At 44.7% G+C, this 72,089-nt stretch overlaps 1 protein-coding gene and 1 gene segment (V, D, J or C); both read left to right on the top strand.

The window, feature by feature from the left end:
- Positions 1-29,121: 29,121 nt before the first annotated feature.
- On the top strand, positions 29,122-41,457 carry LOC117016046 (Ig mu chain C region-like). The segment is given in 7 exon segments: positions 29,122-29,237; positions 30,290-30,601; positions 31,493-31,813; positions 34,962-35,270; positions 38,891-39,217; positions 40,331-40,440; positions 41,051-41,457. Coding segments are annotated over 6 exon segments (1,440 nt in total).
- Positions 41,458-44,347: 2,890 nt separating this feature from the next.
- On the top strand, positions 44,348-64,138 carry LOC117015977 (signal-regulatory protein beta-1-like). Its single transcript, XM_033094948.1, has 5 exons — positions 44,348-44,492; positions 55,377-55,742; positions 59,176-59,496; positions 60,070-60,399; positions 64,032-64,138. Exons 1-5 carry the CDS (start codon positions 44,390-44,392, stop codon positions 64,136-64,138), a joined length of 1,227 nt encoding a protein of 408 aa, XP_032950839.1. The 5' UTR covers positions 44,348-44,389.
- Positions 64,139-72,089: the final 7,951 nt, after the last annotated feature.

The raw sequence follows: 72,089 nt of genomic DNA, 5'->3' as shown, positions 1-72,089 counted from the left end.
CCCCTTCTGGACTTCAGTTTTGTTAAGTGTCAGATTGGAGGCCACAGAGATGGCTTGCCTCTCTCAATTGCTGGGTCCCTGCCAGACATTACTAATTGATTACCCTCCCCCAGAGAGCTTGGGTAAGCCTTGAGAATCCTTTTAACACAATGCTCTGGGTGTTTGCTACCAATTGGATTTGGATGCAAAATGAGACCTGCCTTTCATCCTAGACAAGAGCATCTCCGAGGGGCCAACGTGAAGTGGGTACTCAATAAATATTTGTTTGATGTATGGACGATTTTTTTTTTTTTGGTCCTTACTAAACATTAGGCATTGTTCTAAGTTCTTTCTAAGCAGTGAACAAAAGAGAGTTCCTGACCTTAATTCAATGTGTGAGGAAGGCAGGCAACAAGCAAGTAAGCAGAGAAATAATATCAGATGTCAGGTGTGATCAGTGCTATGAAGAAAAACGAGCCCGAGTAAAACAATAGAGAGTGACAGAGTGGAGATGGGGTGGGGGGCACATTGTAGAAAAGGTCACCAGAGAAGGTCTTCTGAGAAGGTGATAGTGAAGCAGAGACCTCAACCAAGTGAGAGAATCTCTTAAGATTCCATCACTCTAAGACTCTGAGTCTAACCTGGTTTGACACTAAGATTCTATTTTCTGTTGCATAAGATTCTAGAATCCCATGAATCTAAGAACTTATAACTAAAATTACAGATTGGTACTTCTCTCACATTCCATGACAGTGAATCTAGAATTGTATGACTCTGAAATTCTAGGATTCACTGAAGCATCCTTTTGCTTGAATAGACCAGGATTCATTGCCTACCCTCTCTCTCTGCCACCCCTAGGAAACGGAGCTGAAAATAGAAACCATCAAAACAACAAGCCATTCCAGCTCTAAGTGCCATAGTAAACAAATGGTCCAATGTTACTCCGATTGGTTTAATTGCAGCAGTTCCAGACAAGCCCATTCATGACGATCTTCGGTTGATGGAGAGGGGGAGTACGCCCCCAGGGGAAGGAGTGGCTTGTGGCTAGCCGTGGGGGGAGGTCCTTACCACCAACGCAGATGAGGCTGAGGTGCTGGGGAGCCTGTTGGATTTCAGCAGCCTAAACCCTGTTTGGCTAGATTAGGCCCCTTTTGCCTTTGGCGATTAACATGGTGAATATTTTAATTAGGAGGGTAAAGAAAGGCGTCTCCAAGGAGGTGGCGTTAGAGCTGGACCTGAAGATGAGGAGGATGGCAGGTTCACAGACAGCCAGGGGAAGTGAGTCCCAGGCAGGGGGAACAGCAAATTCAAAAGTCCTGAGGTGAGAGACAGCTCGGCTTGTTCCCAAAGCAGTTGGAAAACAGGAAAATGAGGAGATGAGATCGGAAGGGTGGGAAGGGGCTGGATCCTATAGGAGTTTGTGGAAGCTACTGGAAGGTTTTAAATAGAGGAGTTGCATAATATAATTCCATATTTAAGAGATTCCTGAATGCTCTGAATAGATTGGACTACTGATGGCAAGAGCAAAAGGTAGAAGACCAGTAAAAGACTGTGGTATCTGTCCCAGTGAGAAATGATGGTGGCTTGGATTTAAAGGTGGTGGTAGTAGATCCATCTGTTCATCTGTCCCTTCTTCTCATCCATCCATCCATCCATCCGTTTATTGACCAAACACTTAGTAAGTATCTATGAGAGTTTGGCACAATCCTGGGATTACAAGGACAAATGAACATGGTTCTCCACCATGAGGAGCTCAGGAAATGGCCGGGTTCACGACCCTGCAATGCAATGGTGAATGCTCCAGTCAAGGAATGCACAAAGTACCGTGTGAGCTCAGGGGAGGAAATTCACTGAGCCTGGGACTTTGGGAAAGGCCCCATGGAAGAGATGACGTTGTTTGTGCTGGGCCTTTTGAAGGACACGGAGGAGCTGGACGGGCAGGAGGAGAGTGTTCCCCGCAAGGACACAGCTGGAGTAAAGGCCACGTGTGAGCACGGCATGTCCTGAAAATGTGAGGATGTCCAGGTTGGTGGGATCCCGAGGTGTGTGCAGGGACACTGTGGGAGGGGAGTTCGTGTCCACTTGGGGAGAGGTGGAGTGTATGCTTGTGGCTGGGCCTGCCCCTTCCCACTCAGCTCCGCCTGCCCGTCAGAGCTGAGTAATTCAATCAAGCACCAGCGCTTAAACAAGATGCAGCTGTTTAGCAGATGTTGCCTTCCACCCCAGATGGAGGTGCATCTTGGCGGCGGGCACAACATTTTCAGGGCATCTAATTTGTGAGGCTGCGGAGAGGAAAGGAATTCAAGATGCTGCCATTATTATTTAATGACCACCATTCGTTACACAGCCGCCTTCCCCCCAGTGCCACTACCACATGTCACACATTCCTGTTGGCTTCGGCCTGGAGACAGAGAGGCAGGTGGGCTAAGGAGTTTGACTTGCTAGCTCCCATTCAGAAAACAAGAGGGAAAGGGTGAATGACACAGTCGCCAACCCGCAGAGCCCTCAAAAACTTTGACGATGATGGAAAATGACATATCCCCCATTTGTCGTGAAAGGGGCACAGATAATAGCTGCTACCTACAGAGTCAGGCCCTGTGCCAGGGGCTTCATAGACCTCGTCTCTGGTTTTCTAATCCTCCTAATACCTCTGCACAATCCTACCTCAGGAACTTTGCCTCGCTTTCTCCTCGGGCTGGGAATGTTTTTCCTCCAGATGTCTGCATGGCTAATTCCCCCTGTCCATCAGGCCTTGGATTAAGTGCTGCCTCCTCAAAGAGCTCCTTCCTGACTGCCCTACACAAAATAGCACCCTTCTCCATCATTCTTTACCCCTTTTATCTTTCTTCATCACCCGATATGTGTATATTTGTTCACCATCTCTTTCTTTCCTCTAGAGTTTAAGCTCTCAAGGGCAAGGATGTTTTTGTCTGTTTTATTCATTGTGGCCTCCCCAGTACTGGAAAGAATGCTTGACTCAAGACAAAACTCTGTAAACATTTGTTCAATGGGTGGATGAATGATCAATGGATCTCGTTGAACGTACGAGAAGAGTGTCAGAGAGATAAAAATCACTTTCCCAAGAGTTCACGGCCCGTGAGGGGTGATTTGGGGTTTGCATTCAGGTCTGTCTGACTCTAAAGCTCTGTGCTCTGTCTCCTTCATTAAGGATTTCTTTTCCTTCCCCATAGCACTTATCACCACTTACTTATGATTTATGTGTTGGTGTGTTTGGTTTCTGTATCCCCCACCGTAACGGCAGCTCCACTGAGAGTAGAGTTCATCTGTTTTGTTCATAGCTTCTACTCAACACAAAACAGTGGCCGGCATTTCATAAATATATTCTGAGTGAAGGGTAGGAAGGGACAGAGATGGGAGGCTGGGGCTTTCTACACCCTGGCTGGGAGGGTGGGGAGCTCCAAGATGTTTCAACTTTCCTGACTCCTCCTACATACATACTTCTTTAATCTTGAAAGCAACTCTGCACAGCAGGTTTCCTCCATGCCAATTGGGTTAGAGAGATGGAGAGATGGGATTTGAACTCAGGCTTCCAGAGCTCATTGGCCATGTGAAAGGGACCCGCATTTAACACTTGCTGTCTTAGTCCACCCCAAGACACCAGCTCCTGGCCAGAAGCTCCACTCATGAGGTTCAAGGTCCTGTTTCCTGCCCAAGGTCAGCAGTGTCAGGGTCAGTGTGAAACTCACCCTGAATTCACAACTCCCCAGTTTGTCCATTTCCGTGAAGATTTTGGTGTTATTTTAACCTAAATCCCCCGTGGACTTCAATGGAAACTTTGAATCCATGAGTAACATCAGACAGCGTTTTTTTGGAGGTAGCGCAGGCGCGGAATGAACATCCATTAGCATATTCATTATCATCCGGGCCCTTTGAATGTGTTTTGTAGCTGTTCCTTTAAAGTGACTCAGTGACAATGGAGCTTTTCTGTTCATGAATTCCTGGGCCTGAAGTGGGGCTGTGGTCTGCTCCTGTGTGCTTTTCTGTGCTTTCCAAAAGGTGACAGTGAACCCATGTTGCATAAGGTAGTGGAAAGAACTCATCCAGCAGATACCCTGGTGGTGCATGAAGCACACTGTCTGCGTTGGGAAGACATAACTCCTCAAGTCACTTAGGCCGTTGTGATGGGACCTACAGGTGGGCTCAGGTAGCAAAACTGAGCTAAACTGCCTTCCAAGGAAGTGGGACCGTGTTAATAGGAAGGCCCTGAGTGCAGCAAAGAATCAGGAGTAGGTCTGGATTGACAAGATGGTTGCTCAACTCTGGAAAATGCCAGAATCACCTGGGGAGCATTTACCAACACTCAGTGCCCAGCAACTCTACGGTGAACCATTTGGTTCCAAATCTTGAGGAGTGGGGGGACAACTGAGAATCAAAGGTTGTTAAGAGTCCCCACAGGAGCCCAGTAGGCCAGCAGGCAGCTGGTCAGTGGAGCTACACTCTTCTCTGATCAAACTAGAACCAGAGGAAAAAAGAAGTTGTGGGCTGGGTGATGGTGGGGAGGGAGGAGCAATAGGAAGTCCTTGGGGGATGTGTGGGGGAGAAGGAACTTCAAAGAAAACACTTCTTTTTCTGTTTGTTTTGTAAAGAAATTTTTTTTTTACTTTTTTTTTTTAAAGCTTTTTTTTTTTTTTTTTTTAAGATTTTATTGGGGAAGGGGAACAGGACTTTATTGGGGAACAGTGTGTACTTCCAGGCCTTTTTTCCAAGTCAAGTTGTTGTCCTTTCAATCTTAGTTGTGGAGGGCACAGCTCAGCTCCAGGTACAGTTGCTGTTGCTAGTTGCGGGGGGCACAGCCCACCATCCCTTGCGGGAGTTGAACTGGAGTTGAACCAGCAACCTTGTGGTTGAGAGGATGCGCTCCAACCAACTGAGCCATCCGGGAGCTCAGTGGCAGCTCAGCTCAAGGTGCTGTGTTCAATCTTAGTTGCAGGGGCCGGAGCCCACCATCCCTTGAGGGACTCGAGGAATTGAACTGGCAACCTTGTGGTTGAGAGCCCACTGGCCCATGTGGGAATCGAACCGGCAGCCTTCGGAGTTAGGAGCATGGAGCTCTAACCGCCTGAGCCACTGGGCCGGCCCTTTTTACTTTTTTTAATAATTAAATTTATTGGGGTGACAAATGGTTAGTAAAATTGCATAGGTTTCAAGTGTACCATTTTATAATACATCATCCATGTATCATATTGTGTGTTCACCACCCAGAGTCAGTTCTCCTTCCATCACCATATATTTGACCCTCTTTACCCTCTTCTACCAGTCCCCCTCCCCCCTTACCCTCTGGTAACCACTAAATTGTTGTCTATGTCTATGAATTTTTGTTTCTTTAGTTGCTCATCTTGTTCCTTTGTTGCTTTCAGTTTTCTATACCACTTATGAGTGAAGAAATTTTCAAAATACAGAAAAGTAGAGAGACTAGTACAATGACCCTATTACCTGTTACCAGGCTCATCAGTTACCAACACTGAGTTCTTCCTCTGGTTTGGGCGTGGGGGTGGGGGTTGTTAAGGTGTGGGCTGCAGGGTGGTGATGTGCCCCAGTGTTCCTGGGAACCTCTTGTAAAGCCCACACTGCTGACCAGTGTCCCTGTGACATTGGATCCCTGGCGGGAACACAGACAGCCAGGGCCAAGCTCTCAGTGTAGGACAAGCTTTGACAGGACAGCCAACAGCTGGGACACAAGGACTTTTGTATTAAGGAAAAAAAGTTATATTTAACAAGAAATCTCCACCTATTTGGCCTAATGCCTCCTTGGCTAGTCTCCTTCATTCTCATGTGCTGGGACAGGGCCTTGGGGCTAACCCCTAAAAGGATCAAGGAAGCAAAAGAGACTGGCCTGGGAACACCCAGAGGGTGGCAGCTGGGCTGGCATGTCTCCGGCAAATCCTTTTTTTGCGTTTCTTTTTTCATCTGACAAAGTTTCCCTGAGCACCTACTACATGCTAAATGCTGCGTTCAAGGTCATGGGAACACAGTGTAAATACAGTTGAGGAAGATGCTTCCCCATCACCGCTTACACTCCAGTGCAGAAGATAGACAATAAACAGGAAGTAAAATATATAGCATATCAGATCGCCTCAAGTGCTACAGAGAAAAATAAAGCAGGGAAGGAGAGTGGGGTGGGTGGCAATTGTTAATAAGGTGCCCAGGAAAGACCTCTCTGCCAAAGTGACCCAAACCAGGTGAGGGAGGGAGATGTACGGGAGGGAGAAGCACTCCAGGCAGAGGGGACAGCAAATTCAAAGGCCCAGAGGTGGGGGTGCTCCTTCCAGGAACAGTGAGCACCTTGCATGGCTGGAGCAGAGGAAGAGTCAGGGACAGTGTTGGCAGGTGAGGTCAGGAAGGCGGGTCTTAGGGGAAGCTGGTGAGACCAGAATGTAAGACTTTGAAGCCCTTTGTAAAGACCTTTGCTTTTCTTGAGTGAGGAGAGAAACTGGTGGGTTTTGAGGAGAGGATTGAAGGATCTGGCTTATGTTTTAATGGGACCTCTCTGGCCGCTGAGTGCCGAACAATTGTAGGAGTGCCGATACAAGCAGGAGAAGGCTGTACAGTCGTCCCAGGTGGCAGAAGATGGCAGCTCAGACCAGGGCAGTCTTGGTGGGCATGGTCAGAAGTGGTCAGTGTATGGATACATTCAGAAGGTAGAGCCAAGTGGATTTATTGGCTGAAAGAACACTGAAGCATGAGACGAGGAGAGCGGTCTGGGTTGACACCAAGATATTTGATCTCAGCAGTTAGCATTGAACGGTTGACATTTCCTGGACTGGGAGTCCTGCAGGAGGGGTGGGCTTGGGAGTGATGGTTGGGAGTTTATTTCAGATAAGTTAGATTTGGGATGCCTGGGCAACACAAAATGCAAATGTCAAGTCATCCCTTGGACACACAGGTCTGGAGGGCAGGGGAGAGGCCTGGCTTGGCGTCACCCAGATGGTGGTGAGATCACGAGGCGTGTGATTGCAGATGGAGAAGTGACCTGGGGTTCTGGTATAACACGCACTGGGCTGGGCTGTTTTTCCTGGCCGGTTTGGCCAGTGTCAGGCCTGGGGGTTCCATGGAGGGACATTCTAGTGCTTCTCCCCCTTCCCATTTGCCACTCCCAATTCTTAGCATTTCCCCCAAGGATAAAGGCGAAAGCTTAGCTAGCCTCATTTTGGTTGAAAAGAGCAGAAACTCTCAGGTTAACTTGAGCCATGGGGAGTGTAGTAAAGCTACAGGCAGGGATTGAAAGGCAGGAATTTTGACTACGCCCCTCTAAGTGGCTAAATGCAGTTTAGCCACTAGGAAACCATTCAGGACCCCTGCTCCAGGGACCGCCTAAGTTCAAGGCCAGCTCAGCTAAAGGACGCGCCGGTCTTCACCTCCTCCTCTTCCTCTCTGTTCCCCTTCCCTCTCTCCGAGGTTTTGGCTTATTCATTGCCCCTGTGCCTTCACATTGTCTTTGCATTATCTGATCTTGTTAGGTCTTTCAGCTTTGATGCATTTTATGTTCCAACGCTCTGTGATCTAAATTCAAACTGGCAGCCCTGATTAGCGTTGACTGGTGTAGTAAGTACATTGCCCTCATCCCTGCTGGGTGGAGCTTTTGCACCAGGCTATCTCATTGGCTGCTGGCCAGCCTATATCTTGGCAGCCTTTGGGTCAGGTGACTTCTTCTGGTCCAATGAGCTGTTATGGCTGTTGTGGAGGTGCTATCTGGTACAGAATGTAAGGTCCATAATAGCAATGGCAGCAGTAATAATGACAGCATGGCTAATTGATTAAGGGGAACTGCAGATCAGAAAGGCTGGATTTGGGTTCAAACCCAGTCTCCACCACTTACTGTGATCTTGGACAGCTTATTCACCCTGACTATACCTCCATCTCTGCATCTCTAAGTGGAGAATAATAGTGTTAACTACGTCTCAGGGTTGTGGTGAGTGTATAAGCTAATCAATGAAACACTTATAGCGCAAATATTTAATTAGGACTCAGAAAATGTTAATCCCTATTATCCTTACTAGCAGTTAGTTCATCTGCACTAAGTTAGGTGTTTTGAAGGCATATTCTCATTCGGTTCTTCACAAAATGCCAACGAGATGGGTTGTTTGTTTAGTCCCATCATATAGCTGTGAAAATGGAACTACAGAGGTTACCTGGCTTGTCCAAAAAACCTCAGCTAATAAAAGATAGAGCCAGGATGTAGACACCGGTTTGTCTGGTTCCAGAACCATTGTTCCAAATCTCTGTGCCCCTGACAGGGCACCTATGTGTAAATGCCCACCCTGGGCTTTTTCCTCTGTGAGGCTGTGGACAGGAGCCCCCCAGAAGGTGCAGCACTCTCCCTGACTCTACCCCCAGCTCTCCCGAGCCTCCAAGGGCATAATGCCTAGTTCTCTCAACGCAATCTGCTAACGCAGGGACTGTGTGCCTCACCAGCTCTGGTTTGCAAAGGCCATTCCTCCCTTGTCCTACGTAGTCAATAGTTGGATAAGTTAGAAAAGCAGGGCTATTCCTCCCATTTGACAGATGCAGAAACTGAGACTCAACAAATGATGGAACCAGGATTCAAATGCAGGTCTGTCTGTCCCTTTCTTCTCCACATTCATTGCAGAGCAAAACTGAACCCAAATAGATCTGGAAGCTGCTGTGGGTCCTTGGACAGGGTGAAGTAAAGGCAAGAAGAACAGAGAACCTCAGAGCTGGAAGGTGCTCATTTAACTGGGCCCAGAGATGCCAGGAGGTCTCTGGCCCTGTATCCTGACCACTGCTTGGTAGTGCAGCCATTTCTGCAAAGTCTCCTACTTGTGGCCTGAGATTCATTCAGGGTTTAAAGAGAATAGAATGACATGATTTCTGGTCCCAGTTTCATTTCATGAAATATATCTGTCTGACCCTGGGGCTTGTTGCAGGCCTCCCGACCAAAGGATCACAGAGAGGGAGGATGGAGCAGCTGCAGGTTCTTGGTTCACGTTTCCTTCTTCTAACACTCACACACCATTCAGGGCTTTGCCCAGGCTCTATAGTGGCTACCAGTAAACAGCCCTTGGGCTTCATGTGTACCTCAGCACATCCCTGGAATGTGACAGACAAGGATTTGCATCTCTACATTGCACCTACTCACTGTGTGGCCTGGGACGAGTCACTTAACCTCTCTGGGCTTCCGTTTCCTCATGCATGACCCTCTCTCATGGGATTACTGTGAGGATTGAGTAAGATATATTCACATAGTACTTGGTGCAGAGCCTGCTGTGTGGCAAATGCAACTATTGTTATTTCAGGCATTAAAATCCCACGGCCCCCGCACAAAATCTTCACACACTTGCTGTTGGCATGGGAATGACTAAAAGATTTACCTTTTAAGAACATAAAAAAATAATTAGGGAGGAAAGATTATTGTGGTAACAATGTGGAGGCTACAGTAGGAGGAACAAGACAGAGAATGAAACACGTCCATTAGGAACATGTTTGACTGTTGGTAGCAAAAAAAATCCAACAGTGGAACTAGTTGTTCCTTAATAGTATGTATCCATGCTCCTCTTCTTCCTTAGTCAATAGAATCCCTAATTTCAGCTGGGCACATGGCATCTGGAATGAAGATGATAGTTTCTAGCTTCCACTCCACATCCTAAATATGGCCATGTGAGTTCTTGGGAATGAGAAATGTTTTGTGTGGCTTCTAGAAAAGATCTTAAAAGGGAAGGTGTACATCTTATTGCTCTCTTCATCCTTGCTGGCTGGAATTTGAGATGTGACGACTGGATATCAAGCAGCCATCCTGGCATCTTGGACCATGGGGTGAATTAAAGATGGCTGCTACCCAGCAATTCCACTTCTAGGTATTTATCCAAAGAAATCCAAACCACTAATTCAAAAAGACATATGCATCCCTTTGTTCATTGCAGCATTATTGACAATAGTCAAGATATAGAAGCAACCTAAGTGTCCATCGATTGACGAATGGATAAAGAAGATGTGATACATATATACAATGAAATATTACTCAGCTTAAAAAAGAATGAAATCTTGTCATCTGCAACAACATGGATGAATCTAGAGGGTCTTATGCTAAGTGACATAGGTCAGACAGAGAACGACTGTACCATTGGATTTCCCTTATAAGTGGAATCTAAAAAACAAAATAAACAAAACAGAAATTTATAGATACAGAGGACATTTTGATAGTTGCCAGATTGGGGGTGAGGGGTGGAAGGGATGGGTAAAAAAGCATTAAACAAATAGGGTTTACTTTTCTCATGTAACAAGAAATCTGAGGATAGACAGACCAGGGCTGGTATAATGGTGGGGCTGTCCCCAGCAAACATCTTTTACCTCATGTCAGTTCTAGTTATTTATTGCTACATCACAAACTACCCCCAAACAACAATTATGTTGTACAATTTTGTACTGCACTGCAGTACAAAAAGGGAAGGGATTGAGATGTACAAAATGTCAGTCATAAAAACAGTCATGGGTAGGGAATGTAGTCAATAATAGTGTAATAACTATGTATAGTGCCAGATGGGTACTAGACTCATTGGGGCGATCACTTTATAAGTTATATAAATATCTATATAAATCATTATGTCGTACACTAAAAACTAATACAGTATTGTATGTCAACTGTAATGGAAAAATAAAAAATTATTTTAAAAAAGATGTCTGCCAATTCTTTGACTCTCCTTCCTTCGAGAGGAAGAGTCTGTTTGGAAGCTCATTTCCCCTCCGTTTGAATCTGGGCTGGACTGTGACTTCTTGGACCAACAGAGTATAGTAAAAATGATGGTCTGCCAATTCTGGGCTTAGCCCTTCAGAGGACTGGCAGCTTCTACCATGGCCTCTTGGATCCATGAGCTGCCATGGAAAAGGTCAAACTACTCTGCTGAAGAGACCACCGGGAGGGGCCCTGAGACTATATGGAGCTGGAGAGGGATCCAGTTAGGCTCAGCATAGCGTCCCCATCAAAGCACCAGGCATCGCAGCATAGACATCTTGGTCCTCTAGATGAGCCCAACCATCATCTGGATACAACCGAGTAACTAGTCAATGCCTACAGATCAAAAGGGTCCCTAGCTAAGTCCTGCCCAAACTTATGATTCACAAAACTGTACAAAACAATAAAATGGTTGTTGTTTTGGGGTAGTTTGTGATGTAGCAATAAATACTAGAACTGACCATGAGGTAGAAGCTGTTTGCTGATGATGGTCCAACAATTATACCAACTCTGGGCTGGCCATCCTCAGATTTCTTGTTACACGAGAAAAGTAAACCCTATTTGTTTAAGCCTGGATGATACCTTGGGCGACTGCTCACAGCCTCAGTTTCCACACAGTTGTTAAATGGAGCATTAGCTCCTGCCCTATTACCTCCCAGAGTGCCTGAGAGAACAGAATAAGAATCAAGAAGAGAAGGCCTTTTTTATGGAATATAAACAGTACTGTATCCAAAGAGACCGAATGACATGCTCAAGCTGTTATAATATATTTAATGTGTTCATAATGGATGTGAACTTGTCATGAGCCAATTGCAAAGTATTTTGGACTCAGACACATTAGGGCTCAAGGCTCATCTCTACTACTTTCTAACGTGACAAATTGGGCCAGTAACTAAATCTCTCCAAGCCTTAGTTTCCTCATCAATAAAACACAGACGATGCTATTTCCCTTGTAGAGTCTGTATGAGAATTAAATTAAATGAGATTAATCCATTTATTTGATAAATATTAAATATCTCCTATATGCTAGCCCAGACCCACTCCTGATATTGGTGGGTTGTGCGGCCCATTCACTTCCAAAATCTAAATATTTAAAAGCTATAAATCAAGCTAATACATTGTTTTTAAAATATCCTATCCTTCTTGATGAGCTTAACTTCATCATGACCTGGAAGGCCAGGTTCAATTTGGAAACCTCAGACTCTTCAGACAGCTACACTGAAATGTAGAGAGAGTAATGATGGTGGGAGAGCTGGCCTCTGTCCTTGCTCCCTTCCCTTCTTTTTCCCAGCTCCACCCATACTGTGCAGACCCCTTACGCATGTGTAGACACCCCAGGCTCCCTTCACCCCCTTGCTCCACACTGCCTTTTGGCTACATCCTGGGCCTGGTGTTCTGCCTCCAGGGAACAGGCCTTGGACACAGGCTTGGGACCTATGGGCTGGGAACTCAGGGATCATGGGAACCCAAAGTTTATCTAGATGGAGGGGGAAGGCTTGGATAGGTATGTCCCCTTGGCTCTGTGAGGTCATATACAGCTGGCAAGGGGCCAGAGGAAGGCCCTTTAAAGCATGGGACTAGGGCAAGGTCCCCCTTGCCTAGATCTAAGGGTGGGCCTGGTCAGGCCTGTGCTGGGTTGGGAGGGGAAGGGATATAACAGTGAATGAAGCGGACACTATTCCTGACCATTGGATGGAGGGGACCCACTCCTTCAGTCTAGGCTCAGTCTCCTCCAGGTCCGTAAACTGAGGGCTTTGCGGATCGGACATCTCCAAGTCTGTATTGGAGACCAGGCGCTGGGACTTGGTGAATATCCTCGGTAAATTTCCATAAAATCAGCTGAGGGGACATTTAAGATCTGAGTGCCCAACTTCCTCCCCCAACCCAAGCCTGAACAGGAAGGGAAGAGCCTCCACCATCTACCTAATCCATCCCGCTCATCCACACAACACCTTCAGCAACCACAGCAATAGGACTTCCCTGGAAGAAAATCCCAGCTCCTTGCCAAGACCTGCAAGTCTGCTCCACTGGCCTCTGGCCAGCTGCAATGTCCTCGGCTATCACTCTTGCCGTTGCTCACTGAGCTCTAGCCCCCTTGACCCTCCCTGTGTTTGTGAAATGTACAGAGTCCATGCCTCCCACCTCCCGCCTCCCTTGCTGTTCCCTTTGCCTGGAGTACCCAGCTCTTTGCATGGCTGGAATCTCTCTTCATTCAAGCCCCAACTTAGATGGTCTCATGACATAGAGACGTTCACCGACACCCTTTTGGTGATAGCTCTCCTCTAGGCCAGTGCTCTCAATATAATGTGACCATTTTATGTCCTTCCTAGCACAGCCAGAAGTGGTAGAGCAGAGTGATTAAGAGACCACACTTGGATCCCAACTGTGTGAGCCCAGATCTGCTCTTTACTACATACTGGCTACCTGAGTAAATTGTTCAACCCGTTTTCCCATGAATACAGATGCTCCTCGACTTACAATGGGGTTAAGTCTAGATAAACCCATCGTAAGTCGACAGTATAGTAAGTCGAAAATGCATTTAATACACCTAACCTACTGAACATAGCTTAGTTTCGTCTACCTCTGACATGCTCAGAAGCCTGACATTAGTCTACAGTTGGGCAATTATCTTGAGTTCCAGCACATTGCCTTCTTCTCACCGGAAGTAGGCGACACAGATGGGCATTTTGTAGACATGATGGGATGTGAAAACACTAAACACAATATTCCAAAAGTACTGGCAACACAGTGCACTGTAGAGTATTGGTTGTTTACCCTCATGATCCGGTGGCTGACTGGTAGCTGCCCAGAGTGTCTTAGGGCATATTGCTGGTCTGGGAAAAGATCAAAGTTCAAAATTCGAAGTACAGTTTCTACTGAATGCATATCATTTTCGCACCATGGTAAAGTCAAAAATGGTAAGTTAAACCATTGTTAAGTCAGGGACCGTCTGTATATTATTCAACTTCTCATTTCCCATGAATAAGATGATTCAACAACCTCTATTTTTCCATCTGTGAAAGGGGATGATAATGACTCTATGCCATAGATGTGTTACCAGCAACACACATATTTATAGCATTTAAAACAGAGCCTGGCACAAGCAGTCCATTTGTGTTTGCCAATATATTAACACTTGTTATTTGAAATTATCTTGTCTATTTCTTTACGCGTTTGTTGCCTCCTTTCTCTCTCTGAAAGGCAAAGTCCCCAACAGCAGACTCCTTGTTTTCCCTGCTCCTTGCTGCCTCCCACGGTGCCTGGAGAAATGAATTCCAGCAAGGAGCTGGCACTGGGCTGAGCGTTTATATACACCTCCCTGTGCTGATGGGGAAACCGAGGCAGGGGTGGAGTGGCCGGGAGCGAGGGCCTGCAGGGACCATTCCGCTGCCTCCGGCCGGCGGGCCCAGGGCCGCGCTCTGAGCGCCAGTTTCCGCGGCGCTGCCGCTTTTTCTTCCCTGGGCGTTTGTCTTTAAAGGCCCCGCAGCAGCGAAGGCGGCAAAGCGGCCCGCAGCCCGCGGCAGCTGCGGCATCAGTCTCTCAGTCCCCAGTGAGCGAACAAAGGCATTTGCATGAAAGCTGGAACTCCGTTTGCAGAAAGGACCTGTTAGGGAGTGTATCGCGAGTCCCAGCGCCGAACAGCTGTGCGCCCCTCCCGGGGACGCAGCCACCCCCGGCCCCCTCACACCACCCCCTCCCAGGCGAGCTGAAACAGTAGTCTGGGCGCGTGCTTCTGCCGACTCATCCACACTATTTACGGAGGCGTGGGAGCGGGGCCTCAGGATACAGGCCCCGCCACGCGGGGGCCGTAGAAGGAGCCAGGCAGTGACGGATCTGGGTCTCGGGTCCCAGCCCTCTCCTCCTCACCCGAGGCCCTCGAGCTCCTCACACGTCCGAAGGGGGCGCACGCATGTCACCAAGCTTATCTCCACTGTAAAGCAGCTTCCCTGAGGGGTGCGCTCCCTGCACGCAGAAGGGGCTCAGTGAATGTGGGTTCCGTTACCCTTTTCAGAGATTTTTGCTCAGTCACCTCTCTTTTGGAATCCCGTCAGCAGCCCCTGGAGGCAGGATAAACTAAGTGGGAAGAGCGGGGTTCAGGAGCCAGGGAAACCTGAATTCAAATCCTGGGCCACCACTTGCCAGCGGTGTAGCTAGGAGCAAGTTACTCCGCTTCCTGAGGCCTCCGTTTCTTCATCTGTAAAATGGGGGTGAAACAGTCCCTGTTTAGCTTCGTCAATGTCACAAATCAAGTGCTTAATTCATTCTTACAATCACCACTTCCAGTTTACAGATGTGGAACAGGCTGACGATAGGAAGAGCCTTTTCCAAGGTCGCACAGACGGTCAGTGGTAAACTACCCAGGTCTTCTGAGTATAAGGATTATTAGTCTTCAGCCGCTTGTAGGGCGAGTTCCCCAAATGGTTTTATAGAGCCTGGTAAAGGGGCAAGGAGCTTCCAGTCATCTCTCTCTTCCCTCATGCTCCCCCCTGACATCCCCCTCACTCCTCACCCCCAGAAGATGCACAGGTTTTCCCTGGGGACAGGAAGGGTAATGGCTGGCTGCTCCAGTGCCTAGGATGGGGTTCTGGGATGAGTTATTCTCCCAAGTCACAAACAGTTATTATTTTTTCAATTTAAATTTTTATTATTTTTAATTCGCAAAGCCGGAACCCTTTCTGTAGGAGCCAGCATGCTATTCAGGGCAGACCATAACCTCTCTGCAGTTTCTTGCAGGGAAGAAAGCCTCACGCTGCCCTCCAGTGGCAGGAGAGCTTGCGCTGCTCGTGTGAAGCTGAAACAAGGGATCCAGAGACCGGAACTTCACTTAGCATGTGGTGGCGGCTGTCTGGAAGAGGGAGGGAGAAACTGCAGCCTGATCCCCTCACTGTTATTCGTGGTCCAGGTGGATGTGGCAAATCATGGGAATAAAGAATAATAGACTGAATTGGAAAGGCACAGTTTTTTCATTTTGCTTTTATTTATTTTTAAATAGGTAATATATGACTCAAAGGATTAAAAAGACAGTAGAGTGAAGTCTCTCTTTCACTCTTGTTCCTCAGCCACCCAGTTCCCCTTCCCAGAGGCAGCCATTGTCATATGTTTCTTGTATATTCTCCAGCAGAAAATCTATGTGAATAAAAATATTTCATAAGATCAATAGCGTCCTTCATATACTCTTGTGCATCTTGCTGCTTCACTTAAAAATGTATCATGGAATTTGGTCCATATAGCTTCACATAGAGCTGCCTCATTCTTTTGAACAGCTGCATAATATTCCATTGTGCAGACCTCATAATTATTTGATCGGTCTTCTATTGATGAGGCTTTAGGTGGCTCTTAATCTTTTGTAATCATAATGTTACAGCAAATAACCTTGTACAGACACTGTTACGCTCAGGTACCAGTGAATCACTCAGCTGTTATATAACAAGCAGAAAGCTTTAAACAAAAAGCTTTTGTTATTGCTCATATGAATCACAGGTGACCCTGCTGATCTGGGCCAGGCCGGGCTCATTTGCTTTGGCTCCTCGTGTCTAGATCAAAGGGTGGCTCAGCTGGAGGTTGGCTTACCTAGGAAGAATGGCTCAATCACATGTCTGGGAGTTGGCTGGCTACCAGCTGGGGTAAGAAGGGTGCCTGGGCCATGTCTCTCATCGTCTGGCAACATGCAAGGTGTCTTGAGACTCCATGAGTGGCATCATATTCCATCACGTTCTGTTGGTCCAAGTGAGTCATGAGCTAGCCCAGATTCAAGAGGTGGGGAAATGGAAAAATCCATTGAAGAGTGACAAAGTCATATTGCAAAGGGCATGATGCAGAAAACATACTATTGCGGTCATTAAAAAATAAATTTAAACGAAGTTTTTATTTTATAATAGCTAGATTTACAGAAAAGTTTCAAAGACTGTACAGAGTTCCTACATACCCCGGTGCCCAGTTTCCCTCCATTAACATTTTATATTACTGTGGTACATTTGTCACAACTAAGGAACCAACAGTGATACATTGCTATTAGCGAAACTCCATACTCTATTGAGATTTCATTAGTTTTTCCTTAATGTCTTATCTCTGTTCCTGGATCCCATCCAGAATACCATGTTACATTTAATCCTCATAGCTCCTTAGGCTCCTCTGGGCTATGACGGTTTCTCTCTTGCCTTGTTTTTGATGACCTTGACAGATGACGAGCACTCCTCAAATAGTCAGGGTTTCTGTAGACGGTCACTCAGTTTGGGTTTGTCCAGTGTTTTTCTCATGATTATACTGGAGTTGTGAGTTTCGATGAAGACCACAGAGATGAAGTGTCATTGTCAACACATTGTATCAAGAGAACCTGCCATCAACATCACTGGCCATTAATGATATTAACCTTAATTATCAAGCTAAAGTAGTGTCTGCCAGGTTTCGCCCCTGGGATGTTATTCTTTTTTCCTCCTTTCCATCTTATTCTTTGTAACAGGAAGCCACTATACATAGGCCACTCTTCAGATATGGAGAGTTGCTCTCTACCTCCATGAAGGAACAATATCTACATAAGTTATTCGGGATTCTTCTGTTATTTCCGTATTTCATCATTTATTATGTCAATGTGGACTCGTGCATATTTATTTTATATTTTGCGTCGTCATCTAATACTATGTTATTGATTCTGTTGCCCAAATTGTTCCAGTTTTGGCGATTGGGACAAATGTCGACTCCTGTGTCTTTTTGACGTACCCTTATCTTTTTTTGAGCACTTCCTTGTTTTCTGGCACTATATAAATGCTCCAAGCTCATCTAATAAATGTTCTGCCCCATCCTGAGAATCAGCCATTTCTCCAAAGAGTCTGCCTGGTTCCTTTTATTGGAGAGTGGTATTAGAAACCAAGGTCTGGGTGCCGGCTGTGCTTGTGGTTACTGGGGGCCACTCTCCGTGGGCAGAGCTAAGAAATATATGTATACTAGCCTGTGTAAACACATATAATTATTTCTATACCTACCCAGTGATATCTACATTAAGCTAGACATGCGTTCATGTTAATGCCTCTAACTCAAATCCATTCACAGAAGTCATTCTATCCTTCTCCGCTTGCTTATCTATAATCTCGGACTTTACTAGTGCGAAACCTGCGCCCGCCATCGGCCGTCCATTACTTTATTGTTCAATTCTAGTACACGTATACAGACGTTTCAGAATTGTCAACCCATACTCCTGTGAGATGGAACTTTACCAACTAAAGTACAATGCTTGTGGACTGACTGTTCTTTTGGCCTTTAGTCTTATCGTTTCCACTTATTTTTTACGTTATTTAGATTCCCCACAGCCTTCAGTGACAAATGTGTCACACATTTGTAATATAATTAGAGTCTTTTATGAAATCTGCATACCTTAAGCGTCACTCTTTGTGCCATAATGTGCTATGAGTTTTGATAAATGAAAAGTCACGTATCCACCACTACGGTGCCTTGCAGACTCGTTTTATGGCTCTAAAATAACCACTGTGCTTCGTTTAATCAACCATCTCTCACTCTCTCCCTCTCTCCAAACCCCTGGTAGTCACTGATCTGTTTTTGATTTCTATAGTTTTACCTTTTCCTGAAGCAGATAAATGGAATCAAACAGTATGTGTAGCCTTTTGAGACTGGTCCTGTCAGTTAGTTAGCACTATGCATTTAAGAGTCATCCATACCGTTGTGTGGATTAACAGTTTGTTCCTTTTAATCACTGAATACTATTCTATTGTACGGAACTACCACTGTGTACCCATTCAACTATTAAAGGGCATCTTAGTTGCTTCAGCTCTATTAGGAATATAAGGCTGCTGTAAAAATTTGTGTGCAGGCTTTTGTGTGGACATAATATTTCTAATAATCAGTTGGGTAAATACCTAGCGGCACAATTGCTGGGTCATATGGTAAATCTATTATTAGCTTTATAAAAAACTGTCAAGCTGCTTTTGAAAGTATCTGTACCACTTTTCATTCCCAGCAGCAGTAAATAAGAGTTCCTGTTCCTCTGCATTTTCATCAGCACTTAGTATTGCCAGTGTTTTGGAATTTGTCCATTTTAATAGGTAGGTAGTAATTGTTCTAATTTGCATGTTATTTTAATTTGCATTTCCCTAATGACAAATGACGTTGATAATTTTTTTCATATGTTTATTTTCTCTATGTATATCTTCTTCGGAGAGGTGTTTGTTCATATCTTTTGCCCATTTTTAAGTTGGGTTCTTTGTTTTCTTTTGGCTGAGTCTTAGAAGTTCTGGGCATATCCTAGATTTGATCTTTTATCAGATACGTGATTTGCAAATATATATTCCCATTCAGTGGGCTGTCTTTTTGTCCTCTTAACAGTGTCTTTTACAGAGCAAAAGTTTATTAAAATCCAACTTATCAATTTTTCTTTCATGGATTGCATTTTTGTTGTCCTATCTAAAAACTCATTACAAAACCAAAAGTCAAGCTGATTTCCTTGTATCTTTTCTTCTAGAGTTTTATTGTTTTGTGCTTCACATTTAGGTCTATGATCTATTTTGAGTTCATTTTAGTTACTTTATATATAAGGTACAAGGTCTATGTCAAGGATCCTTCTCTCTCTTTTTTTTTTTGCACATGGACATCAAATTGTTAAAAGATAATTTTTTCTCCATATAATTTCAATCTCTTAAAATTTACTAAGACTTGTTTTGTGGCCTATCATATGGTAACTTGGAGAATGTTTTTCCATTAGAATCTTTAACATATTGGATATAGTCATTTTAAATTTCCCTGTCTGGTAATTCCAACATCCATGTTATATCTGAGTCTGTTTCTGATGATTGTTTTATCTCTTCATTCTATATTTTTTCATGCATTTTGGCATGTGTGGCAGGATGAATAATGGATTTTGAGATGAGAAGATGATACTGGATTATCCAGGTGAACTTGATGCAACCACATGTATCCCTATAAGAGGGAAGCAGAGGAAGATTTGACATACAGAAGAGGAGACGATGATGTAACCATGGAAAAAGTGATTAGAGTGACTCAACCACAAGCCCAGGAAGGCTGACAGCTACCAGAAGCTGGAAAAGGCTGGGAAGGTTTCACCCTGTTGTGCAGGGGACCCTGCTCGCTGCGCCATGTGTAGTGCAGGGGACCCTGCCGACTACGCCAAGTGTCGTGCGGGGCGGCCTGCGGGGTCTGTGGGGTCTCTGCTCCCGCTCCCCACACAAGAACGCAGGACATGGTGAGGCCAAAAAGGAACACCCACGGAGTCTAGGTAGGGGAGTCTCACCACTATACACTCTCACTGGCGGCTGGGTTGGAGACACAGGAACCAGGAGCAACACAATTCTCAACCCTCACTGTGCCGCTTGCAGACTCAGCCACCATCTTCTTGCTAGTCCCCCTTTTCCTGCTAGCCTAGCCACGGCAGTTATATTAGTGCCCAATGGCTCACTGGTTACAGCTGACGGCCAACTAGCCACAGCTGCTGGCCATTTGATCACAGTCGATGGCCATTTACTACCTGAGCCAGCACCTTTCTATGTGAGGCCGAGAGCCTGGAAACTGCTTTTTGGGGCTCTGTCCCCACACACCCCTAGAAGCTTTAGAGGGAGTACAGCCCTGCCGACACCTTGATTTCAGCCTAGTGATATTAATTTTGGATTTTTGTCTTCCAGAAAAAGAAGAGAATAAATTTCTGTTGTTTTAAGCCACCAGGCTTGTGGTAATTTGTTACAGCAGGCCTCGGGCAACTAATACAGCCTGCCTGTAAATTTTTGTTGAAAGCTGGACACGTTGTAAAGGATAATAAATACTGAGGGGAAAAGACCTTTAGCGTGGGGATTGATATTAATCTTGCTAAGAGTTAGGCTACACTGAGTGCTTGTTGTAGCTCTAGACACCCAGGGCTTTGAGTTCCTTTGTATCCTTGTTTTCTCCTCCCTTTTTGGCTTTGGAACTTCCCTTTATACTGGTCCCTTTGAAACAATCTTTGTCTTGTTCCCCTTTCAGTTTTAAGCCACTGTTGTTATACTGGAGGCTTATTGATGCGGTGGTCAAGTGGGGTGGAGGGAGGGCATTCTTTAATCTTCTAATTAAATTTCAGGCTTTTGGTGGGCTTGCCTCTCATCTCAGGGATGTGGTCTTTTGGAAGAATTTCAGATCCTGCTCCAGGGGTAGCTCCCCGCTCCCGCTGCTGACTACAACATCCCAGCCTATTTCCTGTATTGTGTGTGTGTGTATATATATATATATATATATACACACTATATATATATATATATTTATACACACACACTATATATATATATATATATATATATATATATATATATATATATTTTTTTTTTTTTTTTTTTTTTCTCTCCCCTCTTGGGTAAAACAGGGAGTCTGGAGAGGGCTATAGTGCTGCTGAGTTCCTTTTGCCTTAGCTGGGATAGTCTCCGAATTGCTCTCTGGCGAAGTTCCTATCCTGGTGTTTAGGGAGAAGAGCTGGGAGAGCTTCATTGTGGCTGTGCTTTGCCTCTCTGCCTGAGAGACATGGGGAGCTCTCTGAGATCCTCCATATTAGAACCCGGTGAGGTTCCTGGAAGAAGAATCTGCAAAATTATGAGGTCTTCCCCACACCCCATGACTGGGGTCCCCAGGAGCTTTCTGCTCAGTCTTCAGCAATTTTTATGCTCAGCCTTCAGCAATTCATCAGAATTGCCACTTACAGTGTTCCCACCAATTTATGGCTTTGCTACAGGGAAGCCAATCTTGGTGTCATATCTTTTTGGACACACCTGATTCCCCAAATCTTGGGGTAGCTGTTTGCCTTGCAACCTCATTTCTCTGATGGATTTGGGAAATCATAATTTCTAAGAATAAAAATTCCCCAGATCGAAAATCTCCATGGGCTCTCCACTTCTTCCAGGATGACATGACATTAAGCGTTTTTCATTATCTCTCCTGTTCCACCTCTCCAGCCTCATTTCCTTCCTGTCTCCCTTCCCACCAAAATCCTGGCCCGCTCCCACTTTCCCTCGACAATGACCTTGACATCACACTCAGGGTTCCAGCCATGTACCAAACTAATTGAGATTCCCTGATGCACCTTGTACATTGTCTAAAACATGGCAAACCCTCAACAATCATTTGTTAATCTAATTAATGAATAAAATTATAAAGCTCTTACTCATCCTAGCATATAGCATATAGAAGCATTAACAGTGGCCAATCACTAACATGCATCTGATTTGTACCTATACTCTTCTAAGCACTTCATATGTACTGATTTGTTTTATTTTCATGTTATGTGGTAGGTACTATTATTATTTCCATTTTAAAGGTGAGGAAACTGAGGCACAGAGAGTTTAGCAACTTGCCCAAGATTACCTAGACTGTAAGTGTCAGAGCTGGCCAAACTCAGGGAACTTCATCAATGGGCTGTAATCAGCAGAAAGCTTCTCCTATGTATTTGCCAGGCGCTGCGCTAATGACAGATGCATTACATACTCAATCTCTAATTTCATGATAACCGCCATTTAATACATGAAGAAATGGAGGCCCAAACAGGTTAGGCAACTTGGTCAGGATCACATAGTTAGTAACAGCTGGAGCTAAAGTTCAAACCAGGTCTGCTTGCTTGAAATTCCATACTCTTTCCTATTCCCAGCATGGCTTCTGGGCTGTCCCTTGAGGAAAGGAATGCCTTTGCCACCTTGTCAAACCATCACACTCCTACTCTTCCTTCAAGACGTAGCTCAAGGGACCCTTCTGCTGTGACACTTCCCTTGCCCTCTCCCTTGCTCCACCCCAGCTGCCCCAGTCAGTCCCTTCCTTCTTGTGACTCCCGACCCATCCCTGCCGTCATGTGGTCTTTGGTTCAATCATGACTCTGCTGGGGGACCTGGCTGCATTCTTTGTGTCACCATTTGAGCTGTGATTCTTTCCTCATCTGCAAAATGGTGCTAAGAAAGCACTTCCTTTCGTAAGGTTGGGTGAAATATGCACTAATCTGAGCCAAGCACCTACTGAAGCGCTTACCAGCTGTTACTATAACTCCCTGTTTAAATGTCTGTTTCTACTGCTTGACTGGACGGCAGGAACTGATTCTGGTCTCGCTTTCCCCCTAACACCCAGTGTGGCTTTGAAGAGGTATTAAATAAGAATGAAGTGAATGAAGGAAAAGAAATAAATGAATCTTAGAATCCTAGTCTCATCATTCTATACATAAAATCGAAGAACGTTGCCTCGCATAACTGCAAAGTTGGAAGGATCTTAGAGATCACACTTCCCAAGGCTTTTAATCTTTTTGACGACCACCCACAGTAATACACTTTATATTGCCATCCAGTGTGTGTGTACACGCGTACACACACACACACACACACACACACACACACACACACTGAGAGTTTCAAGAAACGGCAAAATGTTTCCCTTACTATGTGGGATAAACGCAGATATTTCCCATTCTTCTCTTCTCTCCTATCTTTTCCATGTTTAAAAAATGTTGGTTTCGGTCCATTAAACTGATTTCATGACCTACGATTGTGTTGTGATCCATGGTTTGAAAAACATTTCTCTAGCCCAGCTGCTCAGCCAGAATCTTTCTCCAGCATCCTTGACAGGAGTCTTAGACTATACTTGCACACCCCTGAGAAGGGAAGTCCCCCTCAGAGGGTGAGAGGTTTCACTATTGCACAGCATTAATTGTTAGAAAGTCCTGCTTTTTCTCAGCCGAAACAAGCCTCCTTGTGACTTCCCCATGGGTCTGCTCTGGCTCGCTGGTCTCCGGCTGCGTCTTGTCAAGCTCACCTCATCGCACCGCGTTTCACTTTCTTCGCCTGCTCCCACGCATGTGCCCATCTCAGCGCATAGAGCCGCTTCTGGGCCCTTGTGTTCATCCCTCTCCTCCTAGTATTGTCTTTGCTTTCACGCGGGTGAGGTCACAGGAGCTGATCCACCCACAGCGGCTGAAGTCTTCAGCTCCTGGAACAGGAAGGTGTGTCGAGACCGGGTGGGTATCAGAGTGTGGAAGTGGGTGCTAATGATGTCAGGGAGCCTGATGCCACAGAGGGCTCCAGTGACGGCCCTCTGTCCTGGAACCCAGCAACCTGAGGGGCCTCCTACCCACCCTCCCGCGACCCTGCCAGGACATGCCTACTACTTCTGGGGGAGTTTGCCTCCCTCGCCGAGGAAGGCAAAGGGCAGGTGGCAGCCCAGGCCACATAATTAGCAGAGCTCAGTGCAAAATGGGAATGCAGGGCCCTTGTGCAGAAATCACTGAGTGTTTCAAGACAGTGGTAGCAGAGCAGTAAATCAAGTGTGAGCCCCTGAGTGCAGGCCCTGGGCAACTGCGGTGTTCAGACACTCAGGATGTGGACCCTGGCAGTTTGCAGGAAGCAGGCTCAGCAGAGGTATGTGCGTGAAGACCTGGGCTGAGGCCCCAAGTTAGGAAATGAAACCGGGCCAGTGGATATTCAAGAAGAGAGAGTCCTTAGCGATCATCTGGCCCAAACTCCTCCGTGTCCAGTTGTAGAATCTGAGGCCCAGAGAGATCGTCCAAGGTGACCCTGTAAATTGGTGGCAGTCAGATCACACCCCAACCCTGGGACTTTCCCTCCCTTTCATCTCCATTCTGTCCTGAATTGGTCTCCTTCTCTGCAGTCTTTAAAAACTTTTCACATGCTGACAACTTGCAAATGTCTATCCTTCTCCCCACCATCCTTATCTCTCCCCCAAGCGCCAGACTCCTGGGTCCAGCTGTCCACAGCTGAAGTGGCCTTTTGCTTCCTCTATACCCCCTGATGCATCCTTGACCCTCCTCCAACCCTCTCCCCTCCACAGCAGAGTGTGAGTTTTAACTTGCAAATTGGATCCTGCCACCTCTCTGCTCTCTGCCCACAGATGCGTTGCACACAGATTGCAATCCAACCTCTTCCCCACGGCCTACACCATTACGTCCTGTCTTTTCTCCCCTGACCATCTGCCCCGTCTCCCTCCGCTCCCTCCTTGGTGACCTTGCTCTTACTCAGCCCAGCCAGCTCACACCTACCCTGCATGCTGCATTCCTTCTCTGGAGCACTCTTCCCCCAGATCTCCCATGCCTCTCTCTTCCCATCATTCAGGGCTCAGCTCACATGCTCCTTCACTGCCCTTCCCCAGATAGGTCTTTCTGTGCACCATGTCCCAGACATAGCCCATCACTCTCTCTCCCCTGCCTTCTTTGTTTTCCTTCATACCAGTTAACCCTCCCTGACATGAGATGGCGTGTTCCTTTATTGCTTTATTGTCAGCCTCTCCTCTAGAACGGAGGGTGGGGCCCTGTCTTGCTCACCGCTCAGCGGCTCAGTGCCTTGTATGGTGGCTGGCACATAACTGACGCTCTCTCAAGGGTTGTTGTAGGAATGAATAAGCTGATGATGAGATGAATTCATTTAGCAAACGTGTGTTTAGAGCTTTTCTGTGTCAGGCGTTGGGCTAAGCATGGAGTAAGTGGACAAGCAAGGGTCCTTGCCCTCAAGAACTTGGGTCACCAACTTGGGGAGAGTCAGATCTTTGGAGGAGCAGCAGGATGACAGGGGTGGCTTGTCTAAGCTGAGTCTGAGCCCCATCTAAGGAGATGGGGTGAGGGTGAAAGATAATGGGTCCTTGCAGCACGGGGTTGGATTTTAGACGGCAATCTGCCATTTAGGGGTCATGATGGTCCTTCCCCCTGCACCACCCAGAAAGTCATGGTGGAGGAGTTAACCGGTGGAAGAACTAGGAAGTAGGGGGTTGCATTTCTTAGGATGATAACTCACATTTGTTTAGCTCCATTTTTATGCTTAGGACTTTAGAACTTATATGCATAAGACTCAAATAGACACAGGTAGATATCACTCGTCTCTTGCTACAGATGAGGAAACCGAGGCCCAGGTTTGACCAAGGTCCCATGGCTGGTACAACCACTTCATTGAACTGTGTGCACTTTGCAGGGTTGCCCGCCTGGACTGGTTTTACGTTGATGTCTCTTTTCTGAGGATCCAGGGCCTGTCTCGCCCTCTCAGCCATTAGGCCAGGGCTGGGGCCCATACTCATGATGAGGGCTCTTGCGGTCCCGGACTTCATAAGAGATTGAGCTTACAGACTGGGTGAGATCCACTTCCTGTTGCTGCTGGAATCAGGAAGAGACTTGTTTGGCTCCGTTCAGAGGAAACCAAGCCTCACCCACTGGGCATGTAGCCCAGCCTGAGTGAGCTCTGTGGGAATCTTGGCACTCCTCAGACCACCTTCCAGAGGATCCCAATGTCTCCACTTCTCCTCGAGCTTTCAAGTCTCGCACGACAGGCCACCCACGGCTACCTACCCCCTGCAGCCCCAACCTGGTGTCACCAGTCTTCCCCTTCCGTGCAGATAGTGTGACTGAAATCTCACGGCAGATGTAGGGGCCCTTGAAGGCCAAGTCACTTCCTCCAGGAAGCCTTCGCTGCTTTCTCATTGGTAGTGCTTCCTCCTTTCGCTTACCCCATAGCATCCCATGCACCCTTTTCTTTATTTATCCATCCACCCATCCCACAAACATTCATTGAACATATACTATGCTCCTGGCACTTACACATAGTAGTGAAGAAGAACACGGTCTCTGCCCTCACAGAGCTTACAGTCTAATACAGAAAAGTATGCGCTAATTGCCAACTAAAAATTAAATTACAGCTGTGATAACTGCTGTGCAAGAGACGTACCTGAACCTATGGAGGGCATCAGGGTAGGAAAGACTCTTCTGAGGAAGGAACCCTTCACCCAAGACCATGCTGTCCAACATGGCAGCCACCAGCCACGTGGGGCTACTGAGCACTTGCAATGTGGCCAGTGCCATAGAGGAGCTGAATTTTAAATTGTGTTAAATGTTAGTTACTTGAAATTTAAAATTTAAAACTGAAGTACTATAAAAAATGTATGTGTGTTTTGTGGTTAAACACAACGTTATTGTTTTGGTGGGACTACATTTCACTTTAACTGTTGCAATTTTCAAAGAGTAAAGGAGAAAAAAATGAACTATCATAACATTTTTGTATTGTTGACATGTTGAAATGATGCAATTTCACATACTGGGAAAAATAAAATATATTAGCTAAAATTGGCATCACCTGTTTCTTTTGACTTTTTCAATGTGGATACCAGAAAATCTAAAACTCTCTATGTGGCTCACCCTGTATTTCTCGGGACAGAGCTGAGCTAAGAGCAGAAAGTCCTGTGAGAGGAGTTAACAGGCAGAAGCATGAAGAAGATGGGGGAGTCTCATTTCTTAGGCTGGAAACATACTTATTTAGCTCCATTTTTATGCTTAGGACTTTAGACCTTACATGCAGACTCAAAACAGTCACAGGTAGATATTACTCGCCTCTTGCTACAGATCAGTAAACTGAGGCCCAGGTTTCCCCAAAGTCCCGTGGCTAGTGTGACCAATTCATTGAATTGCCTACACTTTGCAGAGGTGTCAACCTAAACAGGTTTTATTTTTCTCTGAGTGCTGCTTTCAACTTGACTCCATCAAACTTCTCCTGCTTGCCCCTGTCTGTCCTTTACGGCAGAGCCTACATTCTGGACAATGGCAGAAAGGTGCTCTCTAATTGTTGAATGAATGGATGACACGGATGAATCATTTTATGAAACTTTTTTTTTTTTTAATTTATTGGGGTGACAATTGTTAGTGAAATCACATAGATTTCAGGTGTACAATTCTGTATTACATCATCTATAAATCCCATTGTGTGTTCACCACCCAGAGTCAGTTCTCCTTCCATCACCATATATTTGATCCCCCTTACCCTCATCTCCAACCCCCTATCCCCCTCATTTTATGGAACTTTCATGAAAAAGCTATTCTGTGTCAGGCCCTGTTTAAAGCCCGGTCCGAACGACGTGAGCTCCAACGCCAGCACTCTAGTGTAGTGCCGACATTATACCCTTCTTCCCGCCCCACAGCCAGAGCTTTCCCCCACGTCCCTGCTGAGGGATCTGGGCGGGGTAGAGGCAAAGTGGTCTTTTGTTCCTCCTCCCTTCTCTGAATTGGGTCCCAGGCGTGGATCCTTTGGGGGGCTGTGTGTGTGTGTGTGTGTGTGTAGGGGTGCCCTTGGCTCTCTCGTGTGTGATCTGATCCAGCTCCACAGCTCTGGCCCCTGGAGTCCAGGCAGCAGTGTCTTGCTTCTGGGGCCTCTTGAGTGTGCTGCCGAGAGGATGCTCTAAGTTTGGCCGCCCTCCTCAACGCAGAGGCAAGAGGGGAGTGCTTTTGAGGACCTCGTCCCCCTGCCACTCTGCATGGGGGAAGTTCAGGCTGCTTTCCTGCCATCTCATCTCTCTGCCCTGCCATCTTTTTTCAGTTCCTTTTTCCTGCTGCTCGGACAGCAAATCTCTTGTCTGCCTCAGGAGACACTTGGAGGAGAAACCCTCTTCCTGCAGGCCCTCCAATTTCTAGGACTTACTTTCTTGCGGTGCCTTGTTTGGCTAAGATGGCAGCAGGCTTGTGAGGGGAGAGATTCCGTAATGGTTTCCTCCCAGGCTGACACCTATCCCTGCTATCCCCCTACAGTTAGCTGTGTGCACAGAGCATGGGGAAGATGGGATGGCTGGGGGCACAGGTCAGACTTTGCTGCTTCTTAATCAGTCCTGAGCACGTACCTGGTCTCAAAGGTTCATTCATTATTATTGAGTACCTAGTACGTGCCCAGCATGGCGCTGGGTGCTGGTCAGTGCAGTTAATGAAAGACAGCAGTCTTCATGGCCAATCGACTTCCCTGGGGAAACAGATAAAAACCAGTAAGTATATATGTTGGGGCTAGCCAATGGGAAGCCAAATAGAGTAGAAGGGTATGGTGGGGGGTGGGTCAAGAGCAACTCAGGGGAGACCCCAAGGAACGTAGCTGTGTTTAACATTCATCTTCCGCCAGCTTGGCGCATAGTGGACAATTTGAGGCAACGGGAAACGTCCCGGCCAACATTGTGTGAACCTAGTGAGGTGACGGGGCAAAGGTTGGATTTCGAAGTCGATGCTGTATCTTTGTTTTATTTGGTTGCATATGTGCAAGCTCACTTCACCAACCGTTCCCAGGCCACATCCCATCCATTCTGTAGTCTGAAGAGACATCTCTAGGCCTGGGCCAGAGCAGGCAAGCTCTCCGTCACATCTCCAGCTTGGAGGAGGCTCACCACCTCAGAGAGAGCTCCGTAGCAGAAGCCTGAGGCCGAGCCAGCACCTTCCTAATCTGGCCCATAGGGCATAAGAGGTAGCTGGCACCTAGGCGCAGGCAGCAGGCGCCTCCCCAGCTGGAGACCACAGGCCTGAGGGTTTGGGGTTTGGAAAAGGTCTGGGACATAGCGACCACTTCTCTCACTGTGGCTTACACTGCTGCTCCAGACTGGGGGTGAGTGGGTGTGTGGGAGGTGCAAGTTCTGCCCAGTCTGTCAGGAGACCAGGCAGTGGCCCTGGACTCTTGTAGAATCTCATCTGGGGGTTGGCGCCCGGCATAGACCAGGGACACTGAGCCTCCTGCGATGACAGCCACACCTGGGCAAGCCCTGGGCTCCCTCCTGCCCACCCTTCTGCTGGGACTCACAGGTGAGCCCTGAGTACTGTCAGGGAGCATGCTAAGAGCAGGCAGGGAGGCCCTCAGGGATAGCAAATAGCCACCTTGTGTATTGGGGTGGGGGAGGGGGAGGGGGACTGAGGCCCAGAGGACCTAGCTGAGCCACCTACCTGCCTGCCAGGGTGCTGTTTTGCATCTTTTCCTCTATGTGGATCTTGTGGGAATGGAGATGATGGGAGTTTTGGGGGTCAGGAACAGGAAGATGTGACCTGAACGCAAGGGGCTGGGAGGAGGTCAGGGCCCATCTCTTACCCAGTTTCTTTGATGCCAGCTCTGGTGTGGGTGGCTACCAGGTCTAGGTCAGAGAAGGCGTGAGGGCGGGAAAGACAGAAGGAGGGGGAACTCCGGAGTGATGGAGTCATGGGAAGAGTGCTGGACCCACAGTTAGACAGACCTGCTTAACACCCCTCCTTAGCCACTAATAGGCTGTGTGACCTTGAGCAAGTCATTCGATCTCTCTGAGTTTCTGTTTCTTCTTTTGGAAAGTGGGGGCAACAATATCAGCCTCCCTTGGTTGGGATGAGGATGAAATGAGCACACACACCTGAAAGTGTTTTATGAGTCACAGGGTGCTTTGCACGTCTTTGCCCACTATGCTGAAGTCCTACAGACATCTCAGTTTCTCAAGCACACTAAGCTCTTCCTGCCTGAAGTATTGTCACCTGCTCTTCCCACTTTCTAGAATGTTCTTCCCCTGCTCCTTTCCATGGCTGGTTCCTATACATTCCTCTGTTTCGGCCCAAAATGTCACCTCCTCCAGGAATCCTTCTCTTACCACCCTTCTAGAATAAGTTCTTCCGGCATTTTCTATCTCTGCACCTTTTGGGTTTCCCTAAAGTCATTGAGCCCCAGTTGTAACTGGACTTGTTATCTTGTTATTATCTGTTCATATGCTCTCCGAGGCTGAAACCAGGCATGGTGCACAGTAGGTTCACAGGGCCTGACAGCACAGGTACCTGTTACAGGCTGTTGAGTGTTAAGTGCATTCCACTATCAGTGTGCAGACAACTGTTCTCTCTCATAGCTGGGCAGGCCTTTATCACTCTGATGGGCCCGTCTCAGAGGACGGCCCCTGGGAATTCGGTGCCTTTCAACTGCACCGCTGGCCCCTTCAGCTCCTGCGATTTCAATGTCACTTGGATGAAGAACAGAGATGAGTATCCAGCCTCAGCTCAGCGCCTGCTGACTGACAACAAAGGCAATTACTCCGTCACCAGTAAGGCCTGGGTGACACTGGCCAGCCAAGATGTCTCCTCAGAGATCACCTGTGAAGTCACCCACAGGGAGCTGGCAGAGCCCCTGCGTAAGAGCCTGAACCTCTCCCAAGTGCTCCGAGGTGAGTGGCCAGTAGGGTGGGGTGAGGGACAGTTTCCCTGGCAGCAATGGTTTCTGAAGTCTTTCACCTGAAGCCCCATTTCACTAATGGGAAACCGGAATTCCTCTTGCCATGGCTGATGACATAGTACAGCCATGAGAGGCACAGGTTCCAGACGCTGACCGTCTGGGTTTCATCCTTTGTAACCCTTTACAACTTGTGGTATGTTGGGTAAGTTAGACAACCTCTTTGTGCCTCAGTTTCCTCTTAGAATGGAAATAAAATTAAGACCTACCTCATAGGCTTCACGTGAGGATTAAATGAGTTATTCCTTATAAAGCACCTAGAACACTGCCCGACACAGACTAAGTTGTTCATGAATGTTTCTTCTTACTATTATCTGGCCCAACTTTCCATTCTAACCATTTTTGTTCTACTACTATCATTGTATTAATAAATATTATTAAAAATAATAAATATTATTATAATAACTATTATTAAATAGAATACATATTATTATTTATTAACTTTAAATATTTATTATTCATTCAGTAAATGACTATTTACTATGGGCCAGGCACTATTCTAGGTGCTGAGGATACAGCTATGAATAAAATTAGTCTCTATCCTCAGGGGCGTTATATTTGAGTGATTTCATGATACGAAATATTTCAAACATACAGAAAATAATATGCCAGTCACCCATGGACCCCTACCCACGTTGAATAAATATTAACATTTGGCTCCACTTGCCTTACATGGAGCATACAGGAAAAAATTATTTCTCCAAAAAAAAAAAAGTAACTGATGAGAGAGAGATCTTCTCGTGGCTGGTTCGTAGGAAAGAAACACCTAGGGGCCGGGCAGGCCGGCCTAATGTTACCAGATGCTTCCTTCTGCTCCTCTGTCTAGTTGTCCCCACTGTGACGATTACCACCAACCCCCCTGCGGGGTACATCCCTGTGCCTCAGAGAGTGAATCTCACTTGCCACGCGAGCCACTTCTACCCCTCCCACCTGCACCTCATCTGGATGGAAAACGGGCACAAGATCCAGACCCAGGTGTCCCCCCAGGTCACAAGAAACCCAGACGGGACATACTCTCTGGAGCACACGTGGCAGACAGAAGCCAAGCTGGCTGGGAGGGACTTTGCCTGCTGGGTACTGCATGATGAGCAGCCCGCCATCTGGACCAACATCACCCTGCGGGCTCAGGCACCCAGGCTGAAGAAAGGTGGGTGTCACCTGTCGCCCAGCCCCTCTGGGCAGCATGGCTGGGAGGGTCCTGTATGAAAACACGGGGCATCTGCCTGGGGTGCGGACAGTCGAAGGTGAGGGACTCAGAGTAGCATTGGATGAGGATGAAGGAAGGGACCACACCTTGGGCTGGCGATAGAACTCTCAGGCATTCACCCCTAAATTCTACTCCTCTCTCCCTCTCCCACACCCTCACCAGAAAGAAGGAGTGGGACTTTCCCTCCCCAATTCTATGCGTTCTTCAGGTTGAAAGTTCTCTGCTTTAACACTTGACTGCAGAAAACGGTCAATTATGGATTCCTGGGTGCCAAAGTCCCTTCTAGGAAGGATTTTAATCAAGACTGGTTCAGTTGGTAGTTTCTGGAAGTCAATTTTAATGAGAGGCCAGAAATCTTGACTCATGGGAAACAGGGTGGGTGCAAGTGTGAGATTCTCATTCTCTCTACTACTCAGTTTGCTTTCTCTTTCTCCTTTCTCTGCCTTTTTTCTCTTCTCTCCTTATTCTCTTCCTCTTCCCCCTCTCTCCTCCCACCCTCCTTTTCCTTTTTCTGCTCCTCATCGTCCTCTTTCTCCACCTTCCCATCCTAACCCTCTTTATTCCTCGGTATCTATCTCACCGTTTGTGTCCACAGATGATTTTGTCCACTAGGGGGAGCTGCCCGCTAGCTGTTCAGACCCAGAGAAGCGAGCTGTTTTCTTGGTCCAGCTTGAATCAGTTTGGGAGAAGGATAGAGGAACGGGAGGAGATGGGCAGAGGAGAAGGGAGTGGAGAGAAGGCAGGATTATGATTGGCCAGGCCTGGGCCAGGCAGGGCTAAGCCGGAGTGTGCACTGACAGCTCTCCCCGAATTACGAGGAGTGGGGACGGACAGCTCCTTCCCGGAAGTATGAGCATCTGTGCCTGCGTGCATGTATTAAAGCCCAGCCACTACAGAGAAAGGGTGCACGGGATGCAGAGCTGGCAACACAACACATCTTCACAACAGGGGCTTTGACTGGGCGCTCAATCTTTCCCGGAAAGAATTGGCCTTTATCTGCCTGCTCTAAGCATCCTCAGGAGGAATGATCCCCTTCACCATTCAATTTCTCCGTGCACTTTTGTTCTTGTTGTGTAGCAGAAATAAGAAAAACGTTCACCCAGCAAGATATATAGATGTGGGTGAAAACCTCCAAACTGGGCCTTTCTGATCAGAAGCAAAGTTACATATTTTCTTTGTTGACTCACTTCTTTATTGACTGAGTTTTTTCCTGTTTTAGTTTTCTCCATCACCTGCATGCAGTATACCTGGCCCACAGCTGCCAAGTTTACTCCCCTGAGAATATCACTTTGCTTCTACCACTCCCCTGTAGGCGGTTCCCAGCATTCTGTGGTTTACAGCAAGGAAGGGCAACTTCTTTTCCTGGCATTTGGTGTAACATACCTCTGCAGCTACACCTTCTCAGTCTGGCCCGTAAAACCCTGCCTGAGCACCCTGCCCCTCATACACTCCCAGCTCTGTGCCTCTGGTCGTTTGGCTGACACCTGCAGAGCACCCACTGGGCACTAGGTGTCCCCACATACCTTCTGTGACAAAAGACAGCAGGGAAAGGCAGCAGCAGGGCCAAGGTCTCAGGGATCTCAGAGCTGAAATTAGAAGGCAAAATTGTCTCTTCAGAAATTCAATGTGCTTTTCTGTATTTTTGTCTTACATCCTGCCTGAGAATACAAACCTTAGTGTTATCTCAAGTCTCTTCTCAAGTCAACCTTAAGTACTCTATTTCTGATATTTATTTCTTCTTGAATGGTCATGTCCGTCCACATCATTCAGTTCTCACAACGGGCATTTAACCTACGGGGCCTCCTGCAAGGCCCTGACGGGGAGTTATCAGTTTACTCCTCTCCTCCACGATGAGACCCTCAACTCTTGAAGCAGACACTGGCTCTTATGTTGGAGGTGGCCAAGTTTGGAGTTCAGCGACTCAGTGTCACATCACAGGGCTGCCTGATTACCTGTGACCTCAGGCAAAGCACTGCCCTTCCTGAGCTCAGCTTCCTCATCCGTGCAAATGCCCACCTGAAGGGGATTTGCTTCTTGACCCTTGCCTGGCAGCTGGATTATGGGGTACACAGTGGGTGTTCTATCATGCCTGTTTTGCAATCTCTGTGGTGCCCAGCCCAGACCTTGGAAAAAAAAGTTGGAAAATATTCAAGTTTACTGATTATTATAGGGTCAACTGTGGAGAAGTAGAGCAGCTATGATGTAACAGAAAGAACCCTTGAATAGAGTCAGAACTCCTTGGTTGGAATGTGGGTTCTGTTCGCTGTGAGGCTCTTGGGTGAGTTACTAACCCTCTCTGAGCCTTCTCTTTCCCTGTTAACATTAGAAATAGGATTAATAACAATTTTCAGCTGGTTAATGTGAGTATATGATGATAGACCACAGAGTGATTAATATGTGCCACATATTCTACACTACTTTACTTAATTTATTAATTAACTCTGAAAATTAAGAAACATCCCCATTTTGCAGATGAGGAAACTGAGGCTGAGAGAGTTGAGTTGCTCAGGCTCACCCAGTAGAGGACCTGGGAATGTAAACTTGGGTTGAATGTGACCCCTAAGCCTGTTCTCCTAACCACTTCTCTGTGCCACCTGCTTTCCTATGACCTGGACTTGAGCAGTGAGGCACTCTTCCCTTCTCAGGGACTGAGGGCAGAGCTGAGCAATAGTCACAGCACAGACCCTCGGGCCAGACTGCTTGGCTAAGGATCCCGGCTCTGCCACTGACTAGCTGTGGGCCTTGGGCAAGTTACCTAACCTGTCTGGGCCTCAGTGTCCTCATCTGTGAAATGCGCAGAGGCATAACTCCCACATCCTATGGCTGCGGTGAGAACTCAGTGAGTTAGGCAGAGCCCATCAGCAGGGTTGTGTGACATGGGCGTGGCCGTGAGGCGTAGGTGAGTCGGGCTCCTTATACACTATTGGGGTCCCTGCAGTTTTATCATCTGGCTTCTGATACCAGCCAGAAATCCTTTTAGAACATAACCTTTAAATCCTATGGATAAGGAGGCAATGAGGCTTCTTGACTGAGACACTGGGATTTGGGCACCTTTGTGCTTTCTCACAGGAGGGGTGTCTCCTTGCAGGTAGAAGCATCTACTCTCACGTCTTGCAAGGTCCCCTTCAGCGATCTGAGCCGGGCACAAGCATCCAACTGACGTACATGTCCTCCTGGTTCCCCACACAGCATGTCACGGTGACATGGCATAAAAACAACCACACACTGCTGAAGTCCCAGCCCACTGTCCATCTCAGTGGAGATACCTACAATGTGACAAGCAGTGTGCTCGTCCCACTGCAGGCTGACGATGTGTTCTCCCATGTCCTCTGCCACGTCCAGCACAAGGCAACCGTTCTTTCCCAGCAAATCATTCGCCTGGACCAGTACCTCCGTGGTAAGGAGTTTCTCTTTGTTCAGCTGGGTTAGTTGGGCTGTGGATGTCTCAGTTTCCTCATCTGAAAAATGGCACATCCCTCACTTGCTTATGGCAAGGATTCAGTGAAATGATACCTGTAAAGTACTAAACACGTGCCTTGCCCATATGAACCATGCAGAAGTAGCAATTGTTATTGTTGTTATCATGCATTATTATTGCTATTCACATCACCTCTCAGAACTCAGTTTTCTCATCTGTAAAATGGAGACAAAATACCTTCTAGTAATAAATTTAAAATTTTAATTGTATTATTATTTTATACGGAAAGGATGTAAAGGTCCTCGAAACTTCCAAATTTAAAGGACTATATGATGTCTTTTGATCATTACTCATACCTGGGTAAGAGCCTAATTTTTCATCTGATATTTTTTTATTGATTTTGCTGGACAGGTAGTAAATTCAGTGAGGTTATAATATATCATGCCTAGATGGAATCTTAGTGATTATCTAATTGTTCATGACAACTCTAAAGCCCGGTAAAGACAAGCTAGTGATCCAAGGCTGCACAGCAGTAAGATTAATTCCTTAAATGTATATAGGACTTTAAAGTGTACAAAATATTTTTCTCTTTCTCTTGTGTGCTATAATCATGAAAGTAACCACGTTTACATGGATAAAAGTATCGATACCAACGTAGCAAATGAGCACAGCACACAGTCAAAAAACACATCCGTGTGGGTTGATTTATTTAACGTGTACAACTGTCCTATACTGTTTGTTCCATTCGTGGTCTACAGAAGAAAACTAAGATTCAAAGAAGTGAAAGCTGCCCCAGGTTGTAAAACTGGTGAGTGAGAGGTGTTTGACGTGAATTCTGGCTTCTGACTCTGCTACTTACAAGCTGTGGGATCTCCTGCTAGTTACTTAAATTCTTTCAGCTTCAGTATCTTTGACTGTAAAGTAGGAAAACGATATTCAGGGAGTCCTCCTGATCTGAGTGTTTATTATATAATCGTCCCTAGACTTAGGACAATTGCGTAGAGAAGCAAAATTCATAGAAAATACAAATATTCACAAACGAATTGATTACTTATAAAACAAGCCCCCACTCAAAATCCCTCTCTGCTCAACACTGCATGCATCTTAGGTTGGGTTTCCTGTCACAGAAATGACTTTGTGGGCGTCTTTATTTGGGTACCCCTGAAAGCAGTGCCTGCAGCTGGAACTTGGGTACAGGTGAAATAAAGGATGGGGAGAGTGAGCCCGGGAAGGAGGGACACCCAAGACAGGGAGAGATATTGAACTGGGTGTCCCTGTGGAGGACTGAGGCTCAGTACCACTGGGGACCCTGTAAAGAACTGTGTAGACTATTCCGCAGGATCATCCCGTGAAGGAGGGGAGACTCGGATGTGTCTGCATGCGCTGGGTGGCATTTCATGGTCATGGAGAAATCCTGAGGTAACGAATCAGGAAGGTGTTTTGGGAATTTGAGATGGGAAGTGAGCACCACTGGCCTGAGATCAGTCAGCTGATGGCGGTGACGTGGAGCCCAGAAAGCCTGTCCTCTGGGAGGCAGATCTTGCCATTTTCTATGAAAACATCAGGTCACACTGTGCACACAGAATCCACACCCACTGCACTGTGAAATCAGAGATCTAGCAAAAGTTGTATTTCAAGAAGTTGATGGAAATGATGTTGAGGAATGGCTGAGGTCATAAGCAAAGCCTCTAGGTGGTTAAAGGTGGAAGAAGAAGAAGAAAAAGCTATGATCCTAATGATTCTGTGGCCACTTCAAAAGAGAACCCTTTGATTAAAAGAGGCCCCGAGTGAAAACTGATAGAACACACAGATACGTTTTCAAAGTTCTCTGTTAATGATTGTGCTGTGACTGTGAAATTTGAAATGAAGGATTTGTTGATACTATAGTATGTTTTTGGTGAAAAATTATGCCAACTTCCTTACACTCCCAACACTTGTTCTTTCTAGGAGTTGGTGCAAAGTTTTAATTATATTCTATATTTAATTTAAAATATAAATCAATAAAATTATTTTTATAATTGAAGTGTTTTTCAAGGTGAAGTTTCAACCCATTCCTTTTTGACAATTTCTATGAAATTGGGCCCTGATTTTGCATAGGGTCCTTCTAAGTGGCTTTTTGTTTTGCTTTGCTTTCTGACACCACATAGCTTTCTGTGTTTACCTCGTTGGGTCTCGTGAGGATTAAATGAAATAATAGTTCACACTGCCATTCTGTGCGTGGAAGTGGTTATCATCAGCTGGGCTCGGGTCTCTACCCTCCCGACACTGCTCTGGACACCGTACAGCCAGGAGAACTCACTTGTGGCTTGAATGAACCATCTCAGCTTCCCTACCCTTTTATGGGTCCTTGCGGCCCTCTAGAGCCCATGACACTTGCTTGGTGGCACCTTACCCTGAACTGTTCTCCACGGGTACCACTCCAGTTACCAGGCATTCACCATCCTGGGTCTTCCCTTCTGAGGGGCCTGTTCTTTGCTTGGTATGAATCCCTGCTTCTGTGTTGAACGGGAAAGACTGAGGACAGAAGGTGACTTTCTGGGGATGGTGTCTTACCTTAGCTGCTCCACCGATTAGCATTACTTACCATTGATAGAATTGTATAGATCTAGTTGGGCTGAGTATGGAGAAAGGATATTTTCAGGTCAGATGCCCTTAGGTCCTTCAAATTGCAGGAGTTACTCTCTGTACCCTAGACCAAGAGCTGAAGGCTGTCCTAACCAGCCCTGTGAGAGCTGATCTGACCTTAGACAATCTCATAATTTAACAGTCTTGGAAACAGAGGGTAAGTGACGTGCACAAGGTCATGCAGTTGGCTACAGTGTCAGCGCAGGGACCAGAATCCGGGTCTCCCATCCCTTGGTTTAGTATTAGAACCACACGTGCTGTGCGCTCATATGAATTGTACTGAAATAGTTCACGTTTTATAGTATGTAAAAATCCTCCCTACTGTCCTCATTATAAATACATTCTATTGCACAGCTGCAAATCTGGTGGAAAAAATCCTCGAAGGCATTATATCAAAATTTTAGAGCCAGGAATCTTGCATGCTTTATAGCCTTGAACTTTGGGTGTCAAATAACGTTAACAGGAAAACATACTGCCTCCGGTACAATCCCAGCCACTTGTGACCTTGTGCAAGTTGTGGCAGGCAAGTTACTTAACCTCTCCAAGCGCATGTCCCCCTCTATGTAAAACCGTGGTGTCTTTGAGTCATAAGGATTTAGAGTGTATGAATCTTCAAATCGTAGAATTACCAAGTCATAGATGCGCCAACTGGTTCATGGGTTCTGAAATGGAATTCAAACTTCATGTTTGCATGTTTAATGATCATAGAAAAGGAAGTAAAGATTAAGATGGCTTTATCTTTCCCGTTCATTCTTCTATCCATGCATCCAAGTATGCAGGCATCCATCCAAGCATACATTTACGCATGCATCTACACTCTCTCATCATGCATTTACTTACACAGGCATCTGATAGCCAATAGCTAAATCCTCCTCTGGGGCCGGCCCTGGGCAGGTGATCCCACCCTCAGGTTGCTCCCAGGCTCCTACAGTGGACTTCTATAGTAATTATCTGCTTTTTCTGGGCTGTGTCAGTTCCCCCTGCAGTGACAATATCCCAGGCTTTACCTACCTCGGACTTGGTGGCCATCACCTGCCACGTGCAGAGATTCTACCCACAGGACATACATCTCACCTGGCTGGAGAACTGCCATAAGTTCAAAGGAGCTGGGCAACCCACGTCCAAGCAGAATAGTGATGGGACCTACACCCTGGAAAGCTTGCAGATGGTGAATGTGTCATTGCAGGGGTCTGAGCGGGTGCTCACCTGTAAGGTGCAACATGAGGCACAGCCTCCCATCCAGGCCAGCCTCATACTGTCCACAGAAGCCCATGCCACCTACAAGCCCATTGCGAGCCCAGGTAAGCTCACTTCCACTTCTGGGAGCAGATGGGTCACCTCTGTCTCCTGAATGAATTCCAGAGAGCATTGGGAGAAGAGGAGCTTGGTAATCATTAGCGTCTTATCCAACTTAAGATTCTGTGAGTCCTTGAATAACCAGAATGATTTCTGGCTGAAGCTAACTTTAGAGGTGGCCACCCTGAATGAAGGTTCTTTCATTTCTGAGGACAGAGCAATCTCCCAGCTCAATCTCCTTGAAAATTTGTTAGAGAGTTCAGCTTAGGACATTCACGTACTGATGATTCTTGATGAGATGGTCTTCAGCAATGCTCTCTTGTTAAAACAATGTTTTGGGGTTATATGGTCAAATGTAACCACATCAAATATAAACCATATAAGCAAGTCTGTAATACTCGTTTCAACAACCTTACCCTGGGGACCCCGTGATGTCTGCTCCAATGATAGAGCAGGCTCTTCCATTTAATTCTTGCATAGGTACTTAACCTCTCTGTGCTTCAGTTTATTCATCTGAAGATGAGTCTAATGTAGTATAGATGAGTCTAATGAAGGTTCCTAACTCATAGAGTCCTTATGAGAAGTAAATGAATTAATATATGTAAATTCTACATATAGGTCTACAAAAAAAATGTCAGCTACTATTATTTTATTTGAATTCAGACAAAATTACTTAAAAATTTAGTTTACAGTAATTATAGCTTTATAAATTCAGGCAACTGAGTCAATTATCCTCTCAGAGCCTCAGTTTATCCATCTATAAAATGGTATTAATGATACCAGCCTCCTAAGAGTGTATTAAAGGTTAAGTGAAATGACCAAAAGGCCTTGAGGACATCGGTGTCCTAATTGTCCAGGTTTGTACCTCTAGAGCCTGGCACATTGGCCAGTGTGTGGCAGATGTGCCAAATCAATATTTGTTGAGTCAAATTCAAGGTAAGGCTAATAGGACAAGATCATCACTTATTTCCAAGAGAAAGCTGAGTGTAGAGAAAAGAACAGAGGCTTGGAATCTCATAGATTTGGGTGCAGTTAATGGTTCTGAACCTTCCTGCCAACACGACATCAGAGCAGGTATTTAAACTCACAGATGGCTCCTTCTGCCCATTGGTATTTAGGGCCAGAGATGCCTGCCCTTGTCTTTGTGGCGTTCCTTTTGGGCTTCAAGGTGCTGTTGCTGATGAGTTTCACAGTCACGTACATCTGCAGGTGGTGGAACCTGTAACAGGTGAGTCAGGTGCAGGCCTTAGTCCTCAGGGAGGGAGGTCGATGGGCTGGCAAGAGAGTCCAGGGCACGCCCACAATGTCACACGGTGCCCACAAGGGAGATCCAGCTTCAAGAAAAGGTCGTGAGCACTAATTTCCTCCAAATGTCCCCTGGAATTCTAAGAGCTTCCAATATGCATGCATTTTGTAATGCCCGGGAGTTTGAAGGTTTTCAAAGTCAGTTCCTTGGAACCCTGGAGGTGGGAGTACAAGGTGTGGAGGTGGGCTGAAGGTCAAACCTTTGAGATCCAAACTCCAAAGAGTCCCCCCATAAACTACTATATATTTCAGTATTTATATGATATATCTTTGGAATAAATAAAAATATTGGCAAAACCAAGTAATAGATCTTATCTGAGGTGGAGGTGCTGTCTGTTGGCAAAGATGGACGTGGGTATAAAAGGGAGTACGGATCTCAGAAAGAGATGTTAGGTGAAGTGAGAAGGGGCTTCGTTTCTGATCTGCATTATGAACCCAGGACAAGAAGAGCGTCTGCCATTTAGTAGGTGTTTAACAACTATTTGTGGAATGAACGAGTGAATGGATTGGTGAATGAATGATTTTTCCTACAGCTCCAGCCTGTCCTGTACTACGTTGCCTCCTGCCCTCTCCAAGGGGCTCAAGTGGAGAGAAGCTGCAAGGACCTGCAGGTTACCCAAGGACCTGCCCTTCACTCTGCCAGCACCACCTCCACCACGGACATGCTCCTTGCACACACCCTCCTGATGTTCCTTCTCTCTGATGATAAAGCTGAGTCAAGGATGGACTTTGGTCATGGGGACTCGGGCACATTTGGACCCTGTGCATTGAGCTTCAAACTAGCTCTGCCTCCCACCCAAAAAAGAATCAGGAAGACAAGACAACAGGTTTCCATCCTTCCCTGATCATGAGCAACCCTTGATATTCAGAGCAGATTTTACCCTATCCAGTGCTTTTACAAGTATGATTTCATTTTAACATACACACACACACACACACACACACACATATATATTTGAAATCACTAAGTAAAGTAAGGATTTTTCTATTCTGAAATATTTAATGAATAATATTAAAAAAATTCGCGGAACTACCACTCTGTCTTTGCAAAATATCAACATTTTTCCCTTGTCTTCTCTGTTCTTTTTGAAAACACTGTCCTGAATTTGGTGTTATCATTGTCTAGTGTGATTTTATACTTTTACAACATATATGTAAATCCTTAAGCAATATTTAATATTATTTTGCATGCTTTCATTTTTATATAAATGCTATTATACTGTATGCAGCATTCTGGAACTTTATTTTTTATGCTCAACAGTTTGTGTGATATATTCATGTGATATATGTAGCTCCGTTTTATTAATTTTCCACTGCTGTCTCATTTTCTATTGTAAGATATACAACAATTTATCGATTCTTTTCATGATGGAGAGTGAAGCTTTATCTAATGTTTTGTTAAGTTCAACGTTGCAGGAAACGTTCTTATCTTTGTTTCCTTGGCACAGAGACCCTCCTGGTTCTCTAGTGTGGTCCACAGAGCAGCAGAGTGGGTATCACTTGGGAGATTTTCTTACACACAAAAAAAGGAAGCATTTTCTTCCTTTTTTGGAAAAAGTTTTGCTTTTTCCACTTATGCCTTTGATCTAGCTATATTTTCCTGCTGTGTGTGTGTGTGTGTGTGTGTGTGTGTGTGTGTGTGTGTGTGTGTGTGTTTATTATAAGTGGTAGGGATCTTTTTCTTCTTCCACAAGGATAAATTACCCAGCACTGAACAATGTGCACTGTCACCTTGGTCATATATCACATTTCCATAAATAGGTGGTTCTTTTTATGTGCTCGTGCTCCACTGAGCTACTTGTCTGTCTCTCTGTCAGAACTACCCTGTCTTTATACAGAGAGTTTTATAATAATTGTGATGCTTCTTTTGTACAAATCTTCCCACTTTTTTGTTGTTATTCAATATTGTTGTGCTGTTCTTGGCCCAAATGCATTTTAGAATTACTTTATTAAGTTTCATGAAAAACCCTTCTAGAATTTTATTTGACTGTGCTGAATTTGTATATTAATGCAGGCAAATGGATATGTTTTCAGTATTGAGTTTTCCCATTCACAGACATAATATACCTCTATTTATTTAGGTTTTCTTTTATGACTTCAATTCACAGTTATACATGTTTTTCCCCCATAATTGTCTTATACATTTTTAGTTAGAATTGTCTTTAACAATTTCTAGTTTATAAAATCTTCTAAATTATAATTACTGTTTTCAGTGGTGTTTTTTTTTACTACTGTTTAGGATGCTGATTGACTGAGTTCGTCACTCATATCCAGCAAGCTTATAAAATTCTGACTAGTGCTAATAGTATGGGCATTCTTTCTATTTGTAATGCTTATAACACTTAATATCTGAAATTATTTCCTACCTTTATCTAAGTAACATAACACACAGTTAAAGGTCAAATAGTCCTAGAAGTTCTACGTGTGAAAACTGGAGTCTCTCTAACTGCACACTGTTTTCCACCTCCAAGGGGCAACAATTTTCAACTCTTTGAACGGATTATTTAGATTTTACTGCCATGTCTCAGGCTTCTGTTCATTCCTGATCTCTCACTCTTAGGCATTGCCATGGACCTCCCACTATGGAAGCTGGAGATGCAGGTTCTGTTGCTCCTGACCTCACGCCGCACATGCACCCTTTCTATTCCCCATCACCCTGATCTCATGACATTATAATTTTGGATAACTGAATAGTCAGTGTCTGCACTGCAACGACCATGAGATGGGCATTTACAGCTGAATCTTGTAACATTCCCTGCCTTGCTCACGTTCATCTCTCACGTGTATGTTTGTGTCACCACCACCTCGACCAGGACGCAGAGCGATCCCGTGACCACAAAGGTCTCCCTGCGAGCCCTTTAGAGTGACCCCATCCCCCCATACCTGACCTCTGCTAATGCCAATCAGCTCTCTAGTCTATAGTTTTGAGAATGTGATATAAGTGGAATCATACCGTCTGTGACTTTTGAGATTGACTTTATTCACTCAACATAACGTGTTCAAGAAACTTACAAGTTGTTCAACATGTAAATAATCTATTCCTTTTTATTGCTGAGCCATAATTCCTTGTAGGGAGGCATCACACTTTGTTGAACTATTCACTTGACTGGACCTTTTTGGTTATTTCCTGTTTTTTTTTTTTTTTTGCTATTACAAAGAAATCTGCTATAAACATTCATGCCCAGGTTTTTGTGTCAACGTAAGTTTTCACTTCTCTGGGACACATATCTGTGAGTGCATTTAATGGGTCTTATAACCCACTTCCTCTCTGGAAAGAAGAGAGGATATGGTTCTTTTTGTTGGATGCAGGCACGTAAAGCTCTGGGGTGCACACTGCTCTGTGCATTGCACTGTGGTGTACCAGTCCATCACTAAGGGCTTGGGACACAGAGTCATTTCAACAGAAGACCTGGTTCCCTCCCACACTGAGCCCTGATGAAGTGCCTTGCTTCCTCCAGCTGAGTAGCTCTTGGCGAGGCTTTTGCAGATGAGGCCGTAAGCTGGCGACATTCTAGGGTCCTGGGCTTGGGAGTTTGGGACGCAAACGACAACCAAGGACCCTTCTTGGCCTGGGCTCCCAAATGGGGTGTCACCATGAAGACCTCAGATGGGGTGAGGGGCCCAGGCAGGGGTGAAGCACTGTGGGCCTCTCCAAGTGTCTGTGAAACCACTAAGATGAGTAATTTCTCACAACGTAGCTGCCTTCACTGCCTGGTTCTATTTCACAATCTAGAAGCAGGAACTATCCAGAATCTAGAAGTAGGCGACTGTCTCACAGCCATTTCAACCCACTCTGGACACTTCCTTTTCTATCACAGGAGGCGGGGCTTCGCTCCTCTCACAGAGCAGAGAGTCCGGTTCTCCCAGCTCACATGTGGACAGAGCTGCCTGCTCAGGCCTCCAGGATGACCGTCCCTGCCTCCTGGGTCCACCCCCCTCCTTGCCTGCTGCTGACTCTACTGCTGGGACTCACAGGTGAGCACAGGTTAGAATCCCCTCTCCCTGTTCCCTGGGCCTTCCCCAGCCTCAGCACATTAGGGCCTCCAGATAAGCAGGGGTGTGTCACCCAGTACTGCCACAGAAGGCCAAAGGCTGGGCATTACCTGACAGCAGCATGAAATCAGGGATCTGAGCATTTTTGGTGGATCCATTGTATGCACCTAGTTACCAGAGGCATCAAAACAGATGACACTCAAACCATAACAGTGACAACTTTGTGATGTAACTTGTCCAATCCTAACGATATCGCTGCGTGATACTTACATCGCTCAGCTCTGATTCACAGAAGGGGAAACCGAGGCAGAGAGTAACTTGTCCAATGTCACCTCTGTAAGGCGGTGGTTCAGCCAGGACTCAAGTTCATTCTTATCAGTCGAGACTGATAGCAGAAAAATAAAAAAATACAGAGAAGGAAAACCAAAGACTACTCATCATCCATCATGCCATTCAGATATACCAGAGTTCAAATTCTGCTGTCTGCACTCGTGAACTTTTGTTAATGATGTGTTGGATTGTTCCTCTGTGCCAAATTGTAATGAGCTTTTAATATGTATTATAATTTAATTTAAACCTCAAAACAACCTGTAAACCAGCATGATAGGCCACACTTTATACATATTTGTGAATACATGTGTGTGTGTGTGTGTGTGTGTGTGTGTGTCTGTATAAATGGGTGTGAGGAAGGGCCTCTGCACACACAGGATTTTTGAAATGTCTTTCCTCATTCTCTTCAAATTGTTTTCAGTCTACAGGAAATGATAATGAACAATAGTTTAGTTCTCTCTTTCTCTCAGAAACCCTCCATTGTTTTCTACTTCTCAAAATTACCACTTACCCTCCCACAAACTCTTTTTTTTTTCAATTAAAGTTTATTGGGGTGACAATTGTTAGTAAAATTACATAGATTTCAGGTGTACAATTCTGTATCACATCATCTATAAATCCCATTGTATGTTCACCACCCAGAGTCAGTTCTCCTTCCATCACCATGTATTTGATCCCCTTTACCCTCATCTCCCACCCCCCACCCCCTTACCCTCTGGTAACCACTAAACTATTGTCCGTGTCTATGAATTTTTGTTTCTTCATTTGTTTGTCTTGTTCTTTTGTTTTTGGTTTATATACCACAAAACACTGAAATCATATGGTTCTCTGCTTTTTCTGTCAAACTTATTTCGCTTAGCATTATAATCTCAAGATCCATCCATGTTGTCACAAATGGTTCTATTTCAACTTTTCTTACCGCCGAATAGTATTCCATTGTGTATATATACCACAACTTCTTTATCCAATCATCTATCGAAGGACATTTTGGTTGTTTCCATGTCTTGGCCACCGTAAATAAAGCTGCAATGAACATTGGAGCACACTTGTCTTTATGGATAAATGTTTTCAGATTTTTTGGGTAGATACCCAGGAGAAGGATTGCTGGGTCATATGGTAATTCTATTCATAATTATTTTAGGAACCTCCACACTGCCTTCCATAGTGGCTACACCAATCTGCATTCCCACCAACAGTGTATGAGGGTTCCTTTTTCTCCACAGCCTCTCCAACACTTGTTATTATTTGTCTTGTTGATGATAGCCATTTTAACTGGGGTGAGGTGATATCTCATTGTGGTTTTTATTTGCATTTCTCTGATGATTAGTGATGTCGAGCATTTTTTCATATGTCTATTTGCCATTTGTATGTCCTCTTTGGAGAAATGTCTCTTCAGGTCCTCGGCCCATTTTTCAGTTGGATTGTTTGCTTATTTGTTGTTGAGTTGCATGAGTTCCTTGTATATTTTGGATATTAGCCCCTTATTGGAGGCACTGTTTGCAAAAATCTTCTCCCATTCAGTTGGTTGCCTCTTTATTTTGTCAATGGTTTCTTTTGCCGTGCAGAAGCTTTTAAGTTTGATATAGTCCTATTCACTTATTTTAGCTTTTACTTCCCTTGCCTTTGGAATCAAATTCATAAAACACTCTTTGAACCCAAGATCCATAAGTTTAGTACCTATGTTTTCTTCTATGCAATTTATTGTGTCAGGTCTTATGCTTAAGTCTTCAATACATTTTGAATTGATTTTGGTACATGGTGACAGATAGCAGTCCAGTTTTATTCTATTGCACATGGCTTTCCAATTCTGCCGGCACCATTTATTGAAGGGGCTATCTTCTCCATTGTATGTTTTTTTGCTTCTTTGTCAAAAATTATCTGTCCACATTTATGTGGTTTCATTTCTGAGTTCTCAATTCTATTCCCTTGGTCTATGTGTCTGTTTTTCTGCCAACACCATGCTGTTTTTATTATTGTTGCCCTGTAGTACAAGCTAAAGTCAGGGAGTGTGATACCTCCAGCATTGTTCTTTTTACTTAAGATTGCTTTGGCTATTTGGGGTCTTTTGTGGTTCCAAACAAATTTGATGATTTTTTGTTCTATTTATTTAAAAAAAATGCCATTGGGAATTTGATGGGGATTACATGAAATCTGTATATTGCTTTGGGTGATACGGCCATTTTAACTATGTTGATTCTTCCAATCCATGAGCCCAGAATGTCTTTCCATTTCTTTGTGTCTTCTTCAATTTCTTTTCAAAATGTTTTATAGTTTTCAACATATAGGTCTTTCACATCCTTGGTTAAGTTTATTCCTAGGTATTTTATTCTTTTTGCTGCAATTGCAAAAGGAATTTTTTTTTAATTTCTTTTTCTGAGATTTCATTGTTAATATATAGGAATGCAATGAACTTTTGTACGTTGATTTTGTAGCCGGCAACTTTACTATATTCGTTGATCGTTTTTAATGGCTTTTTTGGTGGTCTTTAGGGTTTTCTACATATAGCATCATGTCATCTGCAAAGAGTGACAATTTAACTTATTCATTCCCGATTTGGGTGCCTTTTATTTCTTTCTCTTGCCTGATTGCTCTGGTGAGGACTTCCAACACTATGTTGAAAAGCAGAGGTGATAGGGGACAGCCCTGTCATGATCCTGAACGTAGAGCAAAGGGCTTCAGTTTTTCACCATTAATTACGAGATTAGCTGGGGGTTTGTCATATATGGCCTTTATTATGTTAAGGTATTTTCCTTCTATCTATTTTATTAAGTGTTTTAATCATAAATGGATATTTTATCTTGTCAAATGCTTTTTCTGCATCAATTGATATCATCATATGATTTTTGTCCTTTATTTTGTTTATGTGATGTGTCACATTGATGGATTTGCGTATGTTGAATCATTCTTGTGCCCCTGGGATGAACCCCACTTGGTCGTGATGAATAATCTTTTTAATGTATTGCTGCATTCAATTTGCTAGAATTTTGTTGAGGATTTTTGTATCTGTATTCATCAGAGATATTGGTCTGCAGTTTTCATTTTTTGTGTTGTCCTTACCAGGTTTTTGTATCAGGGTAATGTTGGCCTCATAAAATGAGTTAAGGAGTACTGTCTCTCCTTCACGTTTTTGGAAAAGTTTGAGCAGGATTGGTATTAGATCCTCTTTGAAGGTTTGGTAGACTTCACTAGTGAAGCAATCTGGTCCCAGACTTTTGCTTTTGGGAAGGTTTTGGATGACTGATTCAATTTCGTTACTGGTGATCGGTCTGTTTAGATTTTCCAGTTCTTCATGGTTCAGCCTAGGAAGGCTATATGTTTCTAAGAACTTGTCCATGTCTTCTAGGTAATTGAACTTGGTGGCATATAGTCCTTCATAGTGTTCTTGGATGATCCTTTGTGTTTCTGTGGCATCCGTGATAACTTCCCCTTTTTCATTTCTGATTTTGTTTATTAGTGTCTTCTCTCTTTTTATCTTAGTGAGCCTAGCCAAGTGTTGGTCAATTTTGTTAATCTTTTCAAAGAACCAGCTCTTTGTCACGTTAACTTTTTCTATTGTTTTTTTTGTTCTCTATTTCATTTAGTTCTGCTCTGATTTTTATTATTTCCTTTCTTCTGCTGACCTTGGGTTTCATTTGTTCTTCTTTTGCTAGTTCTTTAAGGTGTAACGTGAGGTTATTTATTTGGGATTTTTCTTGTTTCTTGAGATAGGCCTGTAATGATATAAATTTCCCTCTTAAAACTGCTTTTGCTGCATCCCAAAAATTTTGGTAGGATGTATTTTCATTCTCATTTGTTTCTATGTATCTTTTGATCTCTCTTCTAACTTCTTTGACTGGTCGTTCTTTAAAAGTATGTTGTTTAATCTCCATGTATTTGTGATTTTTCCTGCTTCCTTTTTGCAATTTATATCCAATTTCAAAGCCTTGTGATCAGAGAAGATGCTTGGTATGATTTCAATCTTCTTAAATTTCCTGAGGCTGGTTTTGTGTCCCAATATATGGTTCATCCTTGAGAATGTTCCACGTACACTAGAAAAAAAATGTATAGTCTGATGTTTTAGGATGGAGTGCTCTATATATGTCAATTATGTCCATTTCATCTAATGTGTCATTTAGGGCTGCTATTTCGTTATTTATTTTCTGTTTGGGATGATCTATCCATAGCTGTCAATGATGTATTTAAGTCCCCTAGTATAATTGTGTTTTGGGCAATTTCTCCCTTTAGTTCTGTTAGTAGTTGCTTGGTATATTTCGGTGCTCCCTGATTGGGCGCATAAATATTGATGAATGTTATGTCTTCTTGTTGTATAGTCCCCTTTACCATTATGAAATGTCCGTCTTTGTCTCTTGTTAACTTTTTCACCCTCAAGTCTGTTTCATCTGATATCAGTATAGCCACACCTGATTTTCTCTGGATACCATTTGCTTGAAGTGTCAATTTCCACCCTTTCACTTTCAGTCTATGCTTGTCCTTGTAGCTGAGATGTGTCTCTTGGAGACAGCATATAGTTGGGTTTAGTTTTTTTGATCCAATGTGCTACTCTGTGCCTTTTTATTGGTGAGTTCAGTCCATTTACCTTTAGGGTGATTATTGATATGTGAGGATTTCCTATAATTCTATCTTCAGTTTTCTGGTAAGACTGTGTCTCCATTATTTCTTTGCCTTTTTATTGTTGTCTATTATTTCTGTGTGGCGGTATTCTATGATGTTTCCCTTTGTTTCTTTTTATTACAGTATATATTTCAGTTCCGGATTTTTTTGAGTGGTTACCCTTACGCTTATGTAAAAGAAAGTTTGATATTTAGAGTATTCCATTTTTTTCAGAATGCCTACTTTCTCCATTCCCATATTCCAGTTCAGGCCTTTACTCTCCCCCTTTTCATGTTTTGGTTACGACAAGTTGTCCCTGTTGATGGTGGTCGAATAACCTCCTTTAGTATTTCTTGTAGTGCAGGTTGTGTATTAGGAAATTCTCTCAGCTTCTGTATGTCTGGAAAGGTCTTTATTTCTCCTTCATACCTAAAGGATATCTTTGCTGGGTATATTATTCTTGGCTCATAATTTCTCTCTTTCAATAGTTTGAATATTTGGTTCCACTCCCTCCTGGCTTGTAGTGTTTCTGCTGAGAAATCTGATGATAATCTAATGGGCTTTCCTTTGTAGGTTACCGTCTTCTTTTCCCTGGCTGCCTTGAGGTTTCCTTCTTTGTCATTGATTTTAGACAGCTTCAATAAAATGTGCCTTGGAGAAGGCCTGTCCAGGTTGAGGTAATTAGGTGTTCTATTTGCTTCTTGAATTCAAGGATCCAGTTTTTTCAACAAGTTTTGGAAGTTCTCATCGACTATTTGTTTGAATATACTCTCTGTTCCCTTCTCTCTTTCTTCTCCTGCTGGTATGTCCATTATTCTTATATTGCTCTTTCTGATGGAGCTTGAAAGTTCTTGTAAAGTTCTTTCATTTCTTTTAAGTCTCAAGTCTCTTCTTCCATCCGTGTCATTTCCACGTTTCTATATTTTATGTCACTGATTCTTTCCTCCATCTGGTCACCTCTACTACCTAAGCTGGCTATTTCATTCTTCATTTCTTCTATTGAGTTCTTAATCTCCAGAAATTCTATGTGGTTCTTTATAAAAATTTCAATCTCTTTGGTAAATTGTTCATGTTGTTCTTTGATTGTGTTTCTGAGTTCATTAAACTGCCTTTCTGTGTTTTCTTGCATCTCATTGAGTTTTTTCAGAACTGTATTGTTGAATTCTCTGTCATTTTAAGTCACATATTTCCATATCTTTAAGTTCATTTTCTGGAGACTTTTCACTTTCTTTCTGAGCTGTCTTGTTGCCTTGTTTATTCATGGCAATTAATGATTTGTTATTTCTCTTCCTAGACATCTACAGGGTGGGTTCTGCAACAGGTTGATAGGAAGAGGTCTTTCTTTTGTTTTTCCAGTACGTGTTTGTAGACTGTTTCATTTTCTCTCTGACTGTAGTCTCTTATTCTCTCTCACATGGTCGTGCTATGTTTTCTCTGCACTATTCCAGCTTCTCACACAATGGGGGGATTCCTGGGAGATGGGCTTCTCCTCTGTTAATAGTTCGCTTGGGTCACAGGGCTCAGTGTCCGTGTGGGGGTGCGGAGAGCTTTTGAAGTTCCAAAGCTCTTCCTGCATCAGATTCAGAGCCCGTGTGTTTCAGCAGTTCTGTTTAGTCCTGCAGGGATCCGCCCAGATAGGTGTGGACAGGGGCGTGGTGAGTTGTGAGAGGTGGCCCAGAGCAATGGTGGCGCCCACCACCACAGCCGGTCCTGCCTCCACAGCTCCCTCCCCTCTGCCGGAACTAGTTGGGCTGCGAATCTATGTCTGCGGACCACAGTTCTCAGAACTGCAAATATTCTGTTCTTTTGATCTGACACTGCTACTGTTCCGCACTGGGCAGATGGGGGCGGGGCGAGCTTGGGAAAGTAAGGAGGGGGCGGCTAGTCTCAGTGCCTAAGGCTTCCGTTCTCTGCTCAGCAGTGAGGGCTTAAATCACCATTTTCAGCCTTCTTCCCTCAGTCTTTTCTCTGAGGTCTCTGCCGTGAGCATTGGGTTCAGTCGTGTTATATGCTGTCCCCTCAGTCCTGTGGGCCATAAGCGGAGCCCTAGCCGTCCGAGTTCTTCCCTCTCCTGCAGCTGTGGTAGTTCTGGGATGCAGCAAACTGGGAGCACTGATCTAGGTCTGTGTCCTGTACCCGCGTGGCTCCGTCTCCGCACTTCTCCCTTCCCACCTCCCCTGCTTGCGTGATTTGCCCACTTTAGGTGAATTCAGTAGTGGGCCTCTTCGTCTTGCATGTCTGCTGTGCAGGGAGTCCTTTGTGGAGTTATAGTTTTTCAATTTGTTATAAATTCCAGGGGAGATTTCCAGAGGTTCACCTCATGCCGTCATTTTGTTGTTCACACTCTTGATAGTATTGTCTGATGCACTAAAGCTTTCAGTTTGTATAAAGTCCACTTTATGTATGTTTTTCTTTTGTTACCCTGTGACTTTGATCTCATATCCAAGAAATCATTGCCAAATCCAAGTCATGAAGAGTTTGACCTGTGTTTTTTTCTAACAATTTTATAGTTTTAGCACTTATATTTAGGTTTCTGATCCATTGTAATTTCATTTTTGTATGTGACGTAAGATTTGAGTTCAGCTTCATTCTTTTGATGTGGCTAATGCAGCATCATGTGTTGAAATACCGTCCTTTCCCCATTGAATGGTCTTGGCCCCCATGTTGAAAATCATTTCACCATATATTTGAGGATTTATTTCCAGGCTTTCTATTCTAATCCGTTGGTCTGTATATCTGTTTTAATGTGAGTAGCACACTACTTTGATTACTGTAGTTTTTTCGAAAGTTTTTAAATCAGTAAGTGTGACTCGCCGAACTACGTTATCTTTCAAGGTATTTTTGTTATTTGGGGCTGTTTGGAATTTCACTTGAATTTTAAAACAGGCTTTTCCTTTCTGCAGAAAATGCCATTGAGGTTTTGATTGAATTTGTTAAGTGCTTTAGGTACTATTGACATTTAAACAATATTAACTCTTCTAATCCATGAACACAAAGTGTTTTTCCATTTATATATGTCTTGTTCAATTTCTTTCAGCAATGTTTCTACTTTTCATTGTATGAGTCTTCCATCTCAATGATGAAATTTACTCCTGCACATTTGATACTTTTTGATGCTGTTGTAAAGGGAATTATATGCTTAATTTCTTTTTGGATTTTTCATCATAATTGTATAGAAAGCACCTGAGTTTTTTGTGTTGATTTGTATCCCGCAAGATTGCTGAAATCATGTATTAGTTCTAACAGAGTTTTGTGCACATATGTGGGTAAATGTGGAACCATGAGGTTTGCTACATATAAAGTCATGTCATGGGCACACAGATATAGTTTTATTTGTTTCTGTCCAATTTGAATACCTTTTATTTATTTATTTTTTTATCTAATTGCTCTTTCTGGAACTTTAATTATTTTGTTGAATATCAGCGGCAAAAGTGGGCATCCCTGCCTTGTTTTGTGATATTCCAGGAAAAGCGTTCAGATTTTCACTATGAAGTATGATATTAGTGGTAAGTTTTTCGTATATGATTTTATCATTTTGTGGAAGTTTCCATGTATTCCTAGTTTATTGATCATTTTTATCATGAAAAATGTTGAGTTTTGTCAAATGCTTTTCTGAAGCAAATGAGATGATCACTTGGTTTTTTTGGTCCTTCATTCTATTAATGTGCTACATTATATTGTTAGGTTTTCATATGTTGAACCATCTTTATCTCCAGGAATTAATCCCAGTTAGTTGTGATGTATAATTCTTTTAATATATTGTTGGATTCGGTTTGCTAATGTTTTGTTTAGGTTTCTTGCATCAATTTTCATAAGAGGTATTGGTCTGTAGTTTCCTTATAGTGCTTTTGCCTGGCGTTGTGTTCAGGATAATGCTGTCCTGAGAATGAGTCTCAGAATGACTCTAAATAAGTAAATAAGTCTTCCTTTCTTCTGAAATTTTTGGAAGAGTTTGTAGAGGATTAGAGTTAGTTTTTCTTTCAATGTTTGGTAGAGTTCACCAGTGAAGCCAAATGATGTTGGGCTGTCCTTTGTTGGGAGACATTTGGTTATTCATTCAATATCCTTATTGCTAACAGGTCTATTCAGATTTTCTATTTTTTCATGATTCAGTCTTGGTAAGTTCTGTGTTTCTAGGTATTTGTCCATTTTCTTTGCATTATCAAATTTATTGTTGTACAATTGTTCATAGTACTCTACTATAGCCTTTTTTCCCAGTAAAATTGTACGAATGTCCTTTAATTTTTTCTGACTTTAGTTACTTGTGTCTTCTGTTTTTTTCTGAGTCAATCTAATGAAAGTTTTTTGAAATGTGTTTATGTTTTTCAAGAATCTCTCATAGTTTTGTTGATTTTCTCTGTTGTTTCACTATTCATAATTTCTTTATCTCTGCACTAATTTTTATTATTTCCTTCCTTCTGCTACCTTAAATTTTGGATTAATTCTTTCTCTTCTTTTTCTAATTTCTAAAGGTATATTAATTTATGATCATTTCCCTTTTTAAATGTCTGCATTTACAGATGTAAAGTTACCTCTACCCCTGCTTTTGCTGCATCACAGGTTTCGGTAGTTGTGTTTTCATTCTCAGTAGCCTCAGTCTGTTCTCTAAACACTCCTATGATTTCTTCTTTGACTATTGATCTTTTGATTGTGTTGTTTGATTTCTTCGCAGTTGTGAAAATATCACGTAACTTCTTAATTGATTTCAACTTTTATTTTGCAAACTGTTTCACAAGTGCACTGCTAGCATGGTTCTTCTTCTAATTCAACTAAGTTGTCTTGCCATTCATATTGTGTGACATTGCCACAGCATAAGTTTTTTTGTTATAACAACTGGTTTCTGTAACAGTCAAGAGAGATGTGAGTGGTAAACAGAACAATAGAACCCCCCATACACACACATAAAGAGGTCCATGTCCTAACACGAAGAAACTGGGAATATTTTACTTTATATGGCAAAATAGATTTTAGAGAAGTAATTAAATTACAATTCTTGATATGGAAAGATTATCCTAGATAATAGTGTTGACACTATATAATCACAAGAGTCCCTATAAAAAGGAGGTAGAAAAGTCAAATTTAGAGAAGGAAAAGTGACAATGGAAATAAGAGGTTGGAGAGATAGGAAGATGGGAACACTAAAAAAAGCGTGTGGCAGCCTCTAGAATTTGGAAAGGCAAGGAACAGAGGCTACAAAAGGGATGCAACTTGATGACATGGATTTTAGCCCAGGAACACCACGTTTGCACTCTGACCTCCAAAACTAAGAGATAATAAATCTCTGTTGTTTTCAACCATTAGGATTTTGGTATTTTCTTCAAGCAACCTTAGGAAACTAATATAATATGATTATGCTAGTGGGAAAAGAATCTCAAGACATTGAAATAATGTTTCACTTCTTATTTACTCGACAAGTTCAGTGTTTGTTGGGAACTCTGCACATCACTGTCACTCAACTTTCCAGGCTGATGGAGCAGATATTTTCATAGCATGTGGAACTTTGTGGGAGAGGAAGGTTGATCCATAGATGTTCTTGCAGTTAAAAGCATATTGCACAAAATTCATGACCTCTGCTGACAACTCAGTGGTCTAAAGAAGTCTCATTGTGTCACCTGTGCAAACATCCAGCAGTGCTACTCTCCGTAACGCCATCAGGTGCAGAGCCAGAAATATTTAGGGAAGCAATGATAGTTCCAGATAGCACTGAGCACTCACGCCCACTCTCTGCCAATCATTTAACCTCTCTCTGCCTTAGTTTCCTCATTGTTACAGTTTCACTTACCGTCTCATTGTGAGTGTTTCTCAGGATGACACATGCCATGTACTGAGCTCAAGGCCCACTCACAGAGTGGGCTCAGTCAGTGAAAGCTGTTGTTGATAAACACTCGACAAAACCTACAGGATCAAATAAGGATGAATAAATAACTGTTCTGTGTTTCTCTCCAGGAGGGGCAGGTGAGAAGGAGCTGCAGGTGATTCAGCCTCAGATGTCAGTGTGGGTCGCAGCTGGAGAGACGGTCACTCTGCCCTGCACCATGACCGCCCTGCTCCCTGTGGGGCCCACCCGGTGGTTCAGGGGGACAGGGCCAGGCCGGGAGCCAATCTACAGTTTCAAAGTAAATGAGGGAGCCCGCTTCCCTCGAGTAACAACTGTTGCAGACACCACAAAGAGAAACAACACAGACTATTCCATCCGCATCAGTAACACCACCCCCGTAGACACTGGTACCTACTACTGTGTGAAGTTCCAGAGAGGAGACGCTGACGACGTGGAGTTTAAGTCTGGAGCAGGCACTCGGCTCACAGTGAGTGGTGAGTACGGTGTTAGCCTCCTTTGTCCCTTAGTGGGTGACAATTCAATAAGAATGACCTCCATTCTTTGAGCAACAATGAAGAATAAGGTGCAACGGAGAACATGTTTCTTTATTTCAACTTCAGAACGATCACACTGAGAGAAATTCTTAAAAGGCACCGACTCAGTGTTTGTTCTGACAGCCAGGTGGGAGGAGATGCCCAGCGTTTGGGTCGTCACTGTACGTATTTCCGGAAAACATTCCTGTAATTCTGGCACCAACTCACCTAGTCACTGAAGGCTCTGAGCACGGCTGGGTTGTCTTAGAATGTCCCTCACCCAGGGAGGATACCCCCATGTGGGTGACTTAGGGGTCACCCCACTGAGGCAGCAAACATGCTTAATGAGGATTTTCTACCAGAGGCCCAGGATCCTGAATCCTGGAATGTCAGCACTCGAAGGACCTTTAGATCAGCCTAACCTACCGCTATGCACAGTTGGGAGCTGAGGCCAAGAGGTGACAGGGGCCTTGCCCATGGTCACAGGGCCAGGACATGAGGGGATTGTTCCAGAGTCTGATCTGATTCTAGGCTGGCTCCTTCTTGTCCCGGCTCTGGACTCTCTCTCCATGGAAAAACCTGGCACATACTAGGCATAGAATAAAAGCTCAGTATACTGAAGCATTTAACCAAGAGCCAGACTCATCCTTTTCATTGGTTTCCCTCACATTCAGACACTAAGGCCTGAGGTGATTGGGGACCTGTCCCAACCATCAGCCACATCACCCAAATCAGGCATCCATATGAGCACCTAGAATTCCCCATTGTTCAACAGCTGCCTAACACTCCAGCGAATGGAGACAGCATTGTGCATTTACACACTTCTGTTGATGGATATAAGTTATTCCCGACTTTCGGTTATTAATACAGTGCTACAGGGGATAACTGTTTCCATGTGTCACCATAATCATGAGGGAGAGGCCCAGTCAAAGTGGCATTGCTAGGTTAGAGGGGACATGGACTTCAAATTGTGTGCATATAACCACATACCTGTCCTAGATGTGAGAGCAACGGAGTCTCCCCCAATATCCTTGGACATGGCCAGGAAGGTGACTTTGTCTTGAATTTGCAGATATCACAGGAGTTCCTCCTAATGGTGCATCCCTTGGCTAGGTAGTCACAGGTAATAGTAAGTGGCTCCATCACCACTCAGATCTGCTGCCTCCTGAGAGTTCATTCCTTTCCCCAAATTACCTACTGAGACATTGCCCTGGATGAGAAAGTAGGGATGCAGGCAGGGCAGGGAACAGCAGTTTGCCAGATGCTGTATCTTCCTCGTGGCATTTACTCTCATGACCAGCACTCTGAGGGTATCTGCTGCTCCTTTACACAGATGAGGACACTAACGCTTGGAGAGGGGACCTTACTTGTAAGCAGGTCTGGGAGCCAAGACTGAAGCCCAAGCATTTAGTCTTGTCATTTGTGACAACACGGATGGACCTAGAGGGTACTATGCTAGGTGGAGTAAGACAGATAAAGAAAGACAAATAATCATATGATCTCACTTATATACGGAGTCTAAACAAATAAAAAACAAAAACACAACAAAAACAGACTCATAGATACAGAAAAACTGATGGTTGCCAGAGAAGGAGTGTTGTTGTGGAATGGAGGAAAACTGGGAATGGGAAAAGCAGTGCAATATTCCAGTTATAACATAAATAACTCACAGAGACGTAATGTGCTCCATGGGGAATACTGACAGAAATATCATAAGTTTGCACGGTGACAGAGGGTTACTAGACGTAATATGGTAATCATATTGTACGTATACATGTCTAATCAGTATTTTTTACATCTAATAGTATATTCAATGACAACTATACTTTAATAAAAAAATTTGAAGCATTCAGTAGTCTTTTTTCCCCATTTTCATGGTGTTTTTTTCTTAACTGAGCAGCCTGCAGGAGCAGCCTGGGGACAGTGGCCTAGAGAGAACAGAGAGGAGCCACTCCCACCCCAGCAACACCCCGCATGCTAGTTCCTGACTCTGCAGAGTAAGGATGAGGAGGGGGAAGGATTTCCTAGAGGCTCCCGTGGCCCCGCGTGAGCAAGCGGTCATATTCTAGACCCAGTTGTCAGAAGCCTATATCTTCCGCTTATGGCTACAAAGTCCTCAGCTCAGGCCTGGGCACTCGGGGGTGGTTCTCCCTATAATTCCTTGAAGGCAAGAATCTCAAAGAGAAAAAGCGGGGATGGTCATGAGTGTGGAGAACATGAAAGTGGGGCATGTGCTCTGCTGATAGATGTGAAAGGATGTGACGCCCCAAAAATACCTGTGGGACACAATGGGGGTTAGGAGACTGTCCCTTTATTTCTCTCAGCCTCAGTTTTCTCATCTGTCAAATGGTGACAATCATGGACTCCTTTTAAGGAGAGCTGGAAGGATTTCAGGGACTCTGTGTGAACCCCCAGCACAGAGTAGCACCTCGTGTCAGGTGATATTTCAAGGTAGTGGCTCAGTTCTTATTGCTGGGCCTCAGTGTCCTCACCTTCACAATGTGGAGAATCACACAACCTTTGCAGGATGGTATCAGGACACCAGGGAGCAATGGGGCCATTTTCCCATCACTCTGTGGTCTTGGCAAGTCTCCGTTTCCTCAAGTCCTCAGGTTCCTGATCTGGGAAGTGGTGATAATCACAGCTTCTGTTCAGGGGTCTGTGAGGATTTCAGGAGAGCTAGGAACAGTTAAGATGACAAGTGAGACCGATCAGTAATTTTGTTTCTGGGCCCAGAGTGTGGGAATCACCTGAAAGCACGTGGATGATGAACGCAGGCCTGGAATTGCATGTTGGCCCCGCCCCTCACTTAGGGTTGACTTGTATCCTCCTCTGTAAGATGAGGATGAGGACACCACCTGTGGGGACAGAGCCCCAAAAAGCAGTTTCCAGGCTCTCGGCCTCACATAAAAAGGTGCTGGCTCAGGTAGTAAATGGCCATCGACTGTGATCAAATGGCCATCAGCTGTGGCTAGTTGGCCGTCAGCTGTAACCAGTGAGCCATTGGGCACTAATATAACTGCCGTGGCTACGTTAGGAAAAAATGGGGCTAGCAAGGAGATGGTGGCTGAGCCTGCAAGTGGAGCAGTGAGGGTAGCGAACAGTGTGGCTCCTGCTTCCTGTGTCTCCAACCCAGCCGCCAGCGAGAATACAGTGGTATGACTCCCCCATCTATGGCTCCGTGAGTGTTCCTTTTTGGCCTCACCATGTCCTGCGTTCTTATGTGGGGGAGTGGGAGCTGAGACCCTGCAGGCCGCCCCGCATGACACCACCCTCCCTACATTATTAGAAAGATTAAAAATAACACGTGAGAAGCTTCTAAACAGTGTCACATGCTTATCCTTAGTGGTGATAATCACAATCATGGTTACTGTTCATTATGTTCCCTTTGTAGCCAAACCCTCTCCCCCCGTGGTATCGGGCCCCACGGGGAGGGCCCCACCTAAGCAGACAGTGAGCTTCACCTGTGAGTCCCACGGCTTCTCCCCCCGAAACATCACCCTGAAATGGTTCAAAGAAGGGAATGAGCTCCCGGCCTCCCAGACCTCCGTGGACCCAGAGGGAGACAGCGCTTCCTACAGCGTCTCCAGCACAGCCAGGCTGGTGCTGGCCCCGGGGGACGTTCGCTCTCAGCTGGTCTGCGAGGTGGACCACGTCACCCTGCGGGGGGGCCCTCCTCTTCGTGGGACTGCCAACCTGTCTGAGACCATCCGAGGTAGATGCCCTCCCACCCAGACGAGCCCACACCTGGCCCCCAACCTCCAAGCCTGCTGCTCCCCCTGCTTTTGCTCCAGGCCTGGAATTTCCTGGGATCAAATTCCTCACTGTCCTTCCCACCACTAGGCACCTGGGTGAGCTGGTCACTCACTACTGTTTAATGGCAGCTGCCACGTAACAGCTACTACTGTGTAGGTACTTTCATTGCTTTACCAATAGCAACTCCAATTACTGAGGAACTACAATGAGCAAGGTCCCTATGTGCTTGGAGATTTCATTTATTTTGCCATAGTTAGTACGATCTGGATGCATGCAGGGCCTGTGTTTTATGAATTCACTCATATTACACTAATAGGAGATACCAGTCCTTGAGCACCTACTGTGTGCAGGGCACTGTTCTTAGTGATTTCATTCATATGCAGGGAGTACCCTCAGTGTTTGAGCACCTGCTGTATGCCTGGCAGTGTCCTGCTTGGTCCCCTTGCTGTGGGGGGAGGAGCTAAGTTATGGAGCCCTCCCCTGTCATATGTCTGTTCCATGAGGTCAGAGCTTCTGCCCTGTGCTGTTTCAGTTCCACCCACCCTGGAGGTTACCCAACACCCTGTGGCAGGGAACCAGGTGAACGTCATCTGCTGGGTGAAGAAGTTCTACCCCCGGCGCCTACAGCTGAGCTGGTTGGAAAACAGAAACTTCTCCCGATCAGAAACGGCCACGACCCTCACAGAGAACAAGGACGGAACCTTTAACGGGATGAACTGGCTCCTCGTGAATTTATCTGCCCACAGGGAGGACGTGGTGCTCACCTGCCAGGTGGAGCATGATGGGCAGCCGGCGGTCACCAAACACCTTACCCTGGAGGCCTCTGTCCACCAGAAGGACCAGGGGTCAGACACAAATACTGGTGAGGCCTCCACTCCAACTAACCAGATTTTAAATTTTATTATTTTTAAATTTTAAGAGCAGTAATTTGTGTTTAGTAAAAATAATTCGGAAGTCTAAAGCTAGGAAGTAGAAGTTTGAAGTGAGTTTCCCTCCCAAATCCCACACTCCAAGCGTACCCACAGGTAAGAATTTGGTTTCTATCATTATAGGTCTTCCTAAAGCTCAATATACACTGCATCAATTTACATTAAAGAAGGAAGGAGGGAGATCACGTGTTCACAGCCCTGCCTCTTGCTTTCCTCACCTACAGTTACTGCGATGACCTTTCATGTCAGCCCCCCGCCCTCCTCCTTGATCTTTCTCACTGCTGCCTGGTGTCTTTTCTATCCCAGAATTTTCCATCTCGTCCAGGCCCCCAGGCGACCATGAGTGGCCACAGCACGGGCCTCCTTTGTCCCTTGATTGATGACAATGAATCAGCAATAATCACAATTGCCTCCTGCCAGTTTACGGAAGGAAAATTTCAGTTCATCTCTGATCTTCTTTTCTGATTCAACCTCGCTGTGAGTTTGGAGTTTCACAGAAGGGACTTGGGGAACAACTTCTTGTCCTCACACCAGGCGATTGGGCTAAACTAATGATTCTACATCTGAGTCCCTGAGGACACGGACCCCTAGTCTGTATGGCAAATATGTGCTAATTGGAGACATGCTCCCCCTCAGCTGGGCGTTGCCCTAAGCACTTATAGAGACCCTTTGTGCAAAGAAAATATGTCTCATTTCTCTCCCTGATTTTAACATCAGGAGGGCATCAGGCCTGGATTCCAGGAGTCTTTACTACAGAAGACCTTTCAAAGGCCCACGTTTGTCCCAACATGTCCTATGGTGATGTCCTGCCTGCTGGATCAGTGTAGGCCACCTAGTGTCCATGTCACTGCCTGCTGGGAGAGTAAACATAGGAAGGGGAGGACAAACAGTGCCCTGAAAATAAGAGTTATACAGAAGGTGCATAAATGTGTCCACTAACTTAGTCATATATGCACATCCAAATGCAAATGCAGTCCATAATTGTGTGGGTATATGATTAAGGTCATCGGTTTTTCTAGAAACCAATACCATTACAAACTTAATAAAATGGACAATAATTCCCTAATATCATAAAAAGTGACTATATAGCCAAATTTCCCCAAATTTCTTTTATGGCTGTTTTTTGTGCATGAATATTTGTTCCAATACATCTGTAATAGCTTCGTAGAATTTTCACATGACATCACCTTTTTCGGGTTTGAAAAAGATTTTGAATACTTTAGGACTCTTCTCATTACTCACTTCAAATTGAGTGAATTGTGGTAGGTGGTGAGTTTTGAGGGATTTTGTTCATTTTCTCTATGTTGTCAAATGTCTGCTGTAGAGTTGTTCATAATAGTCCCTCTTTTTCCTTTTGATGTCTGTAGGGTCTCCCGTTTCATTTCTGATATTGGAAACATGTTATTTCTCTTTTTCAATTCATCAGTCTTGGTAGAGTTTTCAATGTTATTTGTCTTTTAAAAAAATTCAATTTCTTTCATTGGTTTTCCTCAATTGTTTCTCCGTTTTCAATTTCATTCATATTTCTACTCTTTGTAATACAATTTCTACTTTTTATGGGTTCACTTTGTTCCTCTTTTTCTCATTTATTGAGGTGGGAATGTAGATTACTGATTTTCGAATTTGTTTTCTAATGCCAACCTTCTGTGCCTGTCGAGTTAGGAGAATGCTGCTTATGATGCCTTGTCACTGTGTTCTTCCTTTAGTCCCCAGGTCCCCAGCAGTCTGCCTTCCTCTTCCCTCTCTCAGAGTCTCCTTATGCTCGTACCTGGTGTCATTCGTAGGGTTCAGAGCTGTACTGAACAGGAGAGCAGGAGAACTGAGTCTCCACCACCTCCACGGTCTGGACTGGCTTCGGTTTGCTTTTCCGTCTCCGCCTCCTGCTTGGGCTCAGACCAGGCTGCTACTTCCTGGTTCTCTCAGTTTCCTGACCTGGCACCCTGGCCAAGTACTAAGGCTGGAAATGCTTTGGGGTGTTTAGCTTGGCTGGCTGGAGCCAAGTGCACCCTCTGCCCTGGGTGCCTCACCTCCGCCCGTGTCTGAGGGCTCCGCCCACTGCAGTCCTGTCCAGTGGGCCTGCTGTGAGGATGCACATCTTTCTGGTCATGTTTGTGGTACTGGGGTGTTTTACAATAATTCACATTAATGAACCTCTTTTCTGTCAGTACAGCACCATCCAGGGATGTTAGTGGAGTTTGGGTTTGTTGGATCATTTTGAAAGTGGAAGAAATGTTCTGAGTGGTGTAATGTGTTTGATTCTTTTTTTTGTCTTTTAGAGTTCTGAATTTCCCTGCCCCACCATTTTTTTCCTTTAGTACTCAAGCAGCACTTCTTCCTTCTTTCTTGCTTTCTCCCACAAGATATGCACTTTAAATTGTGCCTGTCCCTTTAATCACCTCAGTCCTTTGAAAATGTCCCTGCCTCCTTGTATTAGGTTCCTATGGCTACTGTAACAAATTACCACTGGTTTAGTGCCTTAAGGCAACTCAAATTTATTACCTTACATTCCTAGAGGGCAGAAGTCTACAATGTTGATTGCACTGGGTTCCTTCTGGAGCCTCTAGGGGAGAATCAACTTCCTGTCTTTTCCAGCCCTAGAGGCACCCACACTCCTTGGCTTAGGGCCCCCCCATCAGTCAGCTCTGCTTCTGAGATCACAACCTCTTCCCTGACTCTCCTGCATCCCTCTTTCACTTATTAAGATATTTGTGATATAGTTGGCTCCACTGGAATATGTCCCCACTTTAAGATCTTAACTTAATAACCACTGCGTGACCGTATGCTATGTAAGGTAACATAGTCACAGAGTCCGGAAGACTGTGCTGACCCTTGTACATCAGCCACACTTTGAAATTCCTTCCTATCATCTGAGCTCTGATTCGCAGGACAATTATCCAATAATTTCAAATTTAGGGTGTATTTAATATTGGGTAGGATTTCCAAATAATTCTCAGGCCCCTTTCTTAGCTGCCCTCATCTGTTTCTCCTGTACTTTTTCCTGTGGTTGAGTGAGGTGAGCTGGCAGCCTCGTGACAGATGGTGCACTAAGATTTAGTGATTTTTCTTTTTTGACTCAAAGTGATTTTGCAGTTTTCATATTATGTTTTCAAGTACTACTGAGAACTAGTTTTGTATAGAATGTAATTTCCTGTTTTTATTTGTTTCTTACTTTAGTTTGGAGAGGATAATTTTGGAGCTAAGTATCTATGCGGCTGCCATTGTCCTCAGCAGCCCAGAAGTGGACTGAAGATTGCTGAGCACTTGGATCCATAGGTCCCCACCCCACACCTCAGGGGCCCATATCCCCCCATGAGGGCCCTATTCAGGCAGAGCAGGCCCACTGAAGTGGAGAATCCAACCTTCTCTGTAGCTCTGCTATTGTTCTAATTAAGTCCTGGGCTTAATCTTCTTTATCCTGATTTCTGCCTGAGCCTGAGCCTGAGCAGGTGCAAAAACTTCAGAGCATTGACGAGCCCAGATAACCTCAGATGGAGTAAATGGTGGCCCCTGGTAATAGTCTCCCCAAATGGCCCCTCTAATGGCTTTTCCTGTCTCTTGTTTCCAGGCTCAGCAATGTCTAAAGGTTTTCTCATCGCTTTCCTCCTGGGCCCCAAGTTGCTGCTGGCAGTAGGTGTCTCTGCCATCTATGCCCACAGGAAGCTGAAGGCCTGACTGTAAGTTGTTGGGCAGGGAGGGCAGGCCAAGGGCTGTCCCAGAAGGGGTAAGGTCAGGAGGAGGGAATGGCACACAGGTCACACAGGGTCATGGCCCACAGGGAGTTAAGAGAAGGTGACATACATTTCTCAATACCCTCAGGAGTCTCAGGGATCCCACTAAGAGGTTTCCAACTCCCAGGAAATAAGTGGGGTCCTGAAAGTGATTAACCGGATCGAGGGCTCTCAAGGTGTCCACAGCGTCATAGGGCTTCTGTGGAGGAAGTGGGCAGAGGGGCTGAAGGAGGGGCAGCTGAGTGGGTGGTTCCCTTGGAGACCATCTCTAGATTATTTCCTCACTCGGTGCCTTCGGACAAAAAGAATCCATACTTTAGAGTAATGTTGAGAAGCCCTGGGTAGGCTGCTCTGAGGGCTGTTCCCACTGAGCCTCTGTGTGACAGAATTGACAGGATGGGGAAGGAGGGGTCAGGACCTGAGAGGAAGGCTGAGGTGGCAGAGTCCTATCTCACAGGCTACCTGTCCTCTCATGACAGGCGTCCCAGGAGGAGGACAGTGGGGACTTAAGAGACATGCAGGTAATATTTCTTGAATGATGAGCAGATTTTAAATGTTGACACGTTACCCACAGCTCTTTTTTTGCTTCCCTGCTATGTGACCCCCTCAATCTCTGCTGCCTCTCCCTTCCCTAAGAGAAAGAGCCACCAGAAGCTTCCACAGACTCTGCTTAAATGCCTCTCCTCCCTGGAGACCTGCCTGCCCACAGCTCCTGCTGCTCCTTCTCTTGGTCCTTGATGCCCCCAGGGCTGGGTCTTCATACATGGTCCTCTCAGAATCACACACACACACACATACACACATACACACACCAATCCCAAAATAGCAGCTGCTCCATTATCCCAGACACATGGCCTAAATGTGATAGGAGGGGAAAATGGGCTGCAGAGAATGAGGATCATGGAAGCGACTGTGACATTAGGTGCAATCAGACCTTTACAATCATCATCGACTCGGAGCCAGAGGAAGAGAGAGCAATGCTATGCCCAAGCTGTACACTTTATACAGGGAGTTAGCCACATTGATTTTGGCATTAGCTCAATAATGGGTATGTCTTTTATATCACTTCGGTACCTATTTAAGGATATGTATTGTAGCTGAGGAACTGTAATTTCAAGGAAGCTGAAAATTCCTGAAATGATATTTCAACTGGGACCGGGGGCAGGAGGCAGCCCTGTGTTCGGGGCTGTACCAGTCTGGGCTGAGTTTGTCTTGAGCCAGAAAGAGTGAGGCAGGAGGATCTTGATTCCAATACCAGATTCTCTCACTTGTCCTGCCTACTTTAGTGGATTGTCTTGATTGCACATTTTCTCTCTTACTGTAAAGCTAAAGGATTATTTTTCAAGACTTTAAGTGAGTTTTAAAAATAGACACTCTAGTTATATGTGTTGAATAAATGAATAAATGAATTATTTCCTGTCTATTTCCATGGTGTTTAAATATCCTTTCTTCTGTGGAATGCTATTTACAGTAACTGGCAGGTTACTTGAAAATATTTCTCCCAGGAAAAATAAAGTATGAAATTATTGTTCAAAATTTTGTTGACCTACAATGTCCAATGTAGGAGTCTCTGGACAAAATGATCGGTTAAAGACCATGTAATCCTGTGATCCATCAGACACTGAGTATGGACGGGTTCGAGGTCCTTTAGACAAATCAGAGTGGAGATGTTTTCCTTCTGAGGTCTTGTCAGGCAGAGACCTGGCTTCAGACCTGGAAAACACATACCAGCTACATATGTGACCTGGGCAACTCACTAACATACTATGAGCCTATTTTTCACATCTATAAAATAAGAATCATGGTACCTCACAGGATTGTGGTAGCTTTAAAGGAGAGAGCAATGTATGAAACCACTCAGGGTCTGGAAGAAGATATTCTATGATGTACATCTTTTTGATTCTTTGCTATTTGAGGAACTTATACCATTTTGTTTTGCAGCTGTGTGAAGTGGTGATATTGAAAGTTTCTCCAGTGGCCTGGCTGCCTACAGATGTTCTCAAACTTTTCAGGAAAATTCCCCCTTTTGTAGGCTGGCACCTGGATCCAAGAATCTCTTTAAAGATAGCAAGAGCAATATTTGCTTCAAGTTGGGCAGACTCTTGCTGGCACGGGGGGAACTGGAATAAATTCTAAGGTAATTGAAACCAAACCCTAAAACTGAAACAAGACACTAATAGGCTTTTTTTTTTTTTTTGGTTGTATGTTTGTTTGTTTGTTTTGTTTTCAGGAGATAACAGCAGGCTTTCTCACAAAGCCCCAGGGACCATAAGACCAAGCCAGATGCCCACTCCCAGAGGCTTTCGCAGGCACAGAAAGCGAACAAATGAACTCCAACTAACCCCAATAGGGGACCTGAACCAAAATTTGCCCCTAGCCGGAAACTGTGCTGACCCGGTCCATTTGGACAATATTCAGAAGCGACGGTTTCTCAGAAAGTGCACTTAGCCAGGCACCAAATCCCACCCAAACAAACCTTGCCAACTTGGAACTTCTTTATACTTTCTCTCAGCTTCCTGTTTTTTTAGATGACTTAGTTCCAAGATAATCCAATCAAGACTTTCAAATTAGAATTAATAAATATGTAGAGTTTCTTTTTACCATTGTTTAAATTTTCTCTAAGTCATTATTCAGGGAAACTGATGCAAGCCTTGTCTCCAGTCCCCTCATTCGGCAGCTGGAAGAATAAATCTTTTCTCTGTGAAAACCTGTTGTGTCAGACTTGGCTTCTCTGTGCCCCGTGGGCATCAAACTCACCAACTTTGTTGGTAACAAAATGACTTCAAAACGTAAGTTTCTTTTTTAAAGCCAGACCAGTCTGGTTCTAGATGGTGACTTAGGAGGCACCTGAACTCACCCTCACCAGGGACTCACTGAATCGACATCTGCTAACGGAACAATTCCCTTAGAAGAAATCCAGAAGATAGTAAGCGACTCATACACCTTGGACAAACATGAATAAAACCCACATCTAAATAAGTAGAGTAGACTGAGGCACAATGGCACCATAAACCCCACCCACAACAATTGGGAGGGAACTCACACCTTCCAGCTTCTCCTTAAGAAATAAAGGATTTGCACTCAACATCTTGCACCCAACTTTTGAACCTCCCCCTGAGGGCTAAGCCCCCAAATCAAGGAGCTCTGAAACCCAATGGGACTTGAGTCAACAAGGCCCACAGGATGAAAAGAAGCAGCTCTCAATGGACTGGGGAAACTCACTAGAGCAAGGCCCCCAACCCACACTCCAGTTTCAGCACAGAGCCTGCAGAGAGAAATGCCCATCTGCATTCGTTCCCTGAAAAAGGACTATTTGCTTTTCTTAAAAGCTGAAGCCTGAGGATTAGGCTCCTAATTTAACACAAAATTCTTCTCCAGAGCCCAGGGGTGTGAGTAGGTACCATCTCCACATTCTCTTCCTGCCACACTCCAGGTCACTGGTTTCTCCCTGAAAGGACCTTGTGCACAGAGGTGGCACCATGGCATTTGTGCCGGCTGCTCAGGGGAAGCACCCACTGATCGCCTGGCTCTGGTGGCCAGTGAGGGTTGTGGTTGTGGATCCCACAGGACTGTAGCAAACAGAAAACAGGTCTTAACTGGCTATTCTCTAAAGGCTTAGCTCACATACAGCAGTCAGAAACACCCACCTCCCAGTCTTTCCCTGAAAGAGGCCTGTTTGCATACTTGAAAAGCTGCTGCCTGAGGCCCCAGCTACCGATCAGCCTGCAACTAGATGCTGACTGAGATCCTTCCCTTGGGGCACTGCAGGGTCTTGGCAAACCTCCACTGCTGGGAGCCACTGAGAACAAAGAGGGCAGCTTGGACATCACAAAGTTTGGGGAGACAACCAAGAGCTAGAGCAGGGTTGAGTGATAAGGTTCATCTCCTACAGGAGAACGCTGCATCATGACTGGGTGAAGCACCTCTTTTGTCTAATGCACAGAAACCAACACAGAGAGTCAAGGAAAATGAAGAAAAGGAGGAATATGTTCCATACAAAAGAATTAGATAAAACTCCAGAAATATACGTAAATGAAATGGAGATAAGTCATTTCCCTGATAGAGTTAAAAAATGCTTCTAAAGATGCTTATCTTGCCGGGAAAACAATGCATGAAAAAAGTGAGAATTTTAACAAAGAGATAATAAATTATAGGAAAGTCCCAAACAGAAATCACACAGGTGAAAAATACAATCACTGAAATAAAAAATTCAATAGAGGTTCGCCGGTTGGCTCAGTTAGTTGTTTAGAGTGTAGTGCTGATGACACCAGGGTTGCCAGTTCGATCCCCATCCCCACATGGGCCATTGTGAGCTGCACCCTCCTTAATAAATAAGTAAATAAGTAAAACTAAAAGTTCGATAGAAAAGTTCTAACAGTAGACTAGATGAAGCAAAAGAAAGGATGTGGGAACTCAAAAACAGAAAAGTGGAATACATCCAATTAAATGAATGGTGCAGTGACTATGGAAGACAGTATGACATGTCTTCAAAAAATTAAAAATTGATCTAACGTGTCATCCAGCAATTCCACTTGTGGGTCTATATGCAAAGGACATAAAATCACTATCTCAGAGAGATACCTGCACCTGCATGTTCATGTCATCAATTTTTACCGTAGGAAGACATGGAAGCAACGTAAGTGTTCATCACTGGATGAGTGTATAAAGACAATGTGGTCACACACACACACACACACACACACACACACACACACATTAGAATATTATTCAGCCATAACAAGGAAGGAAAACCTGCCATTTTCAACAACTTCGATGAACGTGGAGGGCATTTTGCTAAACGAGATAAGTCACACTGAGAAACACAAATACTGTGTGTGATCTCGCTTGTTGAATCTAAAAAATAAAAATCTCATAAATACAGAGAGTAGATTGGTGGTTTCCAGAAGCAGAGGGTGGGCTTGGGGAACTAGTGAAAGTGGTCAAACGTACAAACTTCCAGCGATACCATAAATAAGTTCTGGGGATGTATGTACTGCATGGTGACTTTAGTTAACAATATCATGTTGTACATGTGAAACTTGCTAGAAGAGTAAACCTTAAGAGTTCTCATCACAAGAAAAAGTTTTGTACCATGCGAGGTGATGAACATTAACCAAACTTCTTGTGGTGGTCATTTTGCAGTGTAAACACAAACCAAATCATTATGCTGTACACTTAAATTAATACAATGTTACATGTCAATTATATCTCAATAAAACTGGGCCAAAAAAACACGCTTTCATTTAAAGACCTTTTTTTTTTCTTTTTCTTTTTATGAAGTTACCTTGCCAGCTCTGGACTTCCTATTGTGGACGGCTTTCATGTGTGAAAGAAAGGAACTCTCTTACACCACCATTGTTTAGACTTTCCAGTCTCTTACATCCAAACCTAATCCTAAGAGATACAAACTCAAATTCAGGGCCTTTTTTTCTCCTGACGCTACATTTAACTATGAATTAGTTCTCAAGTACCTTCAAGTTTTCTTATTTAGACAACATCTTAAAACCTCGTGTAAAACTTGAATTTTGAAAAAGTAAACTTAATTTTTTAAAAAAGTAAGCCTAAATACCATGGTAATGGAAACTTACTCAGGGGGAATAAATGGACTTTGTGACGTCCCCGTCTGACTGGAGGCTGGGAGACTTGTCCCCGCCAGGCATGCCGTTAACCTCCGTGAGCACAGTCAGCTGTGACTGACTCTGAGGGAACTCACCCCCATACCAGTTATCTAATGCTGCATAGCAAGTAACCCCAAAATGCACTGGCTTAAAACACTAACAACTTATTACATCTCTTGATTTCTGTGGGGCAGGAATTCAAATAAGGCTCAGTGGAGACAGCTTGTCTCTGCCCCATAATGTCTGGAGCTTCAGCTGGAAGACTTGAAGTCAGACACCTGGAAGATATGCGTCCACGGTAGCTCACTCACGTGGCTGGCAAGGTGGTGCTGGCAAGAGGGTTCCTCTCCATGAGGATCTCTCCACAAAGCTACCTGAATGTCCCTACAACATGATGGCTGGCTTCCCCCAACACAAGCGATCCAAGCGGGTAAGGTAATAGCTGCAATGCCTTTTATAACTAACCTCAGAAGTCACACTCCAGCACGTCTGCAAGAGTCTGTCAGTCACAACAAATTCCGAATAGATTCACCCTGATTCAGTGTCGGAGGGGATTGCACAGAGACCGGAACTGTAGGAGGCAGGGATCCTGGGGGCCGTCTGGGAGACCAGCTGCCACACCCTCATCGTCTCTACATGTGGATAACGACGCATAATAATAACAAGACCAGTAGATCAGATGATCCCGGGCTCTCCTACTCATGGCTTTTGAGAAACATGCTGGCCAGAAACATCATCTTAAAAGACTCAGGCTATGTGTCTTCCCTTTTCATATTCATTTACCAGGGACATTGGCCACATCATGTTACCGTGATAACAACCATCATTTTTGTCATTGTCATCAATTACTGAGCATCAAACTCCATGCCAGGCATTGTGCTCAGTGTTCTACAAACATTGTCTCTTTTAATCTTGTCAAAATCTTGGAAAAGAAGGTATGATTAGCCCCATTTTACTGAGGAAGAAGGTAGGACTGGAAGGTTAGCAACTTCATAGCTAGATAATAATGGAACCAGAATTCGAATGTGAGATCCTCTGGATCTTTGTTCTCTGTCACACGCCTCCCTATTGTATTAGTCAGGGTTCTGCAGAGAAACAATCAATAGGGTGTGTGCGGTGGGGGAGGTGGGAGAGAGAGAGAGAGAGAGAGAGAGAGAAAGAGAGAGAGAGAGAGAGAGAGAGAGATTATAAGCGTTTGGCTCACACAATTATGGAGGCTGGCAAGTCCCCAGATCCCCAGTTAGCAGGCTGGAGACCCAGTAGATGGTGTAGTTCCATTCTGAATGCCTCTGGGCTCAACACCCAGGGACAGTCAGTGTTTCAGTCCAAGTTCAAAGGCAGTCAAGCACGAGGAATTTCCAAAGCACTATTATGACATGTTTTTGACATTAAAAGTTTTTATTTTGTTATGAAATAATAGTGAGAGTAGATGATCACTGCTTCTTTTTAGTTTGTGAAAATAAATTTTATTTTTTTAAAAAGATTTTATTGGGGAAGGGAAACAGGACTTTATGGGGGAACAGTGTGTACTTTCAGGACTTTTCCAAGTCAAGTTGTTGTCCTTTCAGTCTTAATTTGTAGAGCGCAGGGCAGCTCCAGGTCCAATTGCTGTTGTTAGTTGCAGGGGCACAGCCCACCATCCTTTGCGGGAGTCGAACCGGCAACCTTGCGGTTGAGAGGCCACGCTCCAACCAACTGAGCCGTCTGGCCACCCGGGAGCTGAGCAGCAGCTCATAGAATTCATACTAGTCGGGGAGGGCGCAGCTCCCTGGCCCATGTGGGAATCGAACCTGCAGCCCCGTTGCCCAGAGCTCGCGCTCTAACCAACTGAGCCACCTGTCCGCCCATGAAAATAAATTTTAAAGTTGCCACCTTTTTTACCCAGAAGTTATACACTATGAATTATGACTGTCCCTTTAATCTCATCTGTCCTTTTAAAATGTTCTTGCCACCCTGTATTAGATACCTACCACCACTATAACCACCTGTTTAGTGGCTTAACACAAGACAAAGTTATTATCTTACAGTTGCCGAGGTCAGCTGTCTAAAATGGGTTGACAGGGCTGTGTTCCTTATAGTTTCTCTAAGGAAGAGTCTCTCTGAGTGTGACTCCTCTTAATAACTCATAAACCGTGTTTCCCCGAAAGTAAGACTTAGCCGGACCATCAGCTCTAATGCGTCCTTTGGAGCAAAAGTTAATATAAGACCTGGAAAAACTGAGGGTTGCTAGATGGGAGTGGGGGTGGGCATACAGGGGAAGGTGAGGGGACTAGAAAG

Source organism: Rhinolophus ferrumequinum, chromosome 23 (assembly GCF_004115265.2).
Source record: "Rhinolophus ferrumequinum isolate MPI-CBG mRhiFer1 chromosome 23, mRhiFer1_v1.p, whole genome shotgun sequence".
Lineage (NCBI taxonomy): Eukaryota > Metazoa > Chordata > Mammalia > Chiroptera > Rhinolophidae > Rhinolophus > Rhinolophus ferrumequinum.
The sequence above is the reverse complement of the archived record's forward strand: the minus strand, read 5'-3'. Positions and strand labels throughout refer to the sequence as shown.

Coding starts and splice junctions, on each gene's coding strand:
- LOC117015977 (XM_033094948.1), top strand. CDS start 44,390: ATGTGGACAGAGCTGCCTGCTCAGGCCTCCAGGATGACCGTCCCTGCC. Junction 55,743..59,175: donor CACTCGGCTCACAGTGAGTG/GTGAGTACGGTG, acceptor TTCCCTTTGTAG/CCAAACCCTCTCCCCCCGTG. Junction 60,400..64,031: donor GGGGTCAGACACAAATACTG/GTGAGGCCTCCA, acceptor TCTTGTTTCCAG/GCTCAGCAATGTCTAAAGGT.